We start from the raw sequence: 72,089 nt of genomic DNA, 5'->3' as shown, positions 1-72,089 counted from the left end.
TATATGTATTTTAATGTTGTTATTTCGGTCTATTTTGGCCAGGGAAGCTGGGTTGCTTTTTTGTTTATTTATATTTTTAAAACTATAATGCTACATCTATCAACATTTATTTAAATGTTATCATGGTATTCATTTCTTATTTTAATAATATTATTTCGGTCTTATTACCGGTGAAATATTACAGTATGCTGTAATACAGAACATTACAATATGATCCGAGCTAGACGCATTCAAAGCCGATATCCCACAATGCAATGCGGGCATTCATTCACAGAATCGGACAGCGAGCAGCGGGTCTTTAACGGCAATATCGCTTCATTGTACATATATATATATAGTCAGTGGTTTTGTCACCAGCAACAACACGTTGCTCAGCTTTGTTCCAGTAAGTTATGCATCGTAATAACATTTAAAAAAATCTGCGGAATTGACGTAGTAATTACCCCTCCTCGTCTGTGAAAAAATGTTGTACATTGTACGTGAGAATTTACACAATAAAATACCAATAATGAAAAAATTGTGTCTTATGCTAAGCACTTTGATTTGCCTTATATATATACCATATAAAAAACAGCTGAGTGTTTAGAAATACAGCCTAATGGCTTGTTTGACTAATTTGCATTTGTTTTGACTTGTAGCCTACTGTTGTGAAAAACAAAAAAATAAACTATATACAAAGAGAAGCATTGTTTTTATTTTATTTTCGATGCATAGTTATTTAAAAACGCAATTTTCTAATTTTGCAGTTGATGAATATTAATAGCAAAGACTAAAGGGAAAGAAAACATGAGCATATTTATGTGTGGGACTTAGTTTGATTTAAAATCACACTGCATTATTAGTTGTTTTAAATAAATTACTTTTTTGAAATATCAATTAGGTAGGCCTAACATATTAATTATTATATTGAAGATGATCCTCATATCAATCACCATGGTTACAGATTGTAGCCATCCTAACCTTTGTAGCCTTTACTGAGAGACTACCTTTTCAAAATTAAGAATGGACTAGTTTTAGGAAGCATTTCCAGGAAATTAAAAGCATAAGCAGATTGTTGCCAAGGTTTTTGTGCACGGTAAGATTAGAGAGTAAGATGTACTGTATATAGCTTTGTATGGGTATGTGTACATATACAACATGTGTTTTGGCATTTTTGGCACACTTCTACCTGAGCCTATATACTGCACACAGACACAACTCACACATCTCATTCAACCATTTCACAAACCGAGGAAAGCGTCGTGACATGGGTCAGGGGGTATCAGAGTTCATATATGATGAACCAATCCATCGGCTCTGCTCCTGTAGGCACCTTGGTGTTTATATGGACAACACCTTTGGCTGAAAGGCCCGTGTTGAAAGTGTGTGTTATCATTTAGAGCAGACACTCACAGTGAATCAGAGGGTTTATGTTATACAAGGCTGCATTACAGAGCATTTTAATATGACATGAAGGTTATGGAGAGGAATAGAAACCAGTATCCCCAGGCAAGCACAGAGAATATGGTCTGATCTATCTTTATTCTCCATGCCAAGTATGAGCTCTTATCCTCTGGCAGAAGATATGGGTAGCCCAATGTAAACTTAACGTTTCTAAACTATGGGCCTATTCGGACCTATACCTCAATTAAAACTTTAAATAATGTTGCTTGAGGCTGCAGGGGTTGTGGAATAGCTTCATGCTATAATGCAAATTGTTTTGTTTTGTTTTGTTGAATGTGAAAGATGAACAATAGATTATGGCTGTGTGATGTGATTCACATATCACTTTATGTTTTTTTTTTATTGTAAGTATATGTCAGCTGTATGATAATACAATGTGTCAATTGTTATGTGTGAAGCATTTGAACTCAAGGTAAATGTCCCTCTGGGGACAATAAAGTCTGCAAAGTGGTCTCCATGATGTGTAAAAACTAAAACAATAATAGAGATAATAATGAGACCGAAATAATATTATTAAAATAAAGAAATGCATACCATGATAACATCTAAATGAATGTTGATAGATGTAGCATTATAGTTTTAAAAATATAAATAAACAAAAAAGCAACCCAGCTTACCTGGCCAAAATAGACCAAAATAATAACATTAAAAGAAGTACATAAAAACCATGATACGATCTCGTGAATAAATGTTGATTAAAACAGCTGTTATTGGGTTAAAAATACCAAAATAAAACTGCCACAGATTTCAAGTTAAGGGGGCGTGTTTTTTCTTTCGTCTATATCCGACGGTGAGGGATTAACATGAATGTCTATCTGACGGACCCCCTCATCGAAAAATAACGCAACGAGTACGCCCCTGTCGTTGAAACTTAACGCCAGGGGTCCTTGACCATGCGTCAGACGTTTGACGAGTAGGGAGTGAGACTGTGTTGAGAAATACTATAACAAATGCACATAAAAATACATTGGTAAGTCGTAAATGACCAGTTGGTAATATACTGATAGATATGATATATCCTCTCAGTATTAGTGGGGTGTAAGTCATAGCTGTAGGCTATGCAATAATTATATTGTGAGTTATTCCCTGTGACTGGGTGAGATTTACATCATACTGTGCAAAGAAAAGCTTTCATAAGCAACATTACACCTCATTTACAGAGCTGACATGTCACAACACAACAAAAACTTCTTACAGCCAAATTGGTATTGCACAGTTGAAATTTGATGGACATTAGGCCCACTGTGGCCACATTAAGCCTAGATGCAATCAAGGCAGTGATAGTTTTGTTGTTGGTCTGGCTGGAAATTGACAGTAATAAGGATGTTTAAAGACATGCATTGGAGAGTATTGATGTCCCAGGCCTTTGAGACCAGCCAATAGATTTTTTTTCACTCGATTACCAGCTCCAGTTGCCAATCTGCCATAATTATTAAGGCTGTCTAGTCTTTACAAGCACTATGGAATACAAATGAACTGGACTCAGCAGCAACAGTCATCATGTGGCAACCAGCTCTGTGCAAGTAACTTGACTTTTCTCAAATGTCAACTACCCTTGCATTAAAATCATGTATGTGCATGCAGTGCATTACTGTAGCACTGACATTTCCCAAGCACATCTTTACCCACACATACTGTATTCGTGCACTCAAAAACAGACACACAGACATGAAACGAAAACACACACAAACAAAGTGTTTGTCTAGAAATATGTTCTTGCTAGTGCATGCATAGGCTTAATGATGAGATAGCAAAAGGCAGAGAGTAAATCTGTTCAGTATAACATGTTTTATTATTCCTGCTTTATGCAACCATTGCTAAATGTCATGTAAACACTTTGATGAATTTCAATTTACCATCATGCCACTAAGCCCCAATTTGTACTTTGAGTTGATAAAGTGAAATTGAGGGATGAGAGAAATTGGCTCAGCAGAACACTTCCCTGAGAGCAGTATTATCCAACCATGAATGCCGACTGTCACTGGCAGTAAGGGGAAAAAGGCATTTGTCAGCTGTATCAGAACTCTGAGAGTAATTAATGTAGAAACAGCAGTATTGTGATTAGCCTTGCTGAAGAAGTACACGATAGGAAGTGTCCATGTCTCTGGTGATTAAACATTAAAACAGTCACAGCAGTTCAGGAAACAAAAGCTACATCGTAAGTGCTGGAGCTGACAATCCGATAGTTTATCACAATTTTATATGATGAAATCCAATTTCACAACTGGGCACATTTTAACCTAATTATTTGACTTCACTTAACCATAGACATAGATAAAAAATGAGTGGAAGCTTGCCACAAAGTAAATATTAAGTATTGCACTGGATACTAAGGACATTATGTTAATTGAGTTATTGACTGAGTCGAGTTAAGTTTATATTTATGTGCAGGTATAGTCTGGCCAGGGACAGTTATTGCATAATCACTGCAAAAGCAAACCATGACACTCCAAATCTCCTACAAACCAGATAGATAGAAGATTCAGGAAGAAGAGTTAGGCACAGCAACACTTTGAATGCTAACATATGGTACGAATAAAGAAAATGTGTTGGGCAGGTAATGTTTACGATATTTTGTTTTTGTTTGAGTTGTACATTATGTCTTTTATTTGTTCTTCTGTACAGCACTTTGGTCCACTGTGGTTGTTTTAAAGTGTTTTACAAATAAAGTTTGATAATGATGATATTCCCCATCTTAGTTTAGCATGTTAGCATGCTAACATTTGTTAATTAGCACTAATCTACAGGAATAAGGGCAGCTGAGATATCGGACAATCTAAAATGAAGATTTGATGATGGAGCTAGATGAAAAGTGAAGTGGTCTGTGTCAAATATCATGGCAATCCATTCAATAGTTATTGAGATATTTCAGTCTGGACCAAAGTGGTGGACTGACTGACTGACCGATAGAGTGACACTGTCTTCCTGAGAGTCACACGGCTAGCATGTACTAGCATATATTAATGCCTGAATTATTAGGTAATACATTATTTATGAATATCTGTGAATTGACATACTGACAATTGTTTTCATGATTCATTCCTGATTATCTTTGATTCTGACACGGTGAACATCTACTAATTTGGGTTAATCAAACTATAACTGCATGTTGATGGATCACCAAATAGAGACAACAGAGGACTGATACAAATCCCTTGGGATGTTTAGTAAGCAACGTCTGTATTTTCTCCCCCCAGAGACAAACAAAGAGTTGAAAAAACTGTGTGAATTGTTTCAAAAGTGGTACTTGCTGAATTTATTAAGTCAGCAAGAATAACATTAAGCATGTTCTTGGAGAGGAATAAAGAAGAGGCCAGAATGTAAATCTAGATGTGCGATACTCGACCCTGCACCCTAATAGAACTGACTTCAAAATCAATTTAACAGATGAAGAATGAAATTAAGCAGCACTCATCCTGAGAGGTTTTTGGTAAGTTAGATTCCACACAAAGCTTTCCCATCTCTGTATCTCAAGGAAATATCTTTTTGTGGTGTTTAATTTACATAAAAGTCCCATTCATTAACAGGTTAAGAAAAGGTCAGAAGTATTAGTGCTTGCGTTTGACTCATTTCACTGTCTTTCATTAGAGCCGGCAAGCCGTGCCATAAAAGCAGTGCCAGCTGGCCACTGCCTGCTACCTGGCTGTTCATTTTACTGTCATTTCATCCCAGACACTAAATGAGTACAATGAGATGAATTTCAGTATTAGCAATTACTGAGAAACAATTACTCCGATTAGAGGATGAAATATTTGGCATGGCTAAATGTAAGTGGATAATGATATGAAGCTCAAATGCAGAAATATTGTAGACACAACAGATAAAAGAAGATTTACTTGCATCACAGTGCTGGCTATTTAGAAATTATAGGTTGATTTAGGAATTCTCATCCTTTTATTTGTGAAATTAAGCCACAAATATAAGGTATTAATCCATAAGATAAGTATTCAAAACTGAGTATGATTAAAAGTATATCAATAGCATTTTAACTATAGCCATGAACACATTGCCATTTACCCATTAGCAAACACATGCATATGCATGCACACAAACTTGTTTCCATCAATGTGGAGGACATTGCATTGTCTTACATACGTTCCCTTAAAACGTGGGGTATACTCGCCGCAGCCGACCTGTCGAGCGCCAGTGTGACGTCATGGGAGCGCCGTAACTGTTTATACTCGCGCGTGGTGGTCGCGACACTAGTTACAGTCTTTTCCTGAACAGAGGTGGCAATAATGAGGAAAGGCTACTGACTTTGCTATTTCTACAGACTAGAACAAGAAAAAAAATAGAGTGGTGCGCGCCCTCTGGACGCATACTCCAAATCCAGGAGTGCCAGCGAGATCTATATCATTTTGATGTCACATTGGCGAGCGCCAGCTCGGCTACGGCGACTGTAAAACGGCCTAGACTTGCCCTAACCACTACATGCATAACCTTAACCCTTTAGTATTGAGCCTAAAAGTGAATTATTTGCTTTGAGTCCCTACAATGTGACTGTGTGAACATACTTATGCTGGTGTAGTAGCAGAATTTTGAATTCACTGAAGCCACTGTTGTTTTAGGGAGCTCTATTAAAAAAATATTATAAGTCAAAAATATAAGTCATCCAGTCTATGTATATGAAACAAATGCATAGATTACTTAGTCTGCATCTTGAAGAGACAGGAATGACCATTTACTAGCAATATTTCTATGATGTTATGCTTTTATGGTCAGGTAGCCTTTTCAATTCATGTCATTTGGTTCAACAGAGATATGCTGTATTTCGGCATTTGTGGGCGTAGATCTCCAAATTATCTCACATAACCTAAGTACTAGTCTATATCCTTGACGTTCCACTACCGGGATTGCTCCGGTGCCGCAGGAAATTCCACCGGATGTATGTATGTCCGTTTCCTTCCACTTTCTTAGTGTTGGAATTTGGTTCTCTGTGGTGGATTCATGTGGACTATTGTTGACTGCTCCTCAGATCTCTGCAGGGTAAATTGAGACAATCTGAGTTTTCACTCGCATAACTATTTTACAGAGGCTCCGTGCAGAGCTTAGCGCCGCCCATGACGATTGTGATTGGTTTAAAGAAATGCCAATAAACCAGAGCACGTTTTTCTCCCTATGTGGAGTAGCCAGACCCTCATCCTCCTCTCCGCAGTGTGTGGATGGTCTGGCAAAAGCGAGACTACTTAAGTACTTTTAGCCTTTTGACTTAGGTCCTAAGTCAAGTATGCAATGAGTGAAAAGTAAGTCTGAGCAAAAAGACTTACTGTTTGAGCTGGATTTTAGAATAAAATTAGGTTTGTTGGCCCTCAGGTATAGATAAGCAAAATCATCTACCTAATTGGACTTTGGTAAAGGCCTTACATTGCTGTAGGGCATTTGAAGTTAAATCAGCATCCCTCCAAAATGAACAGAGTCAATGTCCATTTTGAAATGAGGCCCTCTTGCATTGTACGCAATTTATTTATATGCAAAGACCAAGATGGTAATTTAGCTAATGGTTTTATTAAGGCTACCATAAAAGGTAGTTTCATAGAGGCAGCTGCATACACAAGTAGACGTGTCTGGGCCATAGGTGGAGGGTTTTGGCTTAAATGTAAAAGAAAATAATGAAATGAAAAAGTTCTACAAAAATCCAACAACTCATGAAAGCTGTAGTCATGGTACGGTGGTGATTAATATTGGAATAAAAGCCGTGGGGTGTCAGCAACAGACTTTGCCACAACCACAATTTCAACCAGGTGTGTCTGAATGTGTATTCTAAACGGAAAGACTTATGTCCCTCACCGTTAGATTACCAGCAAAGGTTGTAATGATTTTAGACCTTGTCTGCACATAAAAAATACAAAGGTGACATTTTCAACTTCTGATGTCAACCTTTATGGTCAACAATGGTATGTGGAGGAAATGTTGTGTTTTATAGAACTGTGAATGGAGTTGACCAACTCTGAGTGCTCCTAGCACCACTGGGAGCACTTGTGCACCGTTTCCTCTATCAGGCCCTGGTTTTTCTTCAACTATTCATATTCCTTTTTGTTGATGTTGCTGAGCCACATGGGACTGCCACTTCCTTCATCGCTGTTTTCTTTTCCTTCTCCATTACCACAATGTCTGCTTTGTTGGCCAGTCCTTGTTTATCTGTCTGGATCAGTAGGTCCCACAGGATCTTAGCTCTACTTTTCTCAACCAGCAGGGGCTAACTATATATATATATAGCTGGTACCATAGATAAGGTGGAGGCTGATACTGCTGGCCTAATATACAAATGCCAGTGTGCTGTGGTCAAGCCTGTAATAGGGCTTCACGTTTGCTCAGATAACTAGGGTTACAGCCTGTAACTTTTGTTTCAAATCAATTTGCTCTCACACTGGCTCTAGAATATGAAAGTGACATGCCAACTCAATAGCAAGTTGCCATACCAGTGACAACAAGGAGAGTATATGAGGTCCAAAGGCACATTATTATTAGTATGTTATGCTAAGAACAAGCAGAGAAATCATTGAAAAATGGAGAACAGAGGGAGTTAAATCTGCTCTGACTGAGGTATTTTTAGAGACATTACGCACATGAACATCCATCACTGATTCTCACTCTGGGAATGGCGGGACAGATAGCATTGGAGAGAATGGAGACAGGAGCAAAAAGGGTTATTTTCTGTCAGAGGCATGTGCTCTTTCCAAAATTAATTTCATCTCAAATACATGCGTAAATCTCGTCAGCCCCCATCTCTCTCTTGGCGGGAAAAGCCGTTCAGAAAGACAGCTGAGATAAATCAACGTGTGGGGTGGGATGTAGCCTGTGTGGGCTGGGACAGAAATGAAGCCACTGCAAGCGGCCTCTGGCTTTAATGATGTGCAGTGAGCCAGTGGAGGTGTGTAAATCTGCACCTGGCATCTCATTCTCTGCAGCCTCAATTCCTCTCTAACCTCTGAGATATCTCTGTCAAAGTCACCTCTGTGCACCTGTGTCAGGTTCGAGTGTAACAATCTCAGTAGGTTAAGGAGATACAGTAACAGATTCTACAGATGGACAGAAATTGCTGCCCCAAGTTGTGACCTTACACACATTCATGAATAAATGATGTTACACTGCTACTACAAAGATATGTACTTAATTAAAAGTCTGCTTTACAGGACAAACAGAGAACAGGTTTTAATGAAACACTTAAATGAACCTCAGGAGGCAGTTAATCTAATTACATCTATGGAAAGGCACAGATGTGGTAAATCACTAAATCATAGCCGTAACAACATATAAACACAGCAGTAGAATGCATACATCAAACTTAAGTTAAAACATCCCTGTAAAAAGGCTTTCCACTGACGGTAAACACACTCACTTTAATCAAAACAGATGATGAAAATGCTGATGCAGAAGACACAGCAATGTAATCGGGATTGTCATCACCAAAGCCCCAAATCCTAATTAAGTCATTAATCAAGCTAAGAGGTCACATCTCTCCAATAAAAGCTATGTTTTTGTGATTGTTTATTGAAGCTTTTGCACAATTTTGAAACCCCATGATCAATTAAGTCACACAGGCAAATGCCAATATTCCATTGCTGCAATCAACTTGAGAGATTTGTTTATAGATTGGAAACTAATTAAAGGCTGGAGGTCATTGATTTGTCAGCACTAGAACACAGTAGGCTACAGGACATAACATAGGATTATTATGCCAGAAATATGGACCGGGAAAGAGTGGCATTTGCATTTGACAATAGAAGACTAGAAGCCAAGGCTAGAAAAGTCTTCCTATTTCTTAATCAAGTCCATCATTTATTTATCACTGCTTTACAACTGCTTTTCTCAATCAGGGTCATTAAATGACTGGGGGCTATCCAAACATGAGAAAAGGTGAAAAGGTGGGGAAACATCATGAGCATGTAGGTAGTCTATTGCAGTGCTGCTATACTGACATACTTTTACATGTATGAGCTACTTAGACTCACCATTTTACCTGATCTCCATGTCTTTGGACAGTGGGATGACAGCCATAGGTCTTCACGTGTTCTACCCAAACCCTAGAACCCAAAACCCTACCAGGGACCCATATGGTTTGGATCCACGGTACATACAGTCTGGTTCAGGTCCTGTTCTATAACCGCGGATTGTGGGTCTGTTTAACTGTGTAAGACCTCTGATACAAACACCGATTCACAAACTCAGACATCCATAAGATTGCATTTTACTTTTACTTTGACACCACGTCTTGTTGCTTTCAACACACGCTGTCAATGTTAAAGGGTATCGTTAAGTGTTTCATCTTTAACAATGCTGTTCTCATCAGAATAATAGCAGTTTGAATGCAGAAAATAACTAGGGATGCACCAAATCCAGATTTTTGGGGTTCGGCCAAAAACCAAATCCACTGGTTAAGATTTTGCCGAATCTGAATACTGTATCCTACTCCCATCCTCAGTCCCTTAACACAGTAAACACATTATTGAAGTAAACAACGTCCACAGCCTCTAAAATACTTAAATGTAACAACTTAATGTGGAATTCACACGCTCTTTTCACATCGTCGGAAAGCATATCACTATCGCCAGCTGAGTGACCATTTTTTTGGCAGATTTTCGCTAACCAGTGTATGATGAAGGCATGTTGGGTGGGTGAAATTAGAAAGCTAACGCTAGCTAACTATACATAAATAAATCTTTTCTGATTCTGATTATTCCTTTACAAAAGGGCGGGGATCAGCGTGGATTGTTGGTTGCACAGCATGTTGCTTCCTCAGTTTCCTTTTTAGTTTTTTCTTGTTTTTTGTTCCTATTTAAATCTGTAGTTTTGACAAATTAAATGTCAAACATGAAATCAATATAATGGCGGCAATACATATGTGGAGATCATTTAAATGTGCATTGATGATACAAACAATTTCAACACCTTGCGTTTACCGTCTCCAAGTTTTATATCAGTATTGTTCTTCTGAATCTCCTTTTATTGAAATTATGAAGAATTACGTTGTTGCAATATTTGATAATGTAGTAAGTTTACCAATAAGGCTACAAACAGAGTTTTAGTGTTTACAATTCAACACTCTGCAGCCTTCCTTCCGCATATAATTCAGATGGTAGTGTAATTTGTGACCTTGTAATAATAAGGTTTTATGTGTGATAGTTTTGTGACATTGAGTTATAAAGTTTTAATATTGAGCAAAATTCATATGCAGTGAAATTATCTTTCATTTGTCAAAATTATAGACATATTAAACGACTCTAAATGTAAAATGTCAAAATACAATAGTATTTTAAATGTGGTTAGAATAGGTCATAGAACTACTATCCTGAAAACTCATCTGGAATTGTAAGGTAGGATCTTTCTTTTCATAACAGAAAGCAGCAACTTTAGAGGAAGAATTGAAAGTTACTCTTGTTCTGTTTAATATGAAAAAGTTGGAAGGAGTAGCAAAGTAAGAAGATGCATTTATTGAAGTGTGTAGATACTGTAAATAGAAATACACATTTATCCACCCTCCTCACAAATTGAATGAAAGATTTGGTTGAATGGTGGAATCTTGTGCTTTTGAGGGAACATGACGGGAAATATATATTCTTGACCTTGTGCTGTCATACAGGGTCTGCTGGGGATCCAGGGAGTCAAACTGTAGTTTAGATGCCTAAGATTATGTGTTTTCTTTCATCTTTTCCCCATCCTGATCCCTCTTAGGACCATGTTATTGTGGTGTGTGGTGTACATGATGATGAGTGGGGCAAGGTTGTCCGGGATGATTCTGCTTGAGTTTTTCTCAAGGTCTTACTTCTATCTGATTTGGGGGGGACCTTCAAAGTTATCACCTCTGACCTGTTCATCTCACACGTTCAAAAATAGATGTAACACTGCACAACATGTATAATATCAATACTTTGTGTTCATATTTAGTATCCTTTAAAATCTTTTTATTGGAGGCCATATGTCCTCTAGAAAAAAACTAAGCTTCAATAAACTACAGTGCTGTAGGAAAGAAAACTGTTTATGTGCTTACATTTTGGGGCTTCTTTTAAAAGACAGTGGTGGCTAGGCTTTTCAGTACCCGTTCTCCCGAGGGTATCTACCAAAATGAGCTCAACTCTCCATAGACTTTACCTTCAGACACGGGGGTAAGAGCTACATTCGTCTCCAGTGGACAAACCTGCCTGTAATTGTATTTGGCCTCAACAACGTACTGGAGAAATAGGTTGTGATGTGTTTATTTCTTTTTGGGAATAACCCAGGCAATTTACCATGCACTGCATTTTATTTTTCAAGCAAGAAAATGCTGCCAATTTTTCTGAGAAATAAGCAGATTGTCAGCATCATCAAAACAACAAACAGTGATCATCTTTCTTAGACTGTATGTGACCAGACAGCATTGTTAATTAAATGCCCCAATCGATCAATTACTTACCAGTCAGTTACTTAATCCTTTAAATTGCCTTTTAAAATGTTTGCATCCTTTATATACATGTTTCCCCTAAGTAATTCCTATAAGATTGACAATTAGTATTCGCTCTTCTTCGATAAATCACATTTTACATGATTTACAATACTGTGAAAATGCTTAAGTGTTCATTTGAGTTTTGAAATATTTTTAGGGTGACTTATCAGTCCTTGATGGTGCTGATGTGTTGACTCGCACACTGAACATGTCTTAGTAAATGTGTGATGTCCTCTGGGTGAGATGAGCTCCAGATTGCTCTCATATGACTGCTGACGTTTGGAAAAGTCTCCTTTATAGTACCTTAGTAAAAACCTAGAATTGTATTTTCCCTTTCTAAGAGTGAAGCATTATCTATAGCTTTCTTAGTGTACAAGGGTTGAGTTTCCTGTGCTGCCCTACAAAGCCAAAACGCAGTAACTACGCTAACACTGAAACTGAGAAAAATGCCATTAATGGCCAGCCAAACATGTTGTGGGTAGATTAGTGGTAATACATTCATATGATGCCTTGTTAGGAAGTATTTTTTTGTAGATAAAAAACATGACCACTGATGTGACCTTTGACCCCAAAAATGCAGATACTGCACTCTGCCTTGGGGTAACCTTAAACAGCTAAAACACTATTGCAAAGGCAAAGTGTAGTATCTACAATCTAAATGTGTTTATTACCACATTTTGATTGGTTTTAATATAGTTCTTTGTTTTATTTATTAATGTTTGCAAGTTGTGAATGCTAGTAACCCTCAAAATTAAGATATATATTTTATTTTATTGCAATGCTTCATTCTTTCATCAGTGTTTGGCTTTTGAATTTTTGTTTTAAAGTAATTACAGATCAAGGATGTTTTGAAAAAGTGGTTAAAAATTAATGCAATTCACAGTTGTTTGCTTACACACACAAAATCTTAACACAATTTCATCTGAAACCTTTCACTAAAACACCACAATACCAAATCCGCAAAACCATGCATTAATTCTCAGCCTTCGACTCAGTTTTCAATTTCATAAAACATTATTTGCAAAACACCACACAGAATTCATTACCTAACACACACATATGTAACAGTATTGAGGATAGTTAGTCAGTCGGAATTTGACAGCTAATTAAAACGCTCTTCCTGCCGGCCTGGCTGCTAGTCCACTTTCCTGGGTGCAGCTAACTTTAGCTAACTTTAGTAAATAACTTGACTGGAGCCACCTTTTGACTTTTGAACCATAACCGTTTTCACTAAAATTGGATTAGCTGCCTGATGCATGAACAGCTCAAGAAATGAATGACGCAAGAAACATCAACATGATCATACGAGGATTATCATAACATTGTCGGCGTGGATATTGCCTTCAAGTGAGCAGGTTGGCTAATATCTTTAATTTGCTAGCGGCTAGCTAGCCATGGTAACAGTTCATTGATAAAGTGGTCATTTGCCAGGCTGTGTGTTCATATTTTGCTATCTTCCTTACACATCTCTGGATTGGCATTTTAACGCGAGTTTAAACATAATTTTACCATGAAAATGAGCCATAGCATTTCTCAGTAGGCTACCTGGTAGGTTTGTTGGTTCTGTTTTAGGGACCGTTATGATCGGGACAAAATTTTCGGTATAAAGGTCCCTACAGATAGGATCTTGCAACGGTGTTGCACTCTGAAACCATTATTTTCAATAGCTTGTGCAGCGCAAGAACGATCTGGCTACAAAGTCAGATTGCAATATCTGCAGTGTCAAAGCTAGAGAAACAAAGCCAGAACGCAGTAACTGCTAAATCCAAGCTAATACAAAGCCAGAACGCAGTAACTGATGTTCAGTACCGCAGTTACTGCGGTTTGCCTTTGTATTAGCTTGGATTTTGTAGTTACTGCAATTTTGACACTCTCGTTTCTCTGAAACGGAACACAATTAAACCAGGAGACTTTGTCACAAGACAGAACAGATGTCACAAAGCCTATTTCAAGTCATAACTCAATTTTGACAAAATGTGTAGTTACTGCGTTTTGGCTTTGTAGGGCAGTGTGGCTGTTCTGGTTTCCTCCCACAGTCCACAGACATGTAAGCAGGGTGAATTACGTGTGAGTATAAATTTACCTTTAGGTATTTGTTTGAATGTGTCTGTCCACGTGTGTTTGCATTCCTTTCACTAATGCTGCATGCTGGGATAGACTGCAGCCCCCAACGTGACACTGAAGGAATGATTAAGTGTACAAAAGTGATAGTTGTTTGCAACATCAAGAATTATTGCCTAACCAAACACCAGGGGCGATTTTATCCCTTTTTTAAACTTCCGGCACCCCTAAAAACTAATTCTTGAAAAAAAAACATATATCTGTGTTTGACAAGCTCCCAAGAAATCAGTTTTTGAGCCACAGCGGAGATAAAACTGCACATCTTTCCGAACAAGTATGTGTCAACCTATTGTGTCAACCACATTAAGCTAGTGGTCATAACATGCCTTCAAAGTGGATGAAGCTGTTTAAAACCTAAATGGGCAAGATTATTTTCAAACGGGTCCATTAAATTCTTACTTTAAGATATTTAAATGAGCTTTATCTGGTTTTAGTAAGAGTAATTTACAGCCAGGTCTGACACATGTCAGCTAGCTATAGCCTAGGTAACTTAGGTTCAGAGTTCTGCATGAAGTGACAATAATAACGATTGAAATAGTGAAAATATGTTAATATATATTTTCCTTTCGTTTCTGCATATTGTGGTAGCCTACCTAGAAGTCTTGGCATTGTAGAAATTGGATGTGACTAAATGCTGGTCTAAGAGCCCAATAACATAGCATTATAAGGCCTCATAGAAACCATTTTCAATGTGTCGACAGCATTATTTTTCTTTGAACTTGACAATACTACATAAAATAATCTATTGTGAGCTAAAGAGTTCTGTTCTAGGAAAGCACATCATCCTGAAACTAAACCCAGAAGATAGGGTAAGTTTAGCCAATGTTAAAACAATCTTTATTTATTCAGCCCAAAAAGTCTTTGTTAATCTTTATATGTTTATGTATTAGTAATGTAGTGTTTATACCTTATTATCTTTTAATTTGATGCTATAACTTTTTTTTTTTTGCTTTTTTCTCCATGTATTCAATATATACATAGTACCATTTCATTGTAATACCACCTTACCTTTGTAGTAACGGCCCTGTGGCTCTGCATTAAATAATTGTTGGTATCTTTCTAGTTACATGATTCAGTGTTTCCCTAGACCATGATGGTCCAAATGATGTTAACATGCACAGTTAGTACAATAGAATAACATTTAAAAGAATTTTATCTAAATTATCTAATAAGAATCTTTCTTCAAATGTATAACCTGAAAAGACAGATTTGAATTGTGTTTCCAGTAACTGTAAGCCATCATTTTGTCTTGTTTTACTAACTTCTAAAATTGTTTTAGTTTTTTTAAACAGGCACATTGTAATAACAAAATAGATGACTAAAAAACAGCGAGATAGAGAAACAGAAAAAGGAAGAACAAAATAGTTGGTGACACAAATGGGAATAATGCAAACAGCTGGAAGAAAAATTGAAGATGAAGTAAGTGAGTGAAAGACAAATGGCAAGGGAGACTTAATTATTTAATTAGATATTAATTAAACTGAATTAATAACTGGGTATTGTGAATGCAGACAGTTTCACTGTCACATCTTTTTTGCTCAGAATGAGGATGTTAGGCTAAAACAGATTTGTTGTCAGCATAGTTATGAAGATAATGAAATTACTGATGTCAAGGATGTTTACATAGAAAAAACAGAGGGACTGATTACCATTTTAACATACAAAGTAGTAGTATTTTTAGCAATGCATATTACTATTCATACTAGTCATATTTGTAACCTAACTTGTAAGAATAAAGTTGATAATTTGTTATGGTGAGCAACTGTGCACAAGGATACATGAAGTTATGCTGAGACATAGCTTTGAAACCCTAAGGCAAAACATGGTTTATTCTATTTCTCTTTACATGTAGAGTGTCTGCAATAACCCAACACCACTGACACAAAACACCTACGTATTCTTCAATGTCAGAGGTGAACCTAAACTATTGGAAATAACTTACCTAGTGTGGCCACATACTAAGACAAACTCTGCCCAAAACTTTAATTATCTCAGAATAAAGATTTATTTCACCATGGTTACAAGTTGTTCATGCTGAGAAAATAACTTGTTGCATAAATCTACCGGGCTAAGACTTACTATTATTACTTATGAAGACCCTGTTAACTGTGTTTGTAAATTTCACTTAATTTATTTTAAAGCAACACTTTGTCATACATACATGCTGATAAGTGTTTTAAAGGGGTGATAGAACGCAAAACAGATTTAGTTGAACAACAACAGTTTGGAGGGTAAATAGGACATACATAGAACCTCAAAATCCCATTGACACCTCTTTCCTCTGCAAATCTCACAATTTGAAACTGCCTCTGAAAACGGGAAAATCTCAATGAAGCTCATAGTTGACGTCAACTATGTGGCTCCTCCTTATTTGGCTCTAGTCTCTATGTTTGTCACGCCCAACATTTACATAGGCTACACCACTGATCTGAGATCAGGTAGTCTTCTGAATAGGTCGCGCAGATCTCAGAAACTGTATACATTGTTCATCTGTTAATTTATCACTAAATTCACTTCTGAGACTTTTTATGCGAGAAATCAACTATGTAGAGGTCAAATATGGGCCGTTTTACGAAAACTGATGGCTAATAGCAAATTTTGTCCGACTGTGTGTCGGAGTTCAGCGGCCGGTGCTGCCTGGGTTGCTGACTCGCCGCACGGCCTGTCCTCCTTCACAGACCGCGGCCCGCTGTGAGCTAGATAGAGCTCCGTCACGGCTGGCAGCCCGCGGTGCTCCATACCCGCGCAAAGTCACCGTTTCTGGGTTACTGGACTACCAAACGCCGCTGACCTGACAGAGCTCCAGGGCCTGCAGCTCCCCTCTTCCTGCTAAATGGCCGGTGTGTGTGAGTGAGAGCGCGGTCAGCGAGCTTGTTACACCCTCAATCTCTTACCACAGGTTCCAGTTAATCTTACAATGGATATGTGTGTTGAGTTATTTAAACAAACAAACAGGAAAATAAACGCCTCTTGTCCATGAGTGAGCTGGATGGAGCTCTATCAATGAGAGCTAGCTTGCCTCCTAACGAGACCTCTGAAATTCACAAAAATGCATTAAATTGAAATCAGACAAAAGTGTTAGCTAAGCTTTGTAAGACCTTAGGGTAGCTGTGATATACATGCCGTGACGAAATTCAAACTGTAAATATACGATAGTTATGCCGGAAGCTGGTAGCCGGCCAGCTCCGCGGAGCCCCAGTAGTCCAGTAACCCAGAAACGGTGACTTTGGCCTGGGTATGGAGCCCAGCAGGCTGCTGCTTTCTCGTCAGACTGTGTGGAGCTCCTGAAATCCGACATGTCTTACCAAATTTGCAATTAGCCATACATTTTCATAAAACGGCCCATATTTGAGCTTTATATAGTTGATTTCTCGCAAAAAAAGTCTCAGAAGTGAATTTAATAACAAAATAGCAGACAAACAATGTATAACGTTGCAGTGTCTGAAATATGAGACCTGCTGTCTCGTCTCCAATGTATGTGTATGTGGTTCGCTCAACTAATCAGCTCACAGCTCATCTAAATATTCATGAGCATACCATATTTGGAAGAAAAGCTCTTGTTCGAAATAGGGCCATATTTACAGGGTAGTTAAGGGCCCATAGAATAGCACTCGGCCATTTTAGGAGACCTTAAGGAACAGTGTGAAATACCCTATATAATAATTCTATCACCCCTTTAATTTAATTTGCCATCTCATGCATTATTAGTATGATATCTTTATTATAGTATATGTTTATCTGCAGTGCAGCAAATTTATATGAATGTAATTTCATACATTTCTACTACTATGAGGCAGGTTATGACTTGTTAAGGGATTACACAAATACATATGCATGGATTTTACACTTGAGAACTCACTGCTGTTTTTTTTTTTTAGCAGTAATTGTTCCCTTTTTCTGTATTTTCAGACAGGATGCAGGTATATAAAAGAATTAGTTAATATGCTTATTGCATCTGAGACTTTTCGGAAAACTTACTGCGAAAATGAACTTTATAAGTCTGTTGTTTGTTCCCTATTCTGCAATCAGTATTGGAGGGCTGCCAACATGGGTGTAGCAAACACCTGTGGTTACCCAGAATGTATCAGGGAAGTTACTGTATTTATACCTAAAACGTAATAGTCTCCTTTAATTAGAGATAAAGGGGAAACTCTGGGTTGCAAGGCTCACTCTCAATATATCCTCGATGGAGGGCAAATAAAATATCAAATGACATTTACAGTCAAGGGTGAAACATCTTATATTGAGGGTTTTTATCCTATTTTTAGAAACTGATTAAAGCTTACCAACTAGTATAAAATACAAATGTGTGATGTGTGCCTCTCAAGGACAAATGGTATTATACGTGGTGCTATAAGCATTTTTTGGTGGTTTATGAAGTTCTTTTGTTTTACAATGTTTCCCAGACAAAGATGCATACACAAGCAAACACAGAAAGAAAATTGAGAAGCCTCGTACCCATGTGGGGGGGAAAGGCACATCTAATCCTGTTGTTGTTAGCTATGTGCGCTTATCGCAACTCACAGAGCGGAGATGGCAAACAAAGCTGCAGTCGTATGTCGATGCAAATGAAAGTCATCGCATTGCTTGGCTCTCGCCGCTGTGCTGTGCCTTGCTGAGGTATTGTGTGTGTGTGTGCTGACTGTCTGCCTCTGGTAAATCTCTGGAGGTCCAGTGTAAGTGCAATACACAAGCTGCACGTTCTTGCAAATACCACCTCAACCAACCAAGATGAATTGGATGTTGGACTAACTTGTGGTGATGTGTCACTTAGTTTCCAGGTGTTTGTAAAGATATTACATTTCTGTTGAATGGCAGGTATTACTTATTTAAATCCTGGAACCCCAAACATTATAGCTACAGTTTGTTTGTGAAGCATTTGGAAGCAAGCTCACTTTGCCAATTCCTCCAATACCTGTAATTAAAGACCAGTATTCTTAATCAACATCTTGACTGATTTCCCACTTTGCAAACATAAAAAAATAAAAACATCCCACAATGCATTCATTTCTCTGAATGTGCCATGATTATGTGGGCAGAAATACAGGACTTAGTGCATTCTGGGTAAATATAGCTACTTTATGTCATCTAATCCTGCACAATTTAGGCTTTCGGTCTCCAAAAAAGTTGTAGCAGTCTTGATTTATGCAGAGATGAGGCTCAAGATGTAGTTCTGCCTTTATGCAATATTGAGCAAAAATGAAGGTGGAAAGGTTTGAGGCAGAGTGATTTTAAAGGTAACCAATGTAAAAGAGCTATAATTAGAAAGAATCAATTTTTCATGCTGTGGAAGAGTGTTATGAAACACTGGTGTGCAGTGTGTATAGAAACAGTTTGGGGACAGAGATTATACATAAATATAATTATGATAATTATAGAATGGTTATCGCAAGAGGTTTCACATACTGGCAGGGATAAAGAGAAGGACTCGAGGAGTGAGCCTGTGGTGACACATGCTTTGGCAATCACAAGTAGAGAGCAATGGCTCATCTAAGAATGCTGATATGTGACACCTGTGTTAGTCTCCATTAGTTTGATTACACATGAGCTAAACCGACAGTTAAGATTGAGGGTGGGTAAGATGGGCAGTGGTGGCCTAAAGGTTAGAGACGCGAGCTTGTGACAAAAGAGAGGCTTTCAGTGAACCTTCCCTGAATAAATAAAGTAAAAAAAAAAAAAATGTAAAAGATGGAAGCATAAAACTTGACATTAATAATGACAATATCAGCGCTTCTGTCTGAGGCAGAGACTCTAGCTCACCCAGTAAGAGTGTTCGCCCCATGTAGGCTGAGTCCTGCATCAGCCCGGGTTTCGAATCCGACCCGTGGCCCTTTGCTGCATGTCATCCCACTTTCGTGTCTATCTACTATCACTGTAATAAAGGGAAAAGCCCCAAAAAATAACCTGTTAAAAAAAAAACATATTCGTAAAGCAGGTGTGTGTAATTTTAGTTGTCTCACTTGAGTGAGACACTACTTAAGGCATCACTGTAATGCTTTATGGCCTTCATGTCACAACATATTAAAACATCCTTCATGGATACTTAGAAGCATGAGAGATTTTATCTTTTCTTTTCCATTCATCAAGTGTTTTTCAACCTTTACTGACCACAGTTCAACACCTTAGAGACATTGTCATGTTCTTTAAATGCTCACAATATATTTCAGTTGAATGTATGCTTCTATGCAACATAGCTTGCATCAAAACGGAATTCTGCAATTCCAGTGAAATCCTACTATTATAAATACTATTTTTCATATGTTTTATTCCAAGAAGTTACATCAACAGTACGTACTAATTTATACAAAGGCTAGACGTTTCTTTGAAATTGATGAGGAGGAAATTAGGAGGAAATATTCTGGTAAGGTGAGCAGAACTTCCAAGAACAATCCCCACATTTCGTGCTTTGTCTTGGGCTGTCAGGGTCCCCACAGAAGTTTTGCCCTCTGTGCATGGCATTAATATCAAGGAAGGTACTACAAATGTATTACTGCAACTCTGTATCCTGCATTTTTCCCACTCCTTTACTCTAAAATGTCTTCATGACAACTTTGATCCTTTATCCCCCAGCCAGCTGTGGCTTATCCTTCTCCCACGGACTGTTAGGACAATCTGCGTCCACTGCTCCATATTTTCCCTGTTTTCCCATCTGCTGAATCCAACACAGTAGTCTAAAAGAGAGCGAAGAGTGAAATGATTTGTTCATTCTTCACTTAATTTTAGCTAAGTCTTTCTTTTTTCTCACAGTTTGTAGTTTTAGAGCAGGCAAATGTTATATGTTGAAGGTAGAAGTGCTGGTAGAAAGGAGTGAGTTACACTAATTTCTCTATTACCCAGACCAGGACCACTCATAACAACCTAAATTCCCTCTAACCTCTGGACTGAAAGATCATGCCGATAGTCATGCTCCTCTTGTGTCTCTGCTGCATTTCTCATCTAAAAACTCTGGCGCAAAGCAGAGCTGCATCAGGGGAATGTCAAGTCACAAAAACTTCCATATCAAAGTATAAGTTATTCTGTAAATACAGGTTGTGTTGCCTATAAGAACATATTTTATGTGTAAATTAGATGCATTAAACACAAGAGTAAAGAGTAAGAGTACATCGGAGGCATGCATGTGACTGATATGTATACATGTAGGCTGTTGAATACAAGAGCTACCAACAAACAATAGATCGCCTAAATGACAAAAAAGTAGGTCAAATTAAAATCACTTCTTCTAAGCCTCTCCTATATACCCCTATAACTTGGTTTCAAATCTTTCAATTTTTTAGCATAACATGCCAACATAAAGGAATTAACTCTACAGCTGTTTTCATTTTGATTCACATGTTGCTAAATCCTGACTGGTGCTTGGAAATATGTGACATTACATGGCTTTTTTCCAATTTCCACCCACTTCGAACCAGTGAGAAAAGCACAAATATAGAACTCTGTCACGTGAAATAATCAAAACTGTTGTAACTTTGTCAGGAAATGATGTGTCATTTAGGGCCACTTTGCTAATTATAAGAAGCTGATTAAGAAAATAGCTTTTCATTTATATTGCATGTATCATTGTAGAGAAATCATACAGTGTGTTTACATGCAGTTCAAAAAACCAATTATATTCAGGTTAAGACAATCCCTTGGTTTCTCAAACGCCATGTATCGACACTGTGTCTCGGCAAAGAAGTAGAGGGAACGAGCCGCCCGCTGCTGCAACTGGCTTATTTAACGTTAGTTAGCTAACGTTAGCTTGCTAATTCCATCCGACACTTGGCGACACTTAATGTTACAGATAACGAGCCAAACAAAGTTGTTAGTCATCTGGCGAGAGCACTGTGCTTTCCTGTGTGAATGAAGCAATAAGTTGTTAAATTGTTATAATTTAATGGCTGGTCAGTGTGATTTTAACATAGGTCAACCGGAAGAAAAAGCCTTATTCTGTCAAGTTTTGTGTTGGAAGAGCACACCACCAACTGTACCAGAGGTAGAGTTACGCCCGTAATTCTTCCCATTCTTTCCCGCTCATATATACGGGGAGAATTGGCATAACCTGGTTATTCACTTAACCGGGGTATGGTCAGTTACTTACTTACAAATGTTTACCAATGTTCTCTAATGCTACAAATATGACTTTGGTCGCAACAGAACGCCTTAGATGTTTAACAATGTACCTCTCTTATTATAGAAACATTTCAAATGAATGCAGTTTGTTTAGTTCCTTTTCTCAGTGGACTTGTGTGTGCAAATGTTTAGACTTGTTTGGCTGCTCCCAAGCTACCTCGGGGAGGATTGTGACTTGCAAGTCTGTGGAGGAGATCCTGGTGTATTCCACCATAATAAATCAGAGAGCAAGAGAAAGGAGTTGAACAAGCCAACAATTACAATGACCTGAGGCTAAAAATCCTAAAGAAAAATACCCGTATCCACAGCTGAATGTTATCCAGTCAGTGACTATGGTTACAGTGAATAAAGGGGATCTATCTCAGGGAGATTTGGTGCTTTTTCATACTCAGCAGTATGTAGGCTGTGATGTACAGCTCTCACTTAATGCTATGCTCTCTCAGCCACTCCGGGGAGCAGCGAGGGAATATAGCCTGCCATTCACTGCCTCCATCAAAAGCCATTTGTCAACTTTTTTTAGCGCACATCAGTACACAGAGCTGAGAGCGTCTAACCTGCTGCCCCCTTACCAACTGCAGACATACTGCATAGAGTGGAAAATGGGCCTGAAATGTGCAGTGATTTGACAGATGCTGTCAATATGTTTGTGGGGGAATTGTTTATTCCTGCACTGAATGGTAAAGGTATGGCAGTACTGGTGGTGCAGGATATGTAGCTGATTATTAAAGTAATGGATACATTTTTCAGGCCCAGGGCAGGGGGCAATGATGGCGGGGAGCGGCACCGGTGTAGTTCCAGAAGTGGAGCTGGGCGAGCGGGCAACGTAACCGGATTCAACAGCATTTATGGACATTATGGCAGAGGCAAAGAGACCGAAGAGAATGTTGGTGAAGGACCTTTATGTAGACTTATTTACTTATTTGTCTATGGGCATTTTGATTTACTACTTGGTGCCCCGTTTACAGTACTTTTCCATTTGTTAACTATTGTTGAAACTTAGATGTGAAAAACTATTCTTTTTTTGCTATCATCTAAATGTGTGTGGCCCTGGAAAATTTAAAAATGGAAGAATAAAATAGTCTAAAACTGGAAGAAGGAAAACAAGTTTCAACAGCATGCCCATCATCAACGTATTTCCTTTGTTGATTTCTATTATTTCATTTAATTAATGAAAAAAAGGAAAAGTTGATAACTGCAAACACAAACTGATAAACAAATAATGTGTATGCCCATTTCTTGGGGCATTGCTCACCCCAAAACTGATACAGGTTCTCTGATGTCAAAATCTGGAGCCACCTCAAAGAGCATATAACTTGTCTCACAAAAACTTAGAAATCAACTTGGTTGTACACAATTAATTATATTGTATTTATGACTTAAACAACCTAAACAGCTAAGCAGTCTACATGTGTCCATTAATGTGTGTACTCATGATAATAAGTGATAATCAAAGGTGACAGCAATACCCATGCTGACAGACGATGCCAAGAAATTGTGTGTATATTTGCTGACTAATAGACAGCATCAGTATTTCTGGATGGATCTCTAAGCAGTGTCATCTTTTGAATGGTTATATGCACAGCTACCCTGCACTGCTGACATCCTCCCCATCAAAGTAACGTGCACACACTTCATCCTGGCGACAGGTGCTGCATCAGCACCAGTGTCTGGGGATTGTGTGGGAATATTTTAAGCCTTCCTGATGCAGCCTATAATGTTAGTGAGCAATATATACGTGAGACACCCTGATGCACCAAGAAGAATAATCAAAGACAGATTCCTCAGTGCTATGGGATTTTCAAATGTATGTATGAGAACAGTAGGGTGCAGGGTTGTATTTTATGGGAATAGAAAAGGTGACGTTCCATGAGCAGATTCAATTAGTGTTACATGCAGGAACAGCCTAAAATAAGTGCATGCATGATGTTACCAGCTTTTACCTGGAATGCCTTTTGCATTGTGCTCTGGAACTATGACCGCAGTCATTTCAGTGAGTTGAATGGAAAAACATTTGCAATTAAATCAAAACCTTTCAGTGATTTCAGGTATATGCTGTTGTTTATTCAGCAAAAATGCAGAATATCCTGAATCATTAAACAAATGTTTAGGTTGATTTTCTACAATTATTGATTCAAGACAAGACATCAGTTAAATCTTACCAAGCAATACTCAATTAAAATGTCAGATATTTACAGGCAGTGCTTTAGAAGGAAGACATGAAAATGATGAATGTCTGTTTGCCATATCTTTCCCCTACAGTATATTTAAGAGCAACAAATAAATCTGGGTTTGTGTAAACTTGATATCAAAAGCTCACATTGCAGATCTTAATCTTAGTCTGAAAAGTATTATTCGATTGTTATTTTTCTGTCGAAATCAAGAAGCTTATTGGTAATCCTCACATTAAACATAAATAATTGTAAACGCAAATAAACTAAACAAATGTTTCTGATTCAAATCCTGGCATCTACAAGTATTATACAATACTCCCATGCTGTTGAAGTCAATGCAAATACACACACTCAGGCTGTGATTGATAGTTCTGAAACAAAGAGGAGAACAAATCTATCTGCTCTTAAAATCAATTCCCTGACTGCATCCAGTGGTTGATGTCAGCAGACTGACATATGAGACAGCATCCATTCTTAAATGGTCTGGTTATCAGCTCTCAGTGTAGTAGCATTAAACAAACACTGTAAGCACCAAAAACCGCAGCAGCCCTGTCACTTAATGACTGTAAAATGGTAATGGAAAATAAGTCTACATAAAGGTTAATGTCTTGAAGTTATGTTCTTCACTATTGTGCCTAATCATTTTATAATGACTACTAATAAAACTAAATATTATATAAACAATCCATGCAAAAAAAATAAACCCTGGTCTTCGAAAACAATAAAAAGGACAGAGAAAGAGAGTATGTATAATGAGCACTGCATGGATTTTTCTTGTGTAATCAAAGGCGTTGCAATTTACAGTAGACAACTGTTTTTTTTTTTTAACCTCGTTTTTTTCTTAGCAGAACTGCTGATAAACACCTCCAAAGCCAGGAGGCATCTCCTCAACATACATACATTATAGAAAAAAGTTCAGCTTTATCCAACCATAAATTTATGGGAACATTCTGTCTCCTGCTCCAGTTCCTTCATCGCAAATTAAATGCAGTGTGCTTGGCAAAGAAGATGAATAAATTAGGAGCTTTAAAACACAAAATGCCAGTGACAGGCAACTACGGGAGTGACAGCAACAATGATAGGCATGTAGGAAGAGAACTTGGGTTGGATATTGTTGCTTCCAGGCATTCAAACTGGGAGTGGAACATGGTGTATTCATTGTGCAAACACCACCTGCTGAAAACTATTTGGGTGCTGCGGTTTCCACTCCGGGCTCAAACTCAACAAAACACAAATACAATCAAACATGTGTTGCGTATGTAAAAACACATGCACACAGACACAGCTTTTCCATCACTGCCAAAACTACTACCACTGGAATGAGAAACCACAATACTATCTACTATCCACAATGCTATCAGTTATACTTTTCACTAGGGCTGTACAATATATCTTTTTTTATCGTCATCGCAATATCAACTGGCGCAATAAACACATCGCAAAAGGCTGCAACATATCATGATAGACACTCATTTTTTGTGCTAGCTGAAAGAAAATATCAGTAGGAAAATGCACCTTAAATGTTACTGTCATTCTTTTTTAGTGGTGCCTTTTATATTCAATTCATGATTAAATGTGTTCAATAAAAGAATGTTAGAAATTAGCTACTTTTATTTGTTTTAAACTCAACAACCATTTTTTTATGTTTTAGAAGAATACTGAAAGCAGCAGAGATGCAGAACTGAATACATCTTAACATCTGTTTATTTATCGCAAGTAATATCGTTATTGCGATATTCAACGTTATCGCATATTTTCCTCATATCGTGCAGCCCTACTTTTCACTCATTTAAATTTGTAGCAGGATTCGCTGCCACCGTGGGTTACCCTCAGCACAGAATACAGCAGATTTACAGGCCTGATTTACGTCAATCTAAATGTCGATGTAGATTGACATAAAAGTCGTATCAAATCCGCCTTGGTTATTCACGCTGTGGCTGCATTGAAAAACATCTGACCTGGGTCTGATTCAGGACCACATATGGAAGTGGTCTACATCTGATTTGAAAAAAATCAGATCTGGGCAAGATTTGAGTGTTCACACTACTTCTGAAGAAGTCTGACCTGGTCACTTGACCCCAAAAAAATTCAGATTTGGGCCACTTCTGCCTGCAGTCTGAACGTAGCCTAGTATGTGCCCGTGTGCAGCAGATAGGAAAAGGCTTGGTGAGCACATGCATTTTATGGAGTGAGAGAATTTGAGTGCTGCTGGTTGTGAATGTGTAAGTGTACAGGCAGTAAATGTAAAAACCTGTACCTGAACAGCAGGGAATGCCAACAAATACAAAAATGGATAACAAATTCTTTTCAAGCTACCTTTGTGTTTCAACATGTTTGCTCTATTTTTACCCGAGTCGTATATGGCTTGATTGACACCCGACTAAACTATGGGAAAATATCTGTGAACGACAACAACACAATGGTATTTATTATGCAGAAAATACAGTAGGATCAGTAGGCTATATATGACATGCTAACACAGACCACTAACAGATGTCAACATTACCAACCATTTACCCATTTCTGTAATTTAGCATTCATAAGCAGTATACAAACATTTAATACATGTTTTTTGACACAATGTGATGTAGTTATCAGCACCTTTTACAGCATTGTATCTGTTTATCAATGTACAGTACTTGTCAGTAATTATAACTTATCCTATGAAGACATATTCTATATTAATACAACTGTATTAGACTATGCATGTTTACACACCAGCCTCGATTTATGGATGGAGGGAGGCGTTACAGTTGTTGACAAATACATTAATAAACACTTATATCGGCCTAACTACATTGTAAAATGTGATAAACCATTAAATGCTAAATAGGGGATTTACTGTTAAGTGTTACCCATATTCCAAGTTACATGGCCACTTCAGCTAGCTTTAGATTGTTCAAACAAATTCCATTTACCACTGAGATGACAGTTACTTAGAGCTACATAGGGACTAATGGAGACCTCAATAAAAAATACAGATTATGCATAACCCAGCAACATGTATGTATGAATTACTAGTAGGGGATAACACATGACAATATGTGCAGAAATATTGTACAATGTAGTGGCTAAGAACCCTTAACCACTTATAGCTTCTTGACAAATATTGTGTCAGCACTTTTAATGTAGCTTTTCTGCTCCCTTCCAGAAAGCCAGTACTTCTGTATATACATCTTTTGTGGCAACTGCTTGGCAAGCACCTATGCATAACTGATGCCAGCTAGCATGAGTTAACATGAATAAATATGCATGAGTGTTTTGATAGATATCCTTGACAATGAAATATTTGTTTCACTATTTTTAATAAATGTAGATATGGCAGTGGAAGTTTGTACAGTAATGCATATTTTATGGACATTAAATTGATGAACAATGCTTGATAACATACATGAATTAATGCCCACTAACCTGCTTTCCTTTTAATTAAACTGCAAAGCAGGGGAAGTTCACACAGAATTTAATGCCAAGTACATCAGCTGATGGCTTCTAGGGAGGCCTAAATCTTGATAGCCGCTTAATTTAGAGGACTGTAATTGAAGGTCACAATTATTAATTCATGCATGATATATCAAATACCACTGATCTAATATAAAATAAGATATATACACAGGATTGGACCTCAGCACTGGTGTGGCATATGTCTTATGTAAATACATGACTTCTGAATGACAAAGCTAACTCAGTTTACTCTGTAAGAATATAGATGAAAATCTTATGTAATAACTTCAATTCCTGCATTTGTCTAATTATTTGTTTTTAATCTCAAGACTAAACTGTTTTGGGATAGAGTACTTTCCTTTAAAGTAAAAACAGCCTTGGCTGTCACATGCTGAGCTGAATCCCTAAGAATTATTATTTTGATAATCCTGCGAAATTTATTTGAAATACAGTTTCGGATTCAGTGTGGATAGTTCAGTGCGTTTGGTCTGAAAAGGCCTAGTCTGTATCCTTGACGTTCCACTTCTGGGATTGCTCCGTTGCCGCCAGAAAATCCTCCGGATTTCAATCATTTAGGCCGGATATCTGTTGCCTTGGGCTTCCTTTGTGTTGGCATTTTAAACTCTGGTCGATATATGAGGACTATGGTTAACCTTTTCTCAGATCTCTGCAGGGTAAATTCAGACAACTAGCTAGACTATCTGTCCAATCAGAGTTTTCTGTTGCAAGACTAAAAAACTACTTTTAAACATACACATGTTCCACCAAAACAAGTTCCTTCCGAGCCTATTTTGCAGTGGCACTGCGGCTTTTCTCCGGACCGCCCAAGACGATTGTGACTGGTTTAAAGAAATGCCAATAGAGCATGTTTTCCCTCCCATCCCCGAATGCTATGTAGAGTAGCCAGACTCTCCTCCAGCGTGCTTTGGAGGAGGGTCTGACAAAGCGAGACTAGAAAAGGCCTAAATATACACATTTTAATTGGGAGCATAATTCCAAATTTGAATAGGATACGATTAAAAAGAAGGTGGTTGTAAATCATTCTCTTTTCGGCATTTCAACTAAAACTGACTTTATATTTTTACTTTTCAGAACTCTACATATACTGCAAAGGAGAACTGTTTAAAAACACACACACACACACACACACACACACACACACACACACACACACACGTACACACACACACACACACACAGTCATAGTTTGCTGCCTCTCTGGGATCCAACCAAAGGGAATCCACTGTAGTGAGAGAATTTTCTAATCCCTGGATATTGGTGTGTTCTACAAAATGTTGTTATTGAACACATGGAGACGAGGATAGAGCCATTCTTGAAAGACTTACCTCTATTTCCTCTTAAATTAGCTATTTAATATATGCCACTGCACACTCGCTTCATGTTTAAGTTCCATTGCATTCATCATGCAGTGAGTGCATGCATCATTAGAATCGTTGCTCCCAATATGGATTAAACCCTCGTAGTGTTTTGCTCCATCACCACACCACACACACAACCATGCAGACACACACCAATAAAGAATATCAACTGGGTGTACACTCATGACTTTATGTATCTTTCAAAAAATGTTAGCCTTAGTGCATCATATTATTATGATCTGCTCTCTTATTCCCTCTTCTTACAAAGCTGCACACTTAATGTTAAAATATCCTAGCAAGCTTTTAGGCTAGGGGAGGAGGATGTATGGATCAGTGAAAGTATGATTATAGTATTATTCACATTAAGCGCTAAAAATTACTCAGATAAGCTGATGAAGTATGATGGATTTAGAAAAAATCTTTGATCCTATCTAAAAAGTATAATATTAAATTAAAAAAGGAGGTTGCGCTTCAACAATAGGATTCTCAGTGGAGTGCTAAACCCAAATTCAATGAGCATATTTCCAAGTCGAGAAGGACAAAATACTTACATTTCACCTGTTTAGTTGGCTCACATCACAATTGAAATACACTTAGGCGTTTTGACACAGATTCTTCATCAGAATGATATGTAGCAAATGCTGTAAACTACAGCGTAGAGCATAGCATAGTGTAGTAGTAGGCTATTAGTAATTTTTAAATCTAGGTTAGTAGTACTGCATGTGTCCACTCAGACTTTGTATGAATTCTTGGTGCGTGCATTCCACGTTGGCTTGTTTCCCAAATGGGATTCATGACTCAGGTGTGGTTTGTTCAATGTTTGCAGGGTACAATCTTTCAACAGTAAACAAAAAAATGGACAAGAGAAGACCAGTTATCTCTCAGAGAAGCAATTACTGAAAGCAATAAAGGCGTAGAAGTGCATTCAACAGAAGCAATTTTTGGTACTGCTCTCCCTTTGGCAGTCCACTTGTTCTCACTTGCACACAGAAATAGAGAGAGAGAGAGAGAGAGAGAGAGAGAGAGAGAGAGAGAGAGAGAGAGCGCGCAAGGGGGATGCAGTCTCTGAGGTCTTATCCCTTCCCTTTCTCCCTGCTTGCCATTTCTCGTTGCAATACTGAATTGTTTACTTTCTACAGATGTGAGCAGAAAATAGTGAAACAAAGAGAAGAAATTTCGACTAACTAGATACTGCTGAGAGAGCACAACAGGGTCAGGCCTGATGAACGGTGGCCCACTTTGGAACAGAGCTGAGGCTGCTTTCCTCAGAAGAAGTCCAGTGCAACTGGTAATGGTACAGATATACTGTAAAAGAGCATAATTATGGCAGAGTGCATCACTTACAAGTTCAGAAAGTAGTGTGTACTCTATTAGCACAATTATAAAGAAAGACAACAATGAGGCTTCCACATTTATGTGCGGGGGTGGACTAATTATGTAATGTTTCCGCTCATCCTGTGCAGTGATGTATACTGCCGTTACATATCCTGCCATCCTTTGTAAAGAGGTCAGCTCTACCCCACATTTTGGAATGCTTTGATTAAATGTTTGAGTAATTTGATGAGTGAACACTCAATCTTGTAATGTGTAAAATCTAAGCCTTCATTTATTATATATATAGCTATATAATAAACAAAGGTTCTACTCAACAGTGAGTTTGAAAATACCATGTCAAATACCACCTCTCTCGTAATTTGACTACATTAGCAGAACAGTTTTACAGCCACAAGTCTGCCACACAAAATGTCGTCTTTTCTGTCACTCTTGCAAACATGAATGCACGCAGGCATTTTGAAAAATAAATTCACTTCCCTAGCTCTGTATGTTTAAGAAGCTGGATTCACTCGACTCAAAACAACAAATTAAATATTGTTAATGTCCAGTTGTAGATGTCCTGAGTTCAGATTATCAGACTTTGATCTATTCAGCATGTTCTATGGGGTTGTGAAGACTTTTTAGTCGCCCAGTGAGCAATTTTCATAGGCATGAATGAGGCACCATCATGGAACACAGTATCTACTTTTTTGAATACATCCATAGCTGAATAGTATCACGGCAACAGGTTAGGACTGCAATAAAAAAAATATTTTCATAATTAATTGAGCCGTCAATTATTTTTATTTTTTTATGTATTAATTTAATAGTTATAAAATATCAGTAAATAGTGAAAAATGTCCCCAGAATTTCCCAGTGCAAAAAAGGACAGTAGCCCAAAACCCAAAGATATTCAATTTACAATGATATAAAAAAGAGAAAAGCAGTAATACTTGCATTTGAGAAGGTAAACCAGCAATTATTTGGATTTTTTGCTTGATCAATAACCTAAATAATTAATTTATTATCAAAATTGCTGTTAATTACTTATCATTCATTATCATTGACTGATCAATCATTGCCTAATTGTTTCAGCACTACAACAAGTGTAATTTGATGCCAGAAGGTGGGTGGCTGTGAATGCAGAGGGATGGCACTTATGACATGGCGGTAAAGACACTTGCAGAATTAGTTTGCATTTAATGGCTACCAACATGGTGGTCACCATTTCATCCACATTGTTACAGGGTACCAGGTTTTAATCAGTTAAAGAAAAATAGGTGACCAATTCCTAAAACAACACAAAATTGGCCATGTGCTATAAGATTTATAAAATAAGGAGACTTGGGAGACCACAAGACTTGCCGAGCACAGTTTGTTTCCTATTTTCATGTTTAAGATTATAGTAAAAACAGAAAAAACAGAAAATAGTGTGGTGAATACATCATTATCCTTTCCACATCCCCTCAGGCTTGTTTTTGTGAGAGATTGATGTTTGTACCTCTTGCACTTTCCCTTTGGAAATATTCATCAGAAGTGCTGGCTGCATTCACTTCATAACCTCTTCCTCCATCTCGCTCTCAGTATATTTCCCTCTCCCTCCCTCTCCTCTAATGGCTTAAGTCTTCCCTGGGGGAAAGATAGCCAGGGATGATGCTTCTGTGGATGGTTTTAGAGTTCCTGAAGGTCTTTCTTGTCATGGGAACAATATAAAAATGATAAAGCTGGATTTTTCAGGGCTTTCTTGATGTATTTCATTTTGTCAAAGCCAGATGACTGCTTTCTGCTTGGATATGGCCCTGGTCTGGTTTTGAATCATATTCACAAGCTGTCTCTCCTAGTTATCCTGTTCTTTATTGCCTCTACTGTATTACTTCTTGCCTTAGCTGGATGCCCAGATGAGAATCACAACTAAAGTCTCCTGAAGCACATCTAACACATTTATACTTTTTCTCCTAGAGGTGCAGATATTTCTTATTTTATCATGAATAATAGCATTGCAAATTAAACTGTCACCTGTCACTTCCATTAATATTTTTACATTTCTGTATTGGCAATGACATGCTTTTATTTGTTAATTTCATATATTTTTGTCACAATAATTTGTTTAACACACACAGTACCACATATGTTGTGTCCATGTGTGTATCTGTATGCATGCTACTAACATGTTAATAACACATTTGACAGCAGAAAATTATGGGAGCAGAGCATAGTCATGGCCATCTCTGCAGATTTATCAGATGAAGCATGATCTTAGATAGTAGCAGAGAAAATGAGATGTCACATTTTAAATATAATAGGCTGGCACTCACAGAATGCAATAATGTTTGATGAACGCAGGTCACGGTGAAAAATACAGAATTGCCATAAATAATAACAGACTTTTTCTTTCTCCTGTTTGCTGAGCACTTTATAAATCTCTTTGACATGCAGCACTTTCTAACACTACGTTTTCTTGATTCAAAGCACTGGTAAAGATCAACTATATCCACATCTGTTCTTTCCAATATGCTTTATACACCCACTGTTTACTCTAAGGGCCACCTTAGACGTTGATGGCACCCTGATAGGACTGAATTAATAGTTTGATCCAAATAGTCACAAATACCTTTCTATGGTCATGGATTAAAAGTGTAGATTGTATCTCATGTCCCAAAAAAGAAAAAGTGAACAGAATGGAGGGAGGCTGTTTTTGTCCAAATTAATAATAATAATAAATAATTTTGTTTTGCATGCCTTTTATATTCAGGCAGGCAAACAGGTCAGGGGTAAAAAAAAGGTGAGAAGGACACGGCGGACCCCCGACCCTCTAGGGGGAAGACCATTTTATACATTTTAAAATTAAACACATCAATCTGGTGCACTTTGAAAGCATAATTAAGAGGTTAGATCTATGTAGAATCTGTGCTCTTGTAAATAATGCTGTGTTCTTGTATGTGATTGAACCATAAACACACTTTTGTATAGCATACATTTGAGTCATAAAAATAAATTAAACAAACGGGATTACCTGTGTTGAACTACTTTATTTTCTATGTATTACCGGTAGGCTAGCTAGGGGACAGGGTAGGGATCAACTTGACAAATAAAAAAATGATATTAATGTTTTCTGTTCTAACTCTCCCTTCACAAAAAGGACAATATTTGCATACTAAATTTGGACATTTCATTTTATAAATACTTACAACATATAGAGCATCCAATCTGTACATTTAATATTAATTTTGTGAAACAAGGACCTTAAGCACTAATTCTTTGAAAAGTACACAACAGGTGTCAAAGGATGAAATTCTCATTCTGAAGAAGAACGTTATTAGACCGTTCTGTGAGACAGCAAAGGCAAGATGATTTCCAGCTTAAGTCAAAAGCATCACTTAAACCTAACAAACATCCAATAAACATCATTTTTAATCTCATTCTATTGATCCAAAGTGCAGCAGATCAAATAAATTAACAGCTATTGAATTAAAATAGTTTCTACTAGATGATACCTGACAGGTCATTTGGTGAAAATAAATTACAAATATACTTTGGGCAAAAGAGTAAAGGTTATCCAGCTCACTGTTAAATTTAAAGTTAAACAGACAACTTGTCATGGTGGACAATAAGATATTTACGGTATTTCCTAACTCTCCCTATCTCCATTTTGACAAACTTTGCTCCCTGATTTGGGACATTTAATGTTCCTGAGCTTTGAGATGAACAGCTCTAATGCCCTCTGGGCTCGACCCAGTGATGGAGACCCTCAGTCTAACGTTGTTAGCTAACACGTAACTTAGCTAACATTAGCAAATTATCACGTTAATTATCAATGATAACTTCTTCAGTAACGCTATCCGTTTGCTGTCGTACATTGATAATGATAAAAGTGTCTTGACTAGTGGATAACTGCAGTTGATACTGTGTCATTACTTACCAGAAACAATGTTGTCAGTGAGTATCGGGACATGGATGTATAATAAGTTCTCGGATCGAGCCGTGAACTTTACAATGCATGTCTCCTAGCATGTCAGTGTGTGAGACTGCGCGAGTACAGTGGAGTCGGGGTTTCTTCTTTGGTGTTAATTCGGGGTGGCGTGGGAAGCATTAGCACAGAACACACAAGAGAGTAAAAATATTTTCGGTTCATTATAAAATTGAGGCTGGACCCCCCCTCAAATATTTTCTCATTGGATCTGCACAAATCACGTAGGTGACCCATTTTGGTTTTAAAACGGCGAATTTCGCCGAAAGGTGAGGAGTTTCCTTGCCTGTATATTCTTCATCCAACTTCCTTTGTCCTTACTATTCAGAAATACAAACTGGTTGTCAAATTGCTCCACAGATGGATTTTGACAAACATGTCCATGTCACAAGGACATACTCCTACAGCAACACCTCATGTCTTATATAATGGAACACTTAACATTGTGCAGCAGACTGAAATGACATGAAAAAAACTAAACTTTGGAGAACTATATTTGCAGTAATACAAATTGCTGTAGGTATGTTTTAGCATGACTCACTGTGCCTGAAGAAAAAGCTGTCTACCCAGTTCTGCAACACAGAGCTGTTTGTTAGTAGACATAATGTTTATGGAGCATTTTGTTGATGAGCTGAATCTTTCTTTCCTTCTTTAATAAAAAAAAATAAATAATAAGGTGTACATGTAGAAACTGAACCATCAACTAATATGTCCAGTGAGCCTCCAAATATAAGAACAGCAATTTTAACAAATGTAATGCCATTTAAGAGGAGATACAGCTCGGCTGATGAACACTGTTGCCCATCTCGATGAATACATGAACAAGCATTTATCAAGAGGGTGCAACAAAACCACTGGGGGGTAATATCATTAAGATAAAAAAGATAAAACTGTATTTATCCTGAGGAACAGTGTTGTGCAGCAGTTGCAGTACAAAGTGCAACAATAAATGCAAATGCGTGCAAATACACAAAATATGAACAGTAAATATTATCAGGAAGGTGCAAAAACCAAATATGCAAAACAATATCCCAAAAAGTAAACAGTTAACAGTGAGGATCATGAATAAACAGGTAGCAAGAACAAAAGTATATAGCCCCACTAGAGGCTGCTATGTCCATTAGTTGAATATTGCATAGAATGGACTTCATACTCCTGATTTGGCAGTAAAAAATAGAATTTTCATCCATGGCAAATTTCATTAACATTCAATCGTTACTTTGCAAGGTATCTCATTAGGATCCAAACATTTGGCCAAGAGGATAACAAACTCTTCTGGAATTTGAATATCCATAATTAATGTCATGGCAATCAAGTGTACAGTATATTGTGTCTTGGTTTTAATTAAAGTATTTGTTAGATAGAACAATAAGTGACACTGCCTTACTTCCAGCTTTGTGGGGCTCTCACAGAACTTTCCCCAATTTGTGAAATACTGACATTTTGTCACGCCGACATGCACAGGACTGGCTTTCAAAACAAAGTACAGAGAAGCTTGGATTACACACACACACACACACACACACACACACGGGTTGTATGTGTGTCCCTTTTTACTGAAGGGACACTGCTGCCCAAACAAGTTTTTTGCTACATTAGAGGGGCTCCCCTTTCCACTTGCTTCAAAAAGATCTGGTTAATATCAAAAAATCTGTTTTAAGCCACTGCACTGTTGAGAGTACATAATGACATTGCCTTGTCTGTAGATGCCGGGAATCCTACTGTTTTAGTGCTCTTGGACCTCACAGCGGCTTTTGACACTGTGGACCATGCAGTCCTCCTCTCTCGCCTTGAGCATTGTGTAGGCATCAGAGGCACGGCACTTGAATGGTTTAGCTCCTATTTGGCTAATAGGAGCTTTTCTATCATGATTGGTGACCTCTTCTCGTCAGCTGCTCCTCTCTCTTGTGGGGTTCCCCAGGACTCAATTCTTGGCCCCATTCTGTTCTCTTTATATATGCTGCCTTTAGGGGCTATTATAGGAAAGCATAAACTGTCATTTCATTGTTACGCAGATGATTTGCAAATCTATTTGCCTATTAAAGCAAATGACAGTGTCGCACTAAACTCCCTGCTTAGGTGCATCACTGATATTAAGCTGTGGCTTTCAGAAAACTTTCTTAATTTGAATGAAGATAAAACGGAGTGTATTATTTTCAGTACTTCAGGCACGCAAAATGGTCCAGCTTTGAGTTTGGGAGCTCTAGCATCCTACACTAGGTCAGCTGTCAAAAATTTGGGGGTTACTTTTGATTGCAGCATGAAATTTGACAAGCAGATCAGTGATGTTGTTAGAATGAGCTTTTTCCAGCTTCGTCTCCTGGCTTAAGTTAAGCCTTTCCTCAACAGGCACGATCTAGAAAAAGCAATTCATGCCTTTATTAGTTCTAGGTAGGATTATTGTAATGCTCTTTACGTTGGTCTGAATCAGACCTCCATCGCACGTCTTCAACTTGTGCAAAATGCAGCTGCTCGCTTTTTAACAAACACATCTAGACGTGCACATATCACTCCTGTTCTCTACACCCTTCATTGGCTCCCTGTGCGTTTTAGAATCGATTTTAAGATTTTATTGTTTGCTTTCAAGGCCTTAAATGGTCTGGCCCCGGAGTATTTGTCCGAAATTTTAACTTTGCGGGAGCACAACCGGTCATTGCGGTCTTCAAACCAGCGACTTTTAGAAGTGCCAAGGGCTAGATATAAACGGTGGGGTGACCAGGCTTTTGCAGTTGCTGCTCCGAGACTCTGGAACAAGTTACCCCCTGATATCCGCACTATTACAGATGTAGCTCTTTTTAGGTCCAAACTTAAAACGCATCTGTTTAGTCAGGCTTTTAATACGTAGCAGTGGTGTGACGATTTCATTCTTCTGTTTCTCTGTAACTATTTCTGATTTTACATGTTCTTTCTTTATATTGTATGATATGTGTTTTTATTCTTGGTTTCGATGTTAAGCACTTTGGATACCTGCTGGTTGCTGTAAAGTGCTATATAAATAAAGTTTGATTGATTGATTGATACAACACAAATTCCACTTCAAATATTGAATACACACAACACAACTGAAAATGTAACAACCTGACAACATGCCTAATTCTGAGGACAGTAGTTAATTAGGTGCATAAGCCCCGCCCCTGACACAAATCAAAATTATAAGGACTAACCCAATTTGTGAGGACAGTAGCTATACAACACACAAAACTGTCACTGAAGTGCATTAAAGGGTCAATCATGATTAAATGGAACATGTCCAAACACATACACTTAAGTGAAGGCAATGTGCATTAAAAGGACACACCTAACATATGAGGACAGATTTTAACAGACAATATAACTCTCTAAATAAGAGACTCTCTGTCTTTTTATATTTATATTGTTATAGATACATAAATAGATATAGATAGGTCAATGTGTGCAACCACTTTTATTGTCTGATTTATGTCTTTTGCCCCTTTGAGGGCATGAGTGATTAACCTTCAAAGTCATTGCAAATACACCTGGTATTTAATATGGTACACATGCAGCAATGACATCTCTGATGCAGTAGGAGGACCACTTTAAAGTGCAGTGGTCTCTTGAAATACAATGCTATTTGTGTGATATGACTGGTAATCTACATCCAGTATGACCTTGTAAAAGACAGCTTATACAAACAGACAAATTACATCAGTCAGTGAAAAAGGTGCCATTTTAATACAGACAGCAGTTTACAAAAAAACTGAGGCATCAGCGGAAACTAGCCCTTTTTTAAGAACAACAAAGAACTACAACATAATTGCATCATAACAGCAACATAACACTTTATTGGCTGGTTTTCTTTTGCAGAGCTTTGCCCCGATTTCTAACAAAGTATGTGATGTTTTGAAGTGACCGCCTATCAAGATCAGGATGTTCAGCGTTCTTGCACTGCTGGCATTCAATTCTTGTGGCCAGTTTTCCCTTGGCAATGTGCTTTTTAAAAGGTCTCATTATAGCTGCATCCTCTTTTGGGGACCACTGCCTTTTCTGTTGCCTTCTTTGATCCTGTCTCTCCGGGCAATTTCCAGGAGAAACTACAAAAGTGATAAAACACATTCGGTCAAGTCAGTGGAAATCCACATGCCTAGAGTTAACACCTATGCACAGAAATGTTGTCACCTAGTAAATCGACAACTTCAAAGTGTTGTAAACTAGCCATGCACAAATTTTTCAGCTATGACAAGGTAAAATCAGTTTTGCATTCTATCACCCATTTAACAGTATCCATACACAGTCCTTATGTATATGAAGCTATTTGGCGAGAGAGATTCTCCAGTCAAGTCCCCTGTCCTGTTCTGTCCAGATATCACACTTGTAATACCTGAATATTGCTCAGACAACATTCATCAGGTAAGTTTAAAAAAATATTCTTGAGTTTTATATTTTTGTGAAAAGGTTAAAGATATTCTGAGTACTGTGTATACAGAAACAGTCCTTAGTGTGTTTGTACTGGTCAGGTGTATACACTGTGAGGACTGTGTATGGATACTGTTAAGTGTTTTATTGGAAATAGGATTTGGTTCCTTTGAAACTTGGTTTCTCACCTTTAGTATATCCTTGTAATATTAGATGCATAACAATTTCAAGTGGTTCACAGAATCTATTTATGGTAAGATTATTTAGAAATGGATTTTCAGGGCTAAATGGTATACATAAACAGTCCTTAGTGTGTATGTACTGGTCAGGTGTATACACTGTGAGGACTGTGTATGGATACTGTTAAGTTTTGTATTGGTGTGTATGCAAAGATTAATTTTTACACTCACTATCATTATTACACTACATTCCTGTCTCATTTACTGTATATGAACACATACAATAATGAAATTAAAAAGTGTTTTTACACAAATTGTTAATTCAGTTTTATTTTGTATTATGGCTAAAAACATAAGAAGCAATCAGTTTAGTTTCTATTGCAATACCTAACTCCTTTCTCTTGTAATTACATATTATTATACAATGTCACTGTCAATTAAATCTGATACACCACATCCACACAGGGATGATACAAAGTAGCCTGGGTTTTTTAAAAGTTTTGATTTAAACACAGAATTTAAGTGATTTTTTTCCACTTAAATTTTTGTGGCTCTAATATTATAGAGAAATGCTGATACTACTAATAATACTAAATACCTAACAGCATATATACGGAGTCACATTTTCCAATAATCTTACTATGGAGGGATAATGTCCAAATACACTGTCCTCAAAGTGTCTACAACTGACCAGTACATGTACAATGAGGACTGTGTATCCATACCCCTCCCTCAAATGTCAACATCTAGTAAAAACTGCTTTGCAACTGAAAAGATATGATGTCAATATCAACATTAAATAGAGATTAAGTCACCTTTTCAACATCTTTGAGGCTGTCGGATGCCAAGACCGCATGGTGACCCTCTGCCTCTGTTGAAATCTTGTGTAGAAAAAAGGGGGAAATTATCATTAATTAACCAGTAAGGCACAATAAGATTATGCTTGTTGATATGGAGTGAGGTAACAACTTCATTTTCTATACAGGAGTAAGATAAGTCCTCTGGTATACAGTATGGTCACATGAATAGTTGTACAGCCATTCACAGAAATTTAGTCAGTACAGCACAGTGACATCCAGTGTTGAAAAAATTACTATTGTTTCTGATATCCTAAAAGCTAACAATGATGATAATGTAGTGAAATGATGACAGTAAGGGGAAAAAATCATCTTGACATACACATCAATAAAAAAACACTTAACAGTATCCATACACAGTTCTCATAGAGTATAAACCTGAACAATACATGTAAGCTGAGGACTGTGTATCGAAACCGTGAAATATCATTACTGTAAAAACTGCTTTGCTACTGACAAGATATAATGTCAATATCAACATTCAAAATGCAGTCACCTGTTCAACATCTTTGAGGCTGTCAGATATCACGGTGGCATGGTGATCCTCTGTCCTAGTTGAAATCTTGCGTAGAAAATAGGGAACATTAAATAACCAGTAATGCAGAAAAAGATTATGCTTTTTGATATATACTGTAGTGATGTAACAACTTAATTATCTATACAGGTGTAAGATAAGTAAGATAATACAGTATGTTTAGATAAATATTTGTACAATCATTTACATACATTCTGTACAGCACAGTGGCATCCATTGTTGAACCAATGACCATAGGTAGTGATATCTTGACCTAATAATAAAATTGTGTACTAAGAAAATGATGTATTATATTGATAAGATGATAATGTAGGGAAAGCATGATACTGAGTGTAAAAAACTGTTTTGTTACTGAAAAGACCTGAGGTCAACATCAACATTGATTAGAAATTAAATCACCTGTTTAACATCTTTGAGGCTCTTAGATGCCACGGCTGCTTGTTCCTCGGTCTCACTTGAAATCTTGTGTAGACAAACGAAAAAAATATCATTAAATAACCAAACATAACAAGACTGTGCTTGTTGATTAAGCGAGGTAACAACACAATTATCTATATAGGAGAAATTAAGTCAGTGCAGCATCGTGACATTGTTGGACAAATTAATGGACAACAAATTAGTGAAATTACTGATATCTTGAAAGCTAACAATACAATTACGCACTAAGGTAAAGATAATGATATAAATGAGATGGTAATGTAGTGTAAATATGATAGTGAGTGTAAAAATAAATCTTTACATACACACCAATGCAAAACTTAACAGTATCCATACACAGTCCTTACAGTGTATACACCTGACCAGTACATACACACTGAAGACTGTGTATGTACAACATTTAGCCCTGAAAATCCATTTTCAATCTTACTACGTACTCACAGTATCTAAATACACTGTCCTCAGAGTGTCTATAAATGACCACTTTAGACATATTGAGGAGTGTATCTGTACCCTCCAATATACTGTCAAAAATGTTTTACAACTGAAAAAAAATCTGTTGACCATAACAACATGCCATGGACATTAAGTCACCTGTTTAACATATTTGAGCTGCATGGTGACCATCTGCCTCAGTCAAATGACTGACAGAAATAGAAGTGGCAGTGGAAGTGTCTCGCTCTTGGAGCTCTTTAATGGTTAGGAAAGCCAGTCAGGAAATGTTTTCTTCACTCTGAAACATTACTACATCACTACAATCCCCTAACATCAGTCACACCTGTATATCTTCACCCACTGCTCCCCTTGTTCTATACATTGGAGAAAGTGACAGACTGACACTGGTCAAAGTGAATATTTTGTCATTCTCATTTCCCATTACTAGCGATAAAGTGGAGAAGCTTGATCCAATGTTGCTGTGTAATAGTGTTTAGACTGCTCTAACACAGAGTTGGCTCATTTAAATCGCCACAAACAAACCAATTAATTTAACACTAATGTTAAAAGGAATGTTGGATTAATGATTTCCGAAATTTGGTTTGTGTTTGTTTACATATTAGAAGTGCCTGTCAACAAAAAAATTTTGTAATTTGGTGGAGGAAAAACAGCACCCATTCATGGGTCTGGGCCATTACATTGAGTGCACTGCATGACAGACAGGAGTCAAACTTCAATTTCATTAAATGAAAATGAAGTGTAGGTCAAGCTGAAATGCACAAATAAGTCATCAACACCTGTGTGGTAATGATAGCAAAGAGTTCACAATCCAACTAGTTTGCAGAGAGAGTGATTTGCACTCAAACTATCTAATCATCTCTGTAACAAATTTCTTTCTGTACCTTTGATCTCCATGGCCGGTTAGAGTCTCCATAATTGTAGGTGATCTCTTCCCCTGGCCTGATGTCCTTGACAGCAAACAAACGGAAATGAGGCTGTCCTTCAACAGTGATTGTCCTCATTCTGCTGTTTGGTTCTATATTGTCGTCATTGACAAGTCTCCCTAAGGAGTCATCCTCTTTTGCTGCATCAACACTGAAAGGCAAAAGATAAGGATGACAAAATGTAAAAGTAGAATGACAGAAGCACACTATGCTGAATGAATAAATAAATCACCACCACAACAATAACTACTACTACAACTACTGAAATTGAGTTTGTATAAAATAGCAGAGTTAGTTTTTCTGAGAAAAATTAAACTTGCAAAAGATGCTACGAATTAAGTATGACAATTCACATACCATAGTTACCTAATGCACCAATGAATGCATTAGGTTGTCTAGCTAGTTTCATATGATAGCACTATCTTCATGCTACATTAAATATTGGGCCCACTACAGCCTCTGAAAGACAGTAATGCTGGCTGAAAACTCATATGAAATCCTTGCCCAGGCTGTTAGTTTAAGATTATAGTTTTGTGTTAAACACAAACTTTCCAACTAGAAACATTTACCCGAGATAAAAACTGCCCAAACTAAGCTAGCGTTAGCATTAGCATTAGCATTAGCTAGTGTTAGCGTTAGCTAAACTAATATAGTGTTAGTTATCAATTGCAGGTAAAAAATAACACTTTAAACTAGCGACCAACATCAACATAAAGTTTGCTAAGTTGCTGGAGAAGAAATGTAGCAGTGTGTTCTTACCTCTTGCATCTCCACTCTTCACACATGCAGGTGCAGGTGACAATGTGTTGGCTCAGCATGATATTGTATTGGTAATTGTAGAATACACATCTTTTCTGATAAAACACATTATTATGGGGACCGTCTGCTGACAACCAATCAAAAGCTGTGAATTTTACACATTGTGTGAATTATTAATGAGGGGGTGCAATACCAAGACCAACCTACAGGGGCGCTGTGTCGATACACAGCTTATACACAAATTCAGATATATGTGAACTATGGAGACTTTTGCTGAAATTTGCTGAAATTTTGAATTCTAGCTTTCTATGCCTATAGAAACACTTCTACATTGTCTGAATTATGAGGACTCTGACCCTGTCCTGTTAATACAAGATGTCCCCATAGTGTGGCGTGTATTCACACGAAATGTCTCCATAAACCACATATGCACACACATACACACAGACACACACAGACACACACACACACACACACACACACACACACACAGGGAGTGTGTCTTCATTCTCTGCTCTGAATGTCATTACTCCACTATATTATTACATAGCAAATATGTTTGCTGCTATATTGATTTTCCGAATGTTGAGTACAGAACCTTTAAAGCCTATGGATTTACCTCCATACTAATATTGCTTGCCAAGTTCTAATGGTAAAAGTGCCATTGTTTTTTGCCTCCACACTGCATGCCTTGCAGCAAAATTATTTCAAGCGGAAAGAACACTTTAAAGTGATGATAAAAGCTCTTCAAACAGACTTACTGTAATATGAGTGCTCAGTTTCACATCTAAATTGCTTTGACCAAAGGAAAAGTCCCAGAAAAAGACCAAAAGTCATTACTTTGTAATGATTATGAATTTCTTAACCATTTGGCTTATTTTTTTCCCATCTGCATGCCATCAAGTTATTATTATACTATTATATATTATTGTTATACTTACCAGACTTGTCCCCACATCTGACCATAGTTATCATATTAAAATCAACCACTCATTAATGCAAAAATCAATGCCAAAATACCATATTACTGCCAGATGTACTTCATCATAAGTGGTATTACTGCATGGTCTGAAGACAGCTGGGATCACTTATGAGGTCTCTGTTAAGCACCAAGAGCTTTGACACAGTTTTTTAAAAAGCACATTTTTGCTGCTGTGTGCGTTTTCTTTGCTACTGCTTTTGTGTTTGAATAATGACCGAATACAACTGTTAATTCTCGCAAGATAAGGTTGCTATCACTAATGTAGTTTGCTACTAAGATACAAATGAACCTAAAAACTGGGTGCAAAATAACTATTTCTAGTAGGTTCACTGCAGTCAGTATCCATTTCTGTAGCCTATTTAGAACAAGAATGTGTTGTTGGTGAAGTAGAATTGCAAGGGAAGTACTGTAACTCTGGTAAGCACCATGCAAGATACGAAGCAATGAGGGTAATAATGATTAGTCTGTTCATTTGAAATGGTGGTTACATTTTTTAGTACATTTTGAAAGCTTGAGCATGTTGCTGTGTATTTTACAAAACAACATAAAAGGTCCTGCTAAATCACAATCAAATATTCAACAAAGCTATTTGGAATATGTTAAAACTGGGTGTTCTTTGATCTTTTAAAAGCATAAACCTCCCCTATGTTCTGCTATGACAGATACTTTTTTTTTTCATTTAAAAATTTCATTTTATATTATTACCTTCATTCATTGCCTTTAATGCACATTTTCTATTCCCTTGTGTTAATTTCAGTTCATGGTATCACAAGGGATCCAATTGCTCCTAAGAAGACTTCAACACCAAGGACAGAAAGTGACTGGGACAATGACAAATGTAGGATATCTGATTCAATATGAAACATGGGAGAGCCTTATGGGAAAAGAACATTGAAAGCAGCACAGTTACAGGGCAGAGCATCCCCTATAGGCCCCATCCTGTGTCACCGCTGGGCAGCAGCTCCACCACCACACCTGTTTCTCCACAACAGAAAGGTAGCCTCCTAACCTTGCCCACACAGCCTTAATCTTCCAAATGCTGCTTGAGCATTTGAATTTCTGCACATCAATCTCAGGGCCCCGTCCTGCCTTGATTAATGGTCCCCATCTATCACGGCACCATGTGGTGCGCAGGCCTTGCCCTGCCAGACAGCTTTGCTTTAGAATAATGGGCACACTCCATCCCAGTCCCTACCATGCAATGATTGTGCATCTTTGTGATCTATCTGTCAAGCCCCTGTGTCAAAAGGCACAACAGGGGACAGTGCAGGTGGAAGCAATCGGGACAAGGGAGGCATTGCTGCATGCCATGTGTACAGTATGCAAAAGAATGCCTTTTATTGTGGCTAGCTGTGCTGACTGATAAACAGCGATATATTTCCTCACAGATGACGCCATCTCTCTCATTCAGTCACACGTGGGAGCATGAAGCCTTGGAGACATTCTGTCTGCCATCAATAACAGTGGCAGGGGAAAGCAAAGCCACTAATAGTGACTCCAGGTTCTATTCATCTATGGTCCTTCTTTTGTTTCTCTAATATTCCAAACTAAATTAGACACATGTGAGTGCTCAGTTGTACATATGCCCAAACTCACTGTCTTATGAACACACATGTTGGCTGAGTAGTTCCTTTCCAACAAGCCACAAACATACTGCATGGATGCCATAACAGTGGTTTAAAAGGTACTTCACTCTGTTCAGGAAACATTGGTGTTCATCAATATTCTGAAAATAATTAGCTGCAATTATGTCTGCCTCTCACCAAACCAATTACATGCCACATGATCAAGCCCCTTATATGGGCACACCAGTATTCAGTGGAGTCAAGAGCTATTCATGCTTTTAAACAAGCCATTCATCACTGTCATGAGTATTCTCCTCACTCTTGATGGAGCTTTTGTGTGTCTTATTACAGGCAGACAGGAGAACAAAAAACTCCTAGTCCCTATGCAAAACACACAAACCAGGCAGAAATGTGTCTTTCTTTGATTGAGAACTCGTTCATAACAGCAATAATTAAGGTGCCATCATATTGCAGCCTTTTGCATGGCAAAGGAACAAGTGTGACCACAGTTACACCTCGGATCTAACCAGTACATCTCGGTTTCCACAATATTCTCTGGTATTGTTTTTTAAATGTCGCAGCCCTATTACATTGCCCACTGGGATCAGCACTGATTTGTGGGAGTATTGTGTTGCTGCCTGTTGCTGACATTTCAACTGGCTGGATATTGCTGCTGTATTCCCCAAACATCACCCACTGGTCCACTGCTCATGTCAGTCTATTCCAGGCGTGAATATGTCCTCCCAAAAGATCATAGGACAATGAGGGAATTGAGTGTGAATAGGAGAAAAGTTTGATTGATGCCCTTAAAGACTTAATACTTCGCAGCAGGGGTCTCTTGATACATATCATGTAAATATATCTGAACGATTTTTTTGTAAATTTTATAAAAAAAGGTTAAGAATCTGTTAATACACATTGAGTTCTGTGGTTAAGAAAACCTAATCAATGATTTAACTTTATTTTTTTATTTTTTAGCTTGAGACATATAATCAATAAAGATAACATACATAACAGTATAAATTGCACACATAAAATGGGGTTTGTGTTATTCTGGATGTAGGTGCCACTCTGACAGCTGAAGCAGGGAAAGAAGCCCAAACATGCATGCACTCACTTTTGACCTTACAGGAGCTGGTGTGCACTGGATGACACATATATCATAAATCCTGCACTGCTTTGGCCAATGAAGTCGCAAAAATACTATGTGTGCGGGTTAAGAAAAATAAAATCACTTTTCTAGCCATGCCTTATGTCTTGCCTATATGAAACTAGGGCCATGAGAGTCAAGAGAGAATATGGTGACCCACAAACAGGTAGGCTCTGGGCTCACTTACAGCCATATTCCTTTCTAAGCATTAAAAAACAAAATATTTAGTGTGTTGTGTAAAGACACAATAGAAATGATCTCATTATTACATTACAAGTCTTTTTTTCTATAATGAGATGAAATCATGGGGAGAGGGGTTGTTTAAAATTTCAGTTGAAATGACTTTGTTTTGTTGCAATTAGTTCAAATAAATTGATAATTGCATGAAAGTATGAATGACATTTGGAGGACACAGCCAAACAGAAAGCTCTAATGAGCATTGACTTTTGCTTGCCAGGGTTGAATACAAAATGTATGCCGTTTGTTTGCCAGTGTGAGTCCTATTTTGTTTTCATTCAAAATTCGGTAGGTATGTGTGTTTTATGTGAGCTGGGCACCATTAAATTGTGAATTCTATACTACATACGCCATGTACAAAACCATGGACTGGGCAGATAGCAGGCATAGACTGAGTGAGCGAGGAGAAACCTCCTGTACAGCTCATCAAGGTTTTAGGGAAGAGGCAAGGGACTGATGCTGGTGCAGTGTCAGCTAAACATATTGCCATCGGGACAGAGGATAACCATGAGAGAGTCAGTGGATGGTGTGTTGTTAATGAAAGTTACAGATTGTAATAGACTGGTTATGGGAAGATTTCCAAATACGTCTGCAGTTGTTTACAATGACATACAATAAGCCAACAACTGTACAGCTACAGCTAGGTGAATTAAAAGTTGGCCTGTTAGTGTTCTGTCTGCTGTCATAGAGATATGGTTACAGTATGTACTAGAGCTGTCAATCTTCCTCTATAATAGCATTCAAATTTCATTTGTTAATTATTATCAATTATATAATTGTTCTAATTATATTTGAATATGTAATGCCCAAATTCAGCCTACTATCATTATTTACTACACTACTTAGGCTTATGCATTGCCAATGCCACTATTAGCATATGGTTGTTGTTAGATGTTCTGTCCACTACAGGAACTTAAAAAAATTAGCATTTCTGGCACAGCACTTTGTTTAGATAAATTTCCAACCACGAGCACACAGCCGCAAACACAAATCCACAGAGAACCCTGTAAATAAACAGTATCTAACAAGTGGAGGGAAGCAGCTCTGTTGTATAGGCTAACGGTGTTCAGTTTGCACGACAGTACGTTAGAAAGCACAGGTGAAATGTCATAAGGGACTGTTCATTATTTATTTCAGAGGCCACCGGAGGAGTTTTGGGTCCTTTAGTCAAAATAGACCTGACCATCCCTTCACCAGCAATAAATTTTGGATGACCCTCCAAAATAATATGGAAAAAAGGGATGACCCTCCCCAACAATTTATTGATGCCTTCTGTACTGGTTCGCGCTTGGCAAAGACATACAGATAGCCATTGATTTTTTACAGCCATGATAAACCTCTGCATAAATAAAACAATAAAACATTGAGACCATTCAGCAAAGCACACTGGGTAATTCAACACTGGTTGCTATGGACTCATCACTAGGCTTCCTCAGTCATTGTATATTTCAGCATATAGGTAAAGCTGCCAAAGCTGAACATTATATATATATATATATATATATATATATATATATATATATAATATCACCGGGACCGAAAGGATATTTGAGTCGGGTATGGCTGCAGCCTGGAGACCTCCCGTCTTGGTGGAGTCCGCAAGTTTTGACTTTTCAAAATAAAAGCTTGCGTCTGGGCCGTTATGTTTTCGTACAGTGTTTTGGATGTTTTTTTAACTAAACAGTATGGCAATCATGCTAATGAATACAATTATTTTTTCATCAGATGTCTTAGTTACAATATGATGGAGCTAGCAAAGCAGTTTTGTGTTTATATGTGCGAGCGGGATTTATTTAGTTTGGGAAATCCCACGGTCTCTAAAGCTACAGTTCAAATTGTCTGGCTGACTAAATAGGGAGGGAACCATCTGCTAGCGATAGGGGCCGAGACTGAGAGAGCTACATGGAGCTACATGGATAAATATGCACCAAACAAGCCACTTTGAAATGTTGCCGTTCTCAATACAAAAGTTGGGTGACCCTCCCCCCTAGACAAAAAAAATTGATTGAACCTCCCCTCAACAAAGAATAAAAAGACATGACCCTCCCCTATTTTCCTCCGGTGGTCCATTCCATGAATACCGAACAGTCCCTAAATGGAGTATAATTAGCATTAGCCACCATGCTAATGACATTGATTACAAAACCAAACGGTGCTGTCACTACTATTTTAGTCGTTCATTAGCAACCTGTTTCTTCCCAATTGTCACGTTAACGAGAATACAGCTTTTAGAAACTAATTGAGTTTGCTTCGACTTCATATGGAACCGTGGAACGGTTTCCCTGAGATGCTTAGTTGAAGGGTAAACCAGTTTAGCCAGGATATAGCATTTGCTTTTCTTACCTTAATCATCAAATGGTTTATTCATGAGGCATCACTGAACCTCTGTCATCACTCTGTACCTGGGTCAGTATCACATCACCTGCTGTCTGCCTTAGTTTGCTGCACTGACATGGCAGCTGCCGTGTTCACAGGGAGGAACAGACAAGGAGGCAGAATTGGTTTCATCCACACATTACTCTATTTGGGATGTGGGATGATGAAAAATAGGTGCAGGTCACCAAGTCATACAGTTCTATATAAACTGGAAGAAAATAGGCTTGGTATCACGGATGGAGAGAAAGCTTGCTAGCCAAACTTTTAGCAAGCCTTCATCACTTGGCCTTGAGGTCTTTCCTGCAGACAGCAGGGATGTCACAATCACTCTTGTACTGTCTGGAGCACTTAAGACAATTGCACAGGTACAGGGAAAACAAGCAGTGGATGATCTCAACAACACCTACAGAAAGTTGATTTACTCTCCAAAGCAGGACTCCCAAATGTCAGTTCATTCATAACTTACAAGAAGAATGGAGGAGGAGGCAGAAGACGTGGAAGGATGTGGGTGATTGTTAAGTGTAAATAAACTGCATTATTCCACTTTTATAGATGGGGCAGATCCTTGCAAAAGTCAATAGATGTGTAGTCAGTTCAGCACTCCAACAACCTTTAGCTACTTTACTTAATGGCTTAAATGAGGTTCTTTGCATTTTGCAACAGGGTTAATGAATTTAGCACTTCATGGTTTTCCTACTGTATACTTTTTTATGTTTTTAGAACGGTATAAGGCAGAAAACACTTTTGGATTTGTCCATCACTACCAGCCGCGACGCTGGGATTGTTTTCATCTTGTGAATCTGTGTGTGTGTGTGTGTGTGTGTGTGTGTGTGTGTGTGTGTGTGTGTGTGTGTGTATGTGTGTGTCATCATGGCCAAATGTGGTCCCGGAGACACCTACTGTAGCAGGAACTACCACAGAGGTGGTTTTGAGTACTTTGCTAGGTGTTTATATTTCTGTCTGTCTGTGGACAGATTTTGTCACAGCGATAGCGTCACAACTGTGCAAGATGCAGAAATGTACAGGTGTGTAGTTGAGATGGAAATGAAGGCCAATATTGAAGATGGGTGTGGTCCAACCAAGGGCGCCGGAAGAAGGGGTATAGGAAGTAAAGAAGGGTCCCTTCCCCCTCCCACTTTACGCCCGTGGTGCAATTTCGACAGCTGGGCATAGATGACATATCTTGACAATCATTATCTCAACAACTCAATGAAACATACACATTTAATTATTGGATGCTCTAAAGGTGAGGATACAAGGTGAATGCAGATTCATACGTCTGTACACAACAGTCACTGTATTGCTTGTTAAGTTGTACGTTTGTCCGACAATTACATATAGTAAAATGTGTCTACAAGGCCAGGATTTGCAATTGATGCCATACATCTAATGAGCCAGTATTTGCAATTTGTAACATATTAGAAACCAAAGAGCTAGCAAAGACAAACTAACTAAAAAAACTATTAAAAACTAATAAGGTGTTTCTATTTTTACATTCAGTTTGTATGTTTGTGATGATGCAAGAAGACCGTCTTTGGCTGAGTAGTGAAACCCCTTGGATTCCCTGGAGTGGGCCTGGCTGTAAATTCAGTGTGGAAATGGGTGCAGATTAGAGCTTCATTAGTCAAGGCTTTAGCAGCCATGTACTGCTCTTCCCCCCCCTCTCCATCTTTGTTTCTCTCACATAACACGTGTATTCAAACAGAAAAACACATAAACAGAAAAGGGATGAAATCATTTAGAAGATACAGAAGGCAATGCTGCACACATAGAAACATGCATACTGTTCCTCATTGTTCTGGAAAAAAAAAGAGGTTTATTTCTGAAAATGTAAGCACCTTGTTTCTTTTATATCGCCATCTGTAATCCAAGGCCTTTGCCTCATCCTGCTGTAGTGTATATGAAATATCACATACAGTTTATACTATCGCACACATACATATAGTACCTTGTTCTTTTATGTCTTGCATTATTGTGCCTTCTTTTCCACATACGTACATACTTCTTCTATGCTGTATCTTTAGTCGTTAATCCTACCTGTGTATGATGTATTCTATGGTATGTCATCTTGTCATATTGTGTATGACTTGGCTTTCTTTTAACTAATCTTTTTACATTTTTCTATGCCTCCAAATTGTAGAGTATTTTAATTACCTGAAAACTGCATTTAGTGAAACACATTTCCTGCTGTGTAGTATAAATCAAATAACCAATAACTTGCTCAATTACTTTCATCATAATTGTAATATGCTGTGACAGATAGAAGTCATAGGAATGACAAGTAACAGTAATGTTTCAAAAAGCAAGATGCTCCTCTGCTACAGGCATTAATAATGTACTTTCAGTTGTACTGCAACATTTATTTGACATCCACAGCTAAAAGAAGTGCTTCTCAAGTGATAATAAAACAAAAAAAAGACAAGTGTAATCTAATCACTGCATCAGCATTAGGAGACACCTGTGGTGACAGAAATTGTGATATGTGTGCTCAAATCCTCTGGACCCTTATGTTTGGAGTATGGTGTTTGGAGTTTCCTGAGGCAATTAGCTTAACATCACATATTCCTCCACGGGTGACAGAACATACCCTGTGGCAGACTTGCCACATATTCATTCTCTCCTACACAGAAGCCAGAAATATTTAGCTTCTTATTATTCATGATACTTTTACAAACTCTTGTTTTTGACAGGGGGGCTCGAAGAGGAGGGGAAGGCCATTTTTAAATCTGAGCTGACTCCCACTGCCTGCCAGCATCTCCTTAACATGGCAACAGCCAATGCACACACGCATACAGAGGGAGTAAAAAAACTAAGGACTAATGCCTGCTATTACCATGACATTTGCTCTCTATTAGTCATATCTAAAAAATAAATTGTTTTGGTTTGGTCTTATTTCTATGAAATAAGTGGAAATATAGAACAAATCACTCCATGCATTGGCTTAAAGCACAAAAAGGTTTCTCGATTGATTGCAGCCTCCTTACGAGTGAACACTATCTCCCACAGTAGAAGTTAACAACATGATCATGATTGTCATGTATACAAAAAATAATAATTAGTGTTAATACAGAATTAGTTAATTAGAGCCTTTCCTTTTCAGAATACTACTGACTGAAATTAAGGCTTTACTATTTCAAGTTTCTAATAATGTTTTGATTTCAGATGCTGTTCCTTCTTCATTGAAGTTCTCGCCAAAGATTGTTCAACAGTATACACATAACATATTTACACAGTTAAGTATGTGTATGCCTCGTATCTGTACCTACAGGATAATAATACACATGCGTCGGGAGAGAAGAGGAGAACATCAAAGGGAATACAGACTGCCTTTACACAGCCCTGCATGTTTAAAATGCATGCATAATACAATACCAAAAGCCTGAGAAAAAGATTGTAGAAGAATGTTCAGGGTCAGGTCCAACACAAAACAGCATTAGAAGGCACAGCATCCTTTAGTCATGTTCCTCACTGTATGTGTGTGTGTGTGTGTTTTGAGTATATATATATATATATATATATATATATATATATATATATAATAGTGGCAGGAGGAGTCTTATTTCATTCTCTTGCTCCATAATATACAGTAGTTGCATCAATTTCCATCAAACATCAGCAGTGATCTAAGAGGAAATGTGGATATGGGGGTGCTATTGATGTGCTATTGAGCATTTTAATATCTCCCAATGAGGTGTGTGGATGTTTTTTGTCTGTAGCTCCAGAACTGCAGCTAAGCCTGATAACAGGTGAGCAGTATTGTTCTTTTCTTAATACCTCCAATGGGTAAAGCAAGATATGACTCACAGAAACCTCATGATACTGTTTATTTCAACAATCAACAGTAAAGAGTGACAGGAAATTTGGAAGGAAAGACAAGCTTGCTGTAACACAAAACCACCAGGAACTCCCAAAAAAAGATATATTTTAAGGCTAAACATTCCAGACTGGGCATTAGAAGGCAAACTCATAATCCCACAGTGGAACTATGACAGATAAGCTTTTAGGCTTGAGGAAGACATATAGACTCAGAACATAATCTGTAATTCCAGTTAGTCTCCAATAACAAATTTACATACATTAGTCTTTATTAATTAATCGTGACATAATGCCACTTCCACCATAGAAAAGAGATTCTAAGGAGAAGCTATGAAAAAAGATAAAGAAATCCAACCAGGATTATGACATTGTTCACACAAATTTGCTCAGTTGTTTCAGGCAATCGATGAAACAGCCCGCTTGGCCTAAATAGGTATGCAACAGAGAATTCATAATCTGCATTGTCTTCTTTACCAATCAATTTGAAATTAGTTCTTGCAGTTGAACCGGTCTCGGGTGTCACAGCTATCACCAGTAACGTATGTAAAATGGTTCACTCTATTCCTCTGTTGTTTAAGAATGCCATACAATTTAATTTTAGAACCAAAAGTAGATCGAGATTAGCACTTTGAATCTGTTGTACAATCTTCCTTCTCAGCTGCAAATAGCAATCTAACAAGCTGCAAATAGCAATCTAAAGTGTAAAATACACAAATAGTAGAGTGTAATGCAATATATAACATTCAGTTTCTGGCTTTTCTAAATTAAAGCACTGGAAACTAACTATAATGGTAGCAGTGGCTTAATTATCCGAGCAGATTATTTTAGAATGTGTAAACCAAATACCATGTAGACCTTAATGTCTCTGCTTAATTAAATGGCCTACTTGATTAAAAAATGCTCAATCATTTCCAGTTTTGTTATTTGGTTGCATTGTTTCTCTTTGCCACGTTGTCATATATTAATATAAATTACTTTTAACACAGTTAGTGTCGACTTGCATACAGTATCTAATGATACAATATCTATGACCTACAGCTACATAGTTAATTTAATAGACAAAACAGGATGTGCTGATTTAGAGCTGAAGATCTCTGCCCGAACCCGACGGGACCCGACGGATTCCGTCGGTTTCGGTCTTAATTTCTATCATTTTACATGGGCTCGGGCCGGGCTCGGGCTCTCGCTCCAGGTTGCGTGGTAAATGATCGGTCATTCGATTAGCGTGTAAATGGATGCTGAGGAGGTGAAACAGAGGCTGGCTTCTGGAGGACTTATTTTATTTCTTTCTTCCAACTTCCAAGTGACCTATAGCCTACGTTAGTCATGAATAAATTATGTTAGAAAATGTATAAATGACTCATTCTTGACGAAAGACAAAAGAGCTGTGTGCGTGCGGCGCAGTCTCTTTTTTCTTTCTCTCCCTTTTCCGCCAAGTGGTGCGTGTGACCGCTCGCGGTGTGAAGAGCGTGTCCGCGCTATTCTCCAACATGTACTCTAATCATTGCTGATAGACGGCCTTTTGTACAGTCAAAAGTAAACGGGTTCGGGCTTTTAAAAAGCTGTCAATCAAAATGTACTTGTCGGGCTCGGGCCGAATTCTGTCGGGCTCGGGTCTTTTCGGGAAGAACTTTTAAGGCCCGATTACAGCTCTATGCTGAATGCAAACTTCATCAAGTAAAAGCTCTGCTTCCTAGTAAATGATTCCAGAGTCTGTGATCTGAAGACGATGACCATGATAAGTGGTTGCATATTCATCTGTAGTGCAGTAATGCGTGACACCGGTGGAGGTTCCTGGTGAATCAGTGGGCAATTGGCCCCAATCCAAATGCAGACCCTGCATATATTATAATAACCATGCTTGCTCCTGAGACTGTGGGCCATGCTAGAGGCCTGACTTCCGAGCTCAAGCACAGGCAAGGTGACATTAGCTAGCTCTCGCAGATTTGCAGATAATCAAACTCAGAAGTGAAGAACTCAGTGCTGGGGTGACCTCATCCCCCCCTCCCCCCTTCTTCTGTCAAAGAGTCATTTTGAAGATATAGTTGTGGGTAATTTTGCAATTAGTGGTGTGTTCTGCATTTAATTTTCCTTAAAATGAGATTCTGTCAGAGCAAAAGCAATATGAGGGCTGGGGACTGCGTAGGCCAACGCAAGAAGAAATCACGTTGGCCATTATTTGAATTGTTAATGAGAGAGACCTTTACTGGACCTTCCCTGCAATTTAACATACCTTAAAGTGGCCATATTATGCTAATTTTCAGGTTTATAATTGTATTTTGAGGTTGTACCAGAATAGGTTTACATGGTTCATTTTCAAAAAACACCATATTTTTGTTCTACTGCTTATTGCTGCAGCTCCTCTTTTCACCCTGTGTTCAGGTCTCTGTTTTAGCTACAGAGTGAGACCTCTTAGCTTCTGTAACATCTCTGTTGTCAGTCGCACATGCGCAGTAGCTAGGTAAGGATTACATGAGCCAGCTCCAACTTCGGCCTATACAAGGCAGGATTAGCTGGGAGACTTCTTCTAAATGAGGGCGCACTTCCAACTTTGCGTGGAATACCTGCAGAACAGGGACATGTAAGTAGTTCTATACAATTTATTTTGTAGATTAGGGTGAATTTGTGTGTGTTGTAGCAGTGTTTTGCCATTGAGAATGAGCTAGCATGCGAACGGTTAGCCCCCTAGGCCCCTCGTCTTGGCTAGTTACGTAGTAAGCCGTGCAGATTTTGAACAGCTCACCCGGAGACTGAAGGCAGGACACATTCAGAAACCGTATCTCACTCAAAACAGCATGGATGGTTTTTGTATGCGTGTGGAGGTACCAGAGACACAAAATAACACCCCAAATCCCAGAAAAAGTGATTTTTTCATAATATGGGCACTTTAAACCTAAGATGTGTTTTAGAGACTCTTTGTCTCCCTCTTACTTAAAAAAGCTACCCTTACTCTATGAGTTTTTCCTTTCACCAAAGTTTAATTTCACAGTTTACTGTTAATGTCTAATTTGTAAATGCTAATGTTAGCAATTACACACTCACCTCCTCTGCCCTATTCAAAACAACAATCCTCTAATAGCGCATTGACTGTATGTATGGCAAAAAAATGGATGAGAGTGGGGCTGCACTCTATCCCTCTATCCGTCACTATTTATAGCCCAAACAATTAAGCTGAGAAGACCTTCATTAGCCTGCTGCTATTCAGCAGGACCCTGAGTCGCCTTGCCAGCCAGCTAAACAGGTGTTCCTTAATAATCACTGCTGAATTGCCAGCAACACTGGTTTGCGATTTTCCCATCCATATGTTTCAAGCTGTTAGCACTCCTCTGCTGAGAAATGAATGGCTTTCTAAGCCTCATTACAATATCTTACAGTACTACAAGTGGCTGTTTGCTGGCAGTCTGACCCTATAAGACAAACTGGCAATGCTTGTGACATTCGCCACTGTATTAACATAACACATACAGTATCACAGCATTTTAAACTGCAGAAGTTATCAATAGGTTAACAGTATTATTATCAAAATGTAACGTTATTGTCATGCCTGTACTATACTGCAACACCTATTTTTTACTCTTGGAAAATTCCGTGTTGGCTTTCCTATGGAGGATGAACACAGCATTTTTATGAGGATGTTTGCTGATATGCTGTAGTATGTGACACATATTTAGCAATTTAAGGACAAATGCACAATGAGGCACATTAATTACAACTAAACATATATGGCCGTATTTAACATTGCAGATAAGAGAGCAGGCTGCAATTATCCACTGTAACTGTGCCAAAAGCCAGGAGATGAGAGGCTACCAGAGGTTTGCAGTGACATGCCACCACTTGGTCCAGTTAGGCTTTGGTTCACTTGTTATCTCACAGAGCAGTGATACAATATAGTCACTATGGGGTTTATATTGTGGGTTTGGTTTGGTAATCTTTATTTTCCACCCTACCATTAATGCACATGCATGTAACGTGATAAGGTATAAATGCCCCCAAAAAGATGTACACATAAAAAAATAAAATTAATTATTATCATATTGTGTACTTACAAGTTTAATCCATAAAAAACAAATGTGACTACACAAAATTCAGACCTCTATAATAATAACTGTTATCCTTATGAACTATATGAACATCACAACTTCCTTATCTCCTAACATTGCCACTAAACTTATCACTGATATAGAATAGCTATTCAGTATAAAAACACAATTTTTATAAGACTGTGTGGCCCATGGCAAGTCATTTGCGGTGCTGTAAATGATCCGTTTTCTGTATATATGTGCTTCAGTTATTTGCACATCCTGAACTATAGGTGTTATCCTATACAGTACATAACACCTTTCTTCAGAAGCTGGTATGGACTGCTTCTTTCCCATTAGGAAACCGTCTGCTGCCTTTAAAGGGGATGAGATGAGGTAATGGGATTGGATGCTATGAAAGCCTGCCCCAACTTCATCTGCTGATAATATATTCCTCCCACTAACAATGTATTCATCCTGCCTCAGCCCCTTTTCCCAGATTGTACTGCACTCTGCCAGGATTGTGCTTAACTGTGTAACCAAAATTAGATTGCCACAATCAACTTGCAATTTCTCTCTGAGTTTGTGCTTGTTTTTACCCTTGCCAACGGCCCGCTGTATTAATAATTAACTCATTTGTTGTCAAATAGTCCATAAACAATCTTTCTACAATTGTCAACTATAGCACTGCTTGGAAGATTATTAAAATACAGAAGAAATAGTCAGTATGTCAGCAGGTAAGCCACTTGTGTTAGCTCCTATGCAAATCAGTAGACACTGTTCTTATCAAGAATTGGACAAGAATGTGGCTTTACTCTAAAATAATAAAATCACCATATGCAAGCCCTGTTAGATGTGTTTCTCCGCCTAAATCAACCGGAGAATTTATGCATAAGGGGATTTTGATGACCTAGCTCTTACACCTCCACTTGCTTGTTCTGTTTTAACACTTGTCAAGTAAGCTTGTATTGCCATTCTGTTTCTCTGCACTTTAATTTGTTTCCAAGGCTTGCTTGAGTGTTCATCATCCCCAGAGCTTCTGTGTATATCATCTACTGTTAAAGGTATACAATCATTGTAGGTTTGAGTATCTGATGTTAACACATTGGCGATAGGAAATTTAGAAATAAATAGCAGACACATCACAGTCTCTTCTGTCTTTTTTCTTTCAAGTTTTTTTATATTTTATAAATTATTCACATTATGTTTAATTTGCACCTTCCACACTTTGTATTTCTGTCTTTTAAAAATATCTTCAACTTTAGGGAATGAGCAGTTACCAGCATTAAGTGATATAAGTCACACTACGATAGGGTGGTATTTTCTTTCCTTCAGTCACTATCTACATGCAACATTACACTAAATAAATAGATTGTCAATCTGCAGTCTATGTGTAATTATGATGAAATACTAATTACGGCAGACCTGACCTGTGCTGGCATACCCACACACTCAAATGTCTACTCCAGATGGCAGCAGGTACAAAGGATGCCTGGGGATGTGACCTTTTTCAGGCTTGTCTGCATTAGCATAGGGAGGACCTGTCCTATTAGGTTAAGATTCTAAACATGTCTCATTTGGTTCCGATTTCAAATTAACAATATGGCCAATGTGTGCAAAGAGTATGTCTGTCAAAGAGAACGGAGTTGGAGGGTTACAACACGTTTGGGATCTTGGGGGTTCTCCTTGACCCAACAAAAATGCTGAGGATGAGTCAAATAAAGTTTCCATTTAGTATAAGTAAGATAAGAAAACAACAACACAGTATCTACACATTTTCACTGCAGGATTGGGCCAAGCTTATAGCCAGACAAGAATGTTAATATTGTATGATTCTGCAATTCACGGATTACCTTTTTAAATGTTACCTCTTTCTTAACGTTTTTCTTTTTTTGTTTTCCAAATGCCAACATTAATAATATTCTTGCTTCCTACAATAACTACACATGACCACTACAGAATGCTTAAGAGTGGGGAAAGGTCTTGGTTACAACATACAACATATGGTTAAATTATGTTTAGGATCAAGAAACTAACACACTTGATCAAGGTAAGGGAAAGATTGCTGACTGTTGGTAGGAAAAGGGATGTGAATAAAAGTACCCTGTGTGAAAATCTCAGGAGTCAGGAGGAATCTTTGTGTTACCAAAATTAGATTTTACTTTGAGTTTGTGCTTGTTTTTACTCTTGCCAACGGCCTACTGTAACAATGACGGCACATTTTGCACAAACAAACATCTAATGCTGTAATGTTTCTTGTTTTCAAAACATTTCCCTCACACATAACCACCTCGTGGAGGTGCTACAAGAAAAGTCAGAGGATCACCAAATCATACAGATTAATCCACTGGGAACCATGAATGTCTGTACAAATGTTGTGCCTATCCATCTAGTAGATGTTGAGATATTTCACAGAATCAGGGCTTAAAGTGAAAAAAAAATCCTGAGCCTGAAATTTCAATATGCACTCATTAAAGTTAATTTGACTGGCAAAACAGTTAAAGTCCTTACATTACACAATAATAAAAGTCATAATTTTTAAGAAGTAAAAAGTTTGGGATCAATTTTTACTTCTTCTAACCAAGCAAATATGCTAAAGTAAGAGTCAATGTAGATTTACATATTGCAATAATATCATAATCCTACAATGAATTATTGTGAAAACAAAACTTTCCAGATGTTGTGTTGATGCTTTGGCCAGGTCATCATCAAAAAAGCAAATTAGTACATTCATGATTTTGTCCAAGTTGACATTAGTTGCTTCATGTACATTTATTAAAAACTTTGCATTGTTTAGCTTTTCATATAGCTAGATGTCTAAACTCTGGGACAAGGCTGTTATGTTTAAATAACTGCCATGCTGATTCCAAACAGACAGCTTTGTCAAGGCAGTTTGAGCTTCAGATAGCTTTTACACAGTGGCCATCGTTAATGACAAATCGCGTTCCGGTATGAACGTGCACACACATATTGTTTATATCACAAACACGGTCGGTCAGTGAAGGCGCAGTCGCAACGGTAGCCGTCGTTGCCGGTAACGTACCCGTATGACAGAGTGCACGGACCGAAGCTTTGTGACTAGCATCTAATGACTAGCAATCACTTTCTTACCGCTGCTGCCATACAGTATCTTCCTTGAACATGCGCTGCAGAAGCAAGCACCCTGCTCCCTCAATTTGAGGCACCAAGTGCTAAACGGCTTCCCATCTCCACCCTTTCCTCTTGTCCTCTATTCATGCCCAGCGCCATTTGTTTTTAACTCCTTACTCAACTAAAGCTGTATCTACATGCTCCAAGTTTGATAAACTTTTACACCATTTGTTTTAGCCACGTTACCACGGAGACCACAACGCACTCTCGCTTTTCGGCAAAGCGCCCTACTTTGCATCTGATTGGCTAGAACTCATTTCATTGGTAGGTGGAAGTTCGATGATTGGTTAAATCCAATGCATTAAAAACAAATCCCATGCAGACTTTTTAATTTATTTACTTATTCTAAAATAGTCATACGCCAGAAATCGGGCACCAGGCCCAAGTACTTAAGCCCTGCGTTAGTTAGAGCTGCGTTCCTCTCATACGATTGGTAGGTGAAATCAATTGACTCGAAAATAATAAACTGCATGCAAGTTCCCAATTATTTTATTTTTTTCCTCATGGCCGCACCCCAGAAATCCAGCACGGTGCCGGAATACTTTAAGCCCTGCAGAATAGGAAGAACATTTTGACATGCGTGTGATGCTAAAGGAAAAGCCAAGGCATTACGAAAGTCTGTAGGATTCATCCTTTGGGGACGATGGATCTGTCATGGCAAATAGTTGTTAAAATCCTTCAGTCTAGACCAAAGTGATGGACTGACGGTAAGACCGACATTGCCATCTCTAAAACAATGCCACTAGCATGGCTTAAAAGGCATCTATAAACTTAACTCCTCCCAAGCAGGACCCCTTGGTGTGGGAAGTAACTAGTGTCTGGGGTCGTGCCCTTGTCATAGGGGTTGATATGCAGAAGCCTAAACATATTCCCTATTTAGTGCAGAAAAAACCAACATGGATGCAAAACAGTGTGCCTGGATAATGGCGATGCATAGTTTTAATAGTATGTGGATGCAAGGCACATTAAATGACAAGCATAAATTGTGCTTTAAAGACTGGGAGTGATGTGTTCAGCTTGTCCAAAATATCCCTCCCTTGAAAATGTACGGTGCTGTCTTTGATCATTGAAATAAAACAGTTCAAAGCAGAAGGTGTAAGTATGCTGAACCTCAACAAGGCTCTTTGACTTTGGTGAATACTACTATACCATCTTGACGAGATAGAAAACATTACAGGAGTTGTCAGTGTGGTTGTTATGAGCCCTTTATTTCAGGGTCCACGACTCTCAGAGAGACATGAATGCATAAAGGTTACATTTTCTCATTTTCACCACCTTTACAGTGACAAAAGCATTCAACGCTTCCATTATAAACTCCCCAAACTTCTTTGCACCTGTTCCACACTACAACTGCCAAGCTGGCGAGGGCAACGTCATCAGCAAGGCATAGAAAAGAGGAGTGAGGAGGTCAGTTGTCTATTTTCCGCTGTCTGTCCCCAGCTCCCTGACAGCCTGTGATACCTGCCACTTTACTGTTCACCAGGGAGAGTGCAGTGCATAGATAAGCACTGACATGTACATAGAACCATCCATAAGGCTAGGTCTGAGGTGACACTAAATGAATTGCACATCATTAAACTCTTGTAGGATCCGGTCAAAGGTCTGCTGAGTAATTTTTATGTATATAAATAACCTAACCACAGACACAATTACTGTATTATCAATTTGATACTTCAGAATAAAGATATCACCATAAGCAAAGAGGCAGCAAGAACCCCCACTCTTAGGCATATATGAATCCAAATATACATACACTTAAAACACACATCTTGTGTTTAATAATTAAGTTTTATTACAACTCGTGTGATATTTTCGGAGTAGCCATTGTAGTTGTCATAATTTGTAGGAATGCAGAGACATTGCTTCAAAGTAGACAGATTAGTCAAGAAACATCTGCAGTCAGATGATGATGATGACAATGATGTTTTCAACTAGAGCTGGAACTCATTTTTTTTCATTATTGACAGACTAATCTGTCAATTATTTTCCCGATTAATCCTTTGGTTTATCAAATGCGAGAAAACAGTAAGAAAATTCTCATCAGAATTTTACCCAGCGTGACAAAGAAAGCATCAAATCATCACATTGGATGTAATTGTTTTCTAAAAACGAAAATACTTAAAACTGCAAATCGGTTATTAAAACAGATGTGTGTTTTTTTTTTTTTTAAAGTTGATTAACTAATTGATTAATCGACTTAGTTTAAAAGCTCTATTTTAAACAAACCCCCCAGCTTAATCAAACATGTAAAATAAAACGGCAAACAATAAAAAGGCACTTTATAAAACTGTAATATCTACAGATGAACTTCCTGTTGAACCTGGTGTAATTGGGTGCGCAATTAGGGATTTTTTAAAATCTCCAAATAAAATGTTTAGGATTATCTCGATAAATTGTTGATTTATTTACAACATGTTTGGCTACTGATGATTCTTCCCATTTTGGACTGTATTGTAGCATGTTCCGAGTACTTAGCAAATGCATTGGTTAGTTAAATAAGGTTCAAGTTGTAATTAGTTGATATTATTCTCTTCATTGGAGAGGTGCTTGTTTCATTTTGTTTTTATCCATTTTAAATACTTATTTCATTGCATTTGTTCTTTGAAAACCACTTTGTAAAACTATTCTGATAAGAGCTGATTACAGTAATACATTTTACTTGATTGAAAAGAGAGAATTACTTGAGGTAGGTCTGTAAAGAATTAAAGCAAAAACAGCATTTGATCTGTTATTACAGCAAATGTATTACTTTGTAGAAGGACTTGGTTTGTAACATGAGTACACATCAGTAGATTTAGGTAAAAGCCAGGTGTGCCTTACTCTAGAGGTCCACTGGTGTGCTCCTGTTTCCCACTTGTTTTTGATGCTGTTCCTATTGTTTTCCTTGTTTAATATTATATGGCACATATGCTTGCTACTGAGACTAATGTTTTTGGTGTGGGATTTGTGCTGGATTAAGCTTCAAAAGAATGGCTGACGCTCTATTGTTCAATGTTGGCATGCTCAGTTCCCCATAGGGCTGCTGGTTTTGTGCAGTTTGGGTTTCGTAAGAAGAAAATAAGAAGAACATTATGCAACTTGTATTATTTTGCCAGAGAGTATGGAGACATAGTGGCTAAGGGCTAAACTGTGCAAACTGAGAATAACAACCCATGTGCGACGATTAAAACATTGTGCTGCGCTGCCACAATCATTCATGTATTCAGTTCAGCCAGATATAATGACATGCGACACACATTCTTTCATAATTAACGGCAAGTGAATGAATCAAATTCTGCTCACTTTTTCAAGTGATCCCGTCTTGATGGAAGGACTTTATCAATTGGACTGATTGAAGTATGTTTTCTCTGATTTTGATGACGCATTTAATTTCATTATGCATGGGTGAATGCTTTTTTTAATATCTTAATCAGCAGCAATTACCAGCCTTTCATCATCACCTCACTGCTTCAAGAATCACAAGTGGCATCAAGGGTTGTGCACACATGGCTCATCACCACATGCTCTCGCAGGGGTACAGCACTTGTCCAGTATCTCAGAGGCCTTGATTGCATACAAACAGATGATGGTGTAATCTAAATGCGTGTGCCATGCTCCCTCTTATCTCAACAGGTTTGTGGGTGACAGAGGAGTGTAATTGCGATAAATAGAAACCGCCCACCACCAGTACTCCAGTCCTCTAGGACACAGGGCACCAGTGTATGGTGTACTTGATTCTCAGTCTAGTGCTTCACAATTTCGGTAATGTGTAATTACAGTTCATACAGTTAGGTTAGGTTAGATAAGACTGAACAAGAGGCATGGACCTGTGATTGACGTTTAGTTGCCGGGATATTGATCAAATGGCTTTTTCATGAAACTAATAAGACAGAAAAGAGGCAGTGCTTCCAGCTGAGACAATGTAGATCTATCTAAGGGACAGGCAGTAATTTATTTTGTAACCCAAGCAGCTAATCTCTCACACAGCGGTCCAAGTAAGTGTTCAAACAATTTGCCTTTTACGACCAACATCAATACCTATCCCACGCATGTTGTATTTAGTGACATTTCACACTCTTTGATCTGTTCCAAATTAAGAAGTTGTGTGTGTGCTTCCACAACTGCTCCAACATGACTCTCTCCACCATGACAGTGAATACAATTCAACAAGCTCTGTGCAGCCACAAACAGGAGAGAACTCTGAAGGACGCAAGCTTAACGGCTTTTTCCTCCACGTATCTGGATGTAAATGGTCAACACCAGCTCTCAGACCCGGAGTCATGGATTATACTATTGTCCAAACAGGGTAAATCATGGCATTCCTGACAGGTAGCATGATTACTCTCGCAGACAGGAACTGTAGCTTAGCAACAAAATTACAACCAGTTGATTTTGGTAGAAAGACTTGCCATGCATCAGTTAGCATGTCAATGTTATGTCAGTGTAACTGTAGGGCATCAGTCCCTGCAGTCAGGACTGCAAGGATGACAGAAAATAACTAGAATTTGTTGAAAAATAGAACAACAATAATAATCATGTGGGAGGTAGCCCACGTGATCCCTCCAGATTGCTATGATAAAATCATGAAAATGATCATGATAAAATCATGTGGGCTACAAAAAAAAGGTGTTGCATATTAATATTTATTCTGTAACATGAACCTTGTCCAGTGTCAGTGGGTAATAAATGCCTGGTTAACAACACCCAGACTACACATTGTTTTACACTGATATCTGAGGTGTTGAAGCAAGAAACAAGTAATGACTTTGAGCAGATGACAGTTCAACAATCATAAAGTGTGTGTATAGAAGTTGGAAACTTCTATTACTCACCAGTGTGTTTCACATCTTAGTCCTGGGCGTCCCTCTGGAGGAACACACAAGATTCACCAACAGTGGAACTGAAGAAAAAGAAAATTGCGTTGTTGTTTTCTTCCTCTTATGAAGCAAATTTACTTTTGTTCTTCTGTTTTTCTTGTCTTTGTTTCCTCCCCACGTTAAACAAAAACTCAATAGCCATACAGGAAAAGACAAAAAAGGAAAGCTGAGGCCTATTTGTTGTACAACTTCTCTTATGTAGTTCTCAACGCCAATAATTCTGCTGACTTCTTTCCACCGGATGAGACACAGAGCTGTGCTAAAACCCCTGGAGATCACAGAGGAGTACTCAGGAGATTCGCATAATGTGCCTCTTAAAGTCTTCTGCTGGAACCACCGTCCGACCTGTAGAAAGGCCGCCGCTGATTCTTATTCAAGCCACGCTTTCCCTTGGCATGAATACCCCTTCAAATCAAGACAGAGGAAAAGGTTAATATATGGACTGAAGAGTATCAGGAGGAAAAGGGAACTGATATGCTGCAAGGCAAAGCTGGAAACGCCAACGTAGTATTCCAGTAATCATGTTGCTGGTGGCATTGGAGAGGTGTTGTGATCCCGGTGTGTATTCCCTGTCTCCGCCTCTTCGTGCACACCTTATCCCCAGTTGTGGTGGAGGCACTGAGTGATAGAGCTGCTGCTGCTGCTGCTGCTGCTGCTGCTGCGTCCTTCCTGCTATAGCAGCAGTCTCTGCTCAAATAAATGCCTGGTCTGTCACAGTTCTCTGCTGCAACGCATTAGATTCATCCTTCCTCTCTCTCATACACTCCCTCCCTCTTTTCGCCCTCCTCCCTCCTTGCTCACTCTCCTTCGCTCACTTGCACTCAGTCACACGTGAGGAGACAGAGTGGGAGCCTAGAATACAAATAGGCTGTCTTCCTTAAAGACATGATTGTGCTCCTTGAATTTGATGATTTTTTTAAGCCAAAGTCAAAGCGGTGGATGGACGAAGTAGATGTAATCTTTAAATAACTTTGTGTGTCTTTGATGAGCCTTACCGCCAATGGACTACACTGTCTGTGAGTGTTGGCTGTGAATCTGGACTGCAGACTATTTCTATCTAGAATAAAAAGTTTGTTTCAGAAAGAACCTACAGATGTTGAGAAACCCTGGTTTGATTCTGGGTCTGTGCATAGTGACACTAGTTTTGGGATAGTGGCATCTCTGTCCCTGGAAGAAAAACCACACGCAACACAGCCCTAACCACAAAGGCCTTCTGCATGACTCTTCTGCAAATATGAGGTATTTTATGAGAGCTGACTGTGTAAACCCAGCCCGTTGACCGGTATTTTAAATATGTGTGGAAGGCCAATCAGAGTTTTATGATGCAAAAAAACATGAATCAATCTCTCTTTCTCTTGCACACTCACTTGCTAAGTGGTAACCTAAATGTTGGCAGATGGTAAAATGTTGAATAGAGTAGATGTTCTGTATTCTTTTCTGAGCCTTTAAACAGGTGGTTTGATACTTTCTTCTGGCTTATCTAGCATGAGAAAAATTATGTTTACATTTTGTAATTTCTCCCAGAGGGAGTGGTTGGCCCCAGATCACACATTGGAATATATTCAAAAGCTAAAAGTACAGAAATCGATTTGATGACTAATTCAGAGCAATTTTTAAAATGACACTCCGAACGCACCTGAACGGTAACACAAGCATTTGATATTTCCTTGGGAAACGAGCAGTCAAACTTCATACTTTACAGTCAGTATAGAGACTTTGTAACAAAAACAACAAGGCTGTGAGCAACAGGCGAACAAAATGCCTACATTTAGTTAAATGACAGCTACGTTAGAGGTGGTGACAGGCCGCTTTGTGCGCGAGTGTATGTGTGAGCGAGCTAAATCTGCCCTGGTGTAAGGTTGCAATGAAAACCTGGAATGGAGTTTCATTGATTTGGGCATTCTCTCAATAAGCAAGTGGAATGGATTTGCTAATGGAGCACTGACAGCCTATGAAAAGAGCGCTGAGTGGAAAGACCGATGGACTGATTTTCGACATGATAAAAGTGTGTATGTGGGGGGCTGGGGTCTAAACTCATAACTTTAAAAACTCATTCATGCCACGACGATGCCTAAAATTACTACCAACAGGTGTAATTTACCTACTGACTGTTTAGTTATCAATCATTATGCGGTAGTCAGAGTTGGAGAAAAAATAATATGCGTTCAAATTTAAGTTAGGGCAGTTACCTTGAATAATTAACTTGTGTATCACTTAGCCAAGTCAGAGACATCGAAGCTTTTGGCAAAATACAAGATTCCAAGTCACAATTGCGAATGTGGCATCAATGCCCATACTGGAACTACTTTTCCACAGGCCTCTCTCTTGACTTGCCATAGCAGGAAAAGTACATGCGTGACATGATGGATGCGTTGCTTATTTACATTAGATTTGTCAGAAAGTCATACCAGAGCCCTTGTACTGGCATACGTAAAAAATATGCAGACATCATTGATGTTATTAGATACAGCTCTGCTTGAGAAGTGAAAATGTCTTTATGAAGGGATAGAAAATAGCAGACTCCCTGGGCAGTTCACTACCTGCACCATTAGACTGACACGCTCTTAGTGTTTGAGTCACTCTAGTTACATTGTTATTGGATTTCTCTGCGTGCCAGTTGATTCTACTAGGCTTTGTTTGGCTTATCCTGCCTACCCACTGCAGACTGAAAGCATGACTGACTATCTAGTTAAGTGCCTGTTAACTTTACATTGTCAGATAGATCTGCTCCTGGGCCTGAGTCCTGCCTGACTGTACCTTCGTACATTCATACATCCTGCTGTATAGTTGAAATGATGAACAACCATCTAACTGTGTGTGTACTAAGGAAAGGTTTTGATTTAAGAAAGCTAATGAGATCAGTATCACGTTCAGCAATGCCTACACATGCAGATACAATTCTGAAACTATTAGAAAAATGTACAATAATCTTGTGAAGGCAAATACTTTATTCCAGGCTATAAACTATCGAGCTGTCAAACTAATATAATCCTGTACAGTGGGATTCGGGTACTTACTAAACTTTCTTTCCCTACCCATTTTGCATTCTCTACTTTTATGAAAGTAATACAGAATAAGCACAAATTAGGAATAACAAACAGACATTTTCTGTTATCTCATTTATTTTCTATAGGAATAATGTGTAACAAACCCAATGGCTCAAACCTTTAACTAGGCAAGCCTGCTAATGCAAAAAGATACCAGTGAAGGATGTAAGCGCCTCTTAGATTAAACAAAAACATTCATGTGTGCTATCTTGTACAAGGCTGCTCCTGTGTAAAAGCTACTACTATTTCAGATCCAAGTTGAGAAACAGCAAACATTACAGATCACAGAGATTAGGTTCAGATAACCTCCAGATGCTGTTTTTAATGCACGGGTGATCTCTATCATCTATGACCATTGATGCTTCCTATTATCTTATCTTGTTTTCATAACAGCTAAAGCTCACATACAGTATGTTTTACTTGGACTGTGTTGATGTATTTTCTTTTCATTTGTTAGTGTGCTGCTGCTGCTTTACCTTGAAAACTAGCCTTGTTGAGCCTTTCATAATTATATGTATGTTGCATATTTTAACCACGCTTTTTGATCTCTTTCCTGAACCATCAACTCTACAGCTTACAAATGACCAGATTTTCAAAAGATGAAAGGGAAAAAGATCTGACTTAGATGAAAGGGGTATTACAGATGGCTGTTTCATATTTGTATTGTAGATCGCAATCATATCATAATAAGAGAAAGATTCCTCTCTCATTTATGTGACACACACACACAATCTCAAGATAGAACAATCTTAACCACACATTAAGATTTTTTTTTTTTTTTAGCTTTTATTCAATATATAGCATAGATCTGCAGCAATATATGATCAATATTAGGTTGGTATGCATTGATTTGTCCATTTTCACATGCTTTAGCTTCACCTTCACTGTCTTATTAGTTCTGTTCTCAAACCTCCAAACAAGCTTAGTGTCTTTTTATTCCCGTGTGAATCATCAAGAATACTAAGGTAGTGTGAACGTTTTGATACAGACAACTTTTCCTAACCCTTAAATGCATTACAGTGTGCGGCTGCCAACCACAAGTGTGCGAGTCTAAATCAGAACACAACCTATCCTGAGGCCTGTACTACGAAGCAAGATTTGGCGTTAACGAGCTAACTTCAGGTTCAACCCAGGGTTTTCTGTATCACAAAGGTGGATCATTTGTTACCGGGTTCAATCACCGTGGTAAATGCTGAACACCTAACCTGGTCGGGAGCAGGTTATGTTGGAGATTAGAGATCAACCGGTGTAAAAGCACCGCCTACCGACCAATCAATACTCGACTGATAATGGCGTCACCGTTCTTAGAAGATCAGGCGGAGCTCGGTGCACAGAGAGAGAGAGAGAGAGGGAGAGAGGGAGAGGGGGAGAAAGGGGTGCGCACATAAATGTTAAAACATTTAGAGACCGACAACCCCGTTAGCATTCCCTGATGTGTATATTTATGAAATACATAGATTGTAATGGGAGGGAATTACATATCGGCTTGGCTTCTTGAGCCGTGTGTTGCCAATGCGCACATCAGTTTGAATTATGTTTTTATATTTGCTCTCACGATCGCTTACCACTGCAGGGTTGCAACTGAAATACTAGGCTAAAGCAACAGCAGTTTATGGAAAGTGCACAAGTGTAATTATGGTCAGATCTTGTGCCTGACTGATGGGGAAGTGATATTGATAAGCATTGTGATTTACGCATTTACAGCGTCGGTTATTTTTATGCCAGCTTTCCTCCAGTTTTAGGAAGCCGCGACTGTATTGCGTTTTGCCTGCAAAAACCGTGTCTGTTATTCATTTTTATGTAGAATTATAATTTCCTCTTCTTATGTAAAATATGCAGCTCTGGTAGATGTTTGCGATTGGTCATGCTGTGCAAACCCCGCCTCTTTTATGTGAACGCGCGCGTCGCTGGATTGGGAAACCCTGGGTTGATTGAACTAGCTGATAACCAGCGTCGTGACACAGGTTATGCGGGACCGCGGTTGTTAGGGTTAGTGAAGCTGGGTAACTGAAATAAATCCAGGGCATGTTGATCTTGATTTGTAGTACAGGCCTCAGGTCTCAGAACAGCTACAGTAGAATATGACCTTTGGACTTAAAAAAGAAAAGAAAAATAATTTACTGTAACTTCATGCTTCTGTGCAAAACTGTGGTTCTTGCTTTAAAGTCAGATATGCTGTCAGTCAACTTGCTATATTCCATTTGTCTGTTCTTCTGAGACTGATGATACCATTTCATTTATACTGTTGTGTTACATGACAGAGATGTAGGGAGCAAAGGCAAAGCTTCACCCTAAAATTAAGTAAAATGCGTTCACTTCTCGAGTAGCGGTTAATAATTACCAGAATAGGTATGATATTCTTACCACTGCTGCATTTTCTTTCTATATCTGAAAAGGGTCCACATGCTCATTACTCTGCATGTGCACACAATTTTCTTCTCTAGAGAAAAGATTAGAACATACAGTATTTGTACTTTTTATTATCTGACAGTATTATTTCTTTATTCTCCCATGTTTTCAATAAAGATAAGGAAAACCTCTTTCTGTCGAGGCTCCATTTCACATTTACAACATCCATTACTCTATAGTATTAATGTGAGAATGATTTATTGAGGTTGATTTATTGAGGTTAATATTATGCAGGTATGGTCTTTAAGTAGGAATTAAAACTTTCTTGCAGTTGCACTCATTGTGAGTCGCCCTTGGAAATAACATCAGCTAAATGGCTCAGATGTAAAATTTAAATGTAAGCTTTATATGTTTTGAACCACATCTGTTACAGCTTGACTTTTATTCCTGAACCCGACCTGAACCCACATTGATCAGAACCATTAGGAATCACAGCTGAAGTTTGACTCTGCTTCACAACCATTCAAGCTTCCTTTGAGAATCCATGGCATCAGAATTATATGGTGCTGAGAGAAGGCATAGAAAGAATGCATATGGGAATCTCTCCAGCTCGTTTGCTAAAAGACATTTGTTAGTAGTTTCTTTAAATTTTCATTTGAACTGACTCGTTTTAACTCTACAATGCTGCACATCCATTTAAGCTTTGGAATCTCTGGAGTCCATCTCTTGTTTATAATTTTGGCAAGAAACATCGATCAACAGAAAACTAAGAGCCTGACCACCACCAAAATCCAATTAATTGTCCCTTGGTACGTGGCCTGTCTGCCCATCAATTTGTATAGAAAGATGAGCACCGAGACAGACAGTTTAGTGGATGAGATCAGTGTCTCCTTGGTGGAAAAAAGTTCCTCTTGGGTAAAAAACATAGCTATGGACAAAACACTTGTATTTTGTTATAAACAGCCTCTATGTATGACTAACCAAACAATAAAAATGAAGGACCATTCTTTAGCAGTTGGGGTGGTGGGGTAAATTAAATAAATGTCCTATTAAAAAAAGGTGTTGTGCTGGCAATCTAAGTTTAGTTTATGAAGCTGTGCATGGTTGGCTATAGAGGCCAAATCATAAAAAATAGAGGCTGCAAAGCAACCATTCGCCAGGTTTCCCTCCAAATGTAGAGCAAACTTTTCATTCCAAGTTTCCATTGCACTTTGTTGCATTTATTTTCTTTTTTAGTTCTTTTGTATGCACAAATATACACACGAAAAGAGGTGGATGAAAACGTACTTACTGTTTCATGTATCTGCATTTTACCACTACTTGTGTATTATACATTAATAAAGCACACAGCACACTCACACAGATGCTTTTTTAAAACTTATTCTGGCTAATTACGCCTGTGCTTAGGTTGAAATTGGGTGGAGCTATGCTGGAATTACATGAAGTCACCAAACTGCATAAATTGTAAGAGTGACAAAGGTGTAAACTCTCCCACCTAAACAGGTGCATCTGAACTAATCAGAGGGTCACACAGATGTCAATCAAGCATAGTCTGTAAATACCCACACAGTCTTCAGACCAGAGGCCTGTACTACAAATCAAGATCAACATGCCCTGGATTTCTTTCAGTTATCCAGCTTCACTAACCCTAACAAC

At 38.2% G+C, this 72,089-nt stretch overlaps 1 protein-coding gene and 1 long non-coding RNA gene across 2 annotated transcripts; both read right to left on the bottom strand.

Moving 5' to 3' along the window:
- Positions 1–37,747: 37,747 nt before the first annotated feature.
- Positions 37,748–39,881, bottom strand: LOC118495502. The gene is made up of 2 exons (XR_004897944.1): positions 39,734–39,881; positions 37,748–38,417 (listed from the first exon to the last, which is right to left on the bottom strand). It is a non-coding gene; the product is annotated as an uncharacterized LOC118495502 (long non-coding RNA).
- Positions 39,882–42,018: 2,137 nt separating this feature from the next.
- Positions 42,019–43,362, bottom strand: LOC118495501 (N-lysine methyltransferase KMT5A-A-like). The gene is made up of 2 exons (XM_036003593.1): positions 42,887–43,362; positions 42,019–42,278 (listed from the first exon to the last, which is right to left on the bottom strand). The coding sequence occupies exons 1-2, from the start codon at positions 42,943–42,945 to the stop codon at positions 42,053–42,055; spliced, it is 285 nt and encodes a 94-aa protein (XP_035859486.1). The 5' UTR covers positions 42,946–43,362; the 3' UTR covers positions 42,019–42,052.
- Positions 43,363–72,089: the final 28,727 nt, after the last annotated feature.

This window comes from Sander lucioperca, chromosome 7, assembly GCF_008315115.2.
Source record: "Sander lucioperca isolate FBNREF2018 chromosome 7, SLUC_FBN_1.2, whole genome shotgun sequence".
In the NCBI taxonomy this organism is placed as follows: domain Eukaryota; kingdom Metazoa; phylum Chordata; class Actinopteri; order Perciformes; family Percidae; genus Sander; species Sander lucioperca.
The sequence above is the reverse complement of the archived record's forward strand: the minus strand, read 5'-3'. Positions and strand labels throughout refer to the sequence as shown.

Excerpts from the sequence above, each read along its gene's own strand:
- LOC118495501 (XM_036003593.1), bottom strand. The coding sequence starts at position 42,945 with ATGCTGAGCCAACACATTGTCACCTGCACCTGCATGTGTGAAGAGTGG. Across the intron at positions 42,279-42,886 it reads GAAGAGTGGAGATGCAAGAG|TGTTGATGCAGCAAAAGAGG; the intron begins GTAAGAACACAC and ends TTTGCCTTTCAG.